Source organism: Malus sylvestris, chromosome 2 (genome assembly GCF_916048215.2).
Source record: "Malus sylvestris chromosome 2, drMalSylv7.2, whole genome shotgun sequence".
NCBI lineage: Eukaryota > Viridiplantae > Streptophyta > Magnoliopsida > Rosales > Rosaceae > Malus > Malus sylvestris.
The window spans coordinates 21,133,963-21,206,051 of NC_062261.1; the positions used below are offsets into that span (position 1 = coordinate 21,133,963).

At 38.6% G+C, this 72,089-nt stretch overlaps 2 protein-coding genes and 2 long non-coding RNA genes across 5 annotated transcripts; 1 reads left to right on the forward strand and 3 right to left on the reverse strand.

Moving 5' to 3' along the window:
- Window positions 1-16,122: 16,122 nt before the first annotated feature.
- LOC126590395 (uncharacterized) lies at window positions 16,123-16,653 on the reverse strand. The gene is made up of 2 exons (XR_007612083.1): window positions 16,492-16,653; window positions 16,123-16,339 (listed from the first exon to the last, which is right to left on the reverse strand). It is a non-coding gene; the product is annotated as an uncharacterized LOC126590395 (long non-coding RNA).
- A 139-nt stretch (window positions 16,654-16,792) lies between these two features.
- Window positions 16,793-19,591, forward strand: LOC126590374 (calmodulin-like protein 3). Of its 2 annotated transcripts, XM_050255845.1 has the most exons (6): window positions 16,794-17,298; window positions 17,991-18,077; window positions 18,219-18,329; window positions 18,422-18,482; window positions 19,120-19,244; window positions 19,383-19,591. In XM_050255845.1, the coding sequence occupies exons 1-6, from the start codon at window positions 16,888-16,890 to the stop codon at window positions 19,449-19,451; spliced, it is 864 nt and encodes a 287-aa protein (XP_050111802.1). In that variant the 5' UTR covers window positions 16,794-16,887; the 3' UTR covers window positions 19,452-19,591. The 2 variants fall into 2 exon arrangements, with proteins under 2 accessions (XP_050111806.1, XP_050111802.1); XM_050255849.1 differs by lacking the exon at window positions 17,991-18,077 and having other exon boundaries at window positions 16,793-17,298.
- Window positions 19,592-19,642: 51 nt separating this feature from the next.
- On the reverse strand, window positions 19,643-23,731 carry LOC126590384 (vesicle-associated protein 1-2-like). The gene is made up of 8 exons (XM_050255856.1): window positions 23,492-23,731; window positions 23,299-23,369; window positions 23,102-23,183; window positions 22,887-23,002; window positions 22,588-22,749; window positions 22,436-22,486; window positions 21,593-21,670; window positions 19,643-20,076 (listed from the first exon to the last, which is right to left on the reverse strand). Exons 1-8 carry the CDS (start codon window positions 23,541-23,543, stop codon window positions 19,966-19,968), a joined length of 723 nt encoding a protein of 240 aa, XP_050111813.1. The 5' UTR covers window positions 23,544-23,731; the 3' UTR covers window positions 19,643-19,965.
- A 12,427-nt stretch (window positions 23,732-36,158) lies between these two features.
- On the reverse strand, window positions 36,159-37,930 carry LOC126590392 (uncharacterized). The gene is made up of 2 exons (XR_007612082.1): window positions 37,284-37,930; window positions 36,159-37,104 (listed from the first exon to the last, which is right to left on the reverse strand). It is a non-coding gene; the product is annotated as an uncharacterized LOC126590392 (long non-coding RNA).
- Between the last annotated feature and the right edge of the window lie 34,159 nt (window positions 37,931-72,089).

Genomic DNA, 72,089 nt, shown 5'->3' on the forward strand with positions numbered 1-72,089 from the left:
TTAGGTTCAAAAGATTCAGCTCTTCGAAAAAGGAAGATGAAGGCACATTTGAATCCAAATGAAATCATTCATGAAAAGTAATTGAATGATGAACCTATAATTCATGATTTTGTAGTTCCAGAAAAAGAAAATGTCATTAATGAGACATATGTCCATGAAAAGACAGAAGTACATGAAAGCAATTATGCATGTACTAATGAATTGTGGTATCAAAATGAGATAATCATCGATGTTATGTTCACACTCGCAGTAGCCACTAAAATCATATTAAGCAATGATATTGAGCCAAACTTTATTGAATGCAAGCAAAGACATGATTGGTGATGAGTAGATTTTATATTATATATTTTACCCTAATCTTAGTATATTTTGGTTAATATTTTGGAAGAATTTTGATACTTTGAATTGTATTTTCAATATAGGACTTTCGACTTCCTCTGGAGCAAAACAGGATCAAATGGACTAATTTTGGAGTAATTCCAGTTGGAGGACGTTCGTGAGTCACTTAGCTTGATCGTATCAAAATTTTGGATTTTTCCACCAAGCGGTGATTTTCTGGCGATGAAATAAAGAAGCAGTGCTCAGTGCTGGAAAATGACGTTTTTGGGCTTAAATTGCGTTTTTGGAGCCAAGATGACCTCGGATGGGTTCGTGGCCTTCTGAAAAAGTGTTCAGAATATTCCAAACATTAAATTCAGCTATATTGGGCCAGTTTTGGAGCAACTTATGGGCCAAAACGTGGCTGTTTAGATTTTAGACGAATTTTGCTATTTTTATTTAGGGTTTTTATTAATTTTAGTTGGCTAGGGTTTGTGTGGAGGCTTAGCAAATATATCGCTTGGCCGTCTACAGTTTTAGAGGACGCTTTATTTTATGCAATATTGGAGACAGAGAGAAGTGCTAGGGTTTTGAAGATTTTCTACTTGAAGGTGTTTTCAATCATTTTCTTAATAGATATTTCTATGATTTCAATTATGAATATGCGGAACTAATTTCTTTTGCTAGGGCGAAGCCTTGAGCCTTAGCATGAATATGTGATTTTTATTTAATTGCTTATGATTGATTGCATGCATATTTTGAATTGTTAATCACCGGGATAAAAACTATCTAATTGTCTTAATGCCTGATTACCATTAGGATCTTTAGAAAAGTAATTTGATGCAATTTTGGTCAGAAGGTTTCCTGAAATTGACGCTGGCTTCTTGTGATTAATAATTGTAATTTCTCTTAGGATGAATATCACGTCTTAAGGATTGCATGGTTTTTCAAAGGATTTCATAAAGCATAATGAGTCTTTCATGTTTAGATTTGATCCGAACGTCCGGACGGGTTGCATGTTAGATATACGTTCTGTGTTGGAGGTTCCAAGTAGAATATGAATTAGGAAAATCTAACCTTCAAAGTGGCATGTGTAGATCATAAGTAATTGGTAAAAATTCATAGGATTGCTAGGTGATGGTGGAACCCTAGTGCTTTCTTAATTTGATTTTCTCAAAACTGTTTTCTTCTCTCTAGTCCTAATATTGCAGATTGTTTATTTTAATTCATTAAATTCGTTTTTATTTTAATTAGGTTATAAAATCAATCACTTCAATTTCTATTTTACAATAATTAAATGGAATCTGATTAGTTCGAATTATTTAATAATCCCTGCGGAGATGACCTTGCGAAATCCGTTTATACTACAATAACCTTGTGATTCTTGCAAGTAAAATGGGAGATTTAAGCCCGTTCACATGAGTAGTAAAAATCCCTATCAATTGGCCTATGTGGAAAGATGCAATCCAGGCAAAATTAAATTCCCTAGAAAAATGAAGTTTTTTGTACCAGTAGTCCAAACCCTGCTTGAAGTGACCCTTGTAGGTTACAAATGGATGTTCACAAAAAAAAAACACAATGAGAAAAACGAGATTGCAAGATATAAAGTTGACTCGTCATGCAATATTTTTCATAAAAGCTCAGAATTGATTATGAAGAGACATACCCTCCGACTATGGATGCAATTACATTCCCTTACTTAATAAGTATGGTGGTTTCAGAAAAACTTGATATGTGACTTATGGATGTCATCATTGCATATCTATATGGAGAATTAGATACTAATATCTATATGAAAGTCCTAGAATGACTTAAGTTGCCTGGAGCAATTTACAAACCACGAGTTATGCTCTCAATCAAATTAAGGCGATCATTATACGGGTTGTAACAATCTGGATGGATGTGGTATAATCATCTTAGTGAGTATTTAATCAATGAAGGATATACCAATAATGTTATTTGCTCTTGTGTGTTTATTAAGAAATTAGACTCTAAGTTTGCTATAGTGGCAGTGTATGTCGATGACATGAACCTATTTGAAACTCCTGAAGAGTTCAACAAAACTGCTTAATATCTGAAAACGAATTTGAAATGAAAAAACTTGGAAAAACAAAATATTGTCTCGACCTGCAGATCGAGCATTGTGTTAAGTGGGATTTTGGTCGATCAATCAACTTTACATTGAAAAAAATCTTAAAACGATTTCACATGGATAAAGCCTATCCACTCAACACGCCTATGGTCATTCGGTTTCTTGACATTAAGAAAGATTAATTTTGTCTAAAAGAAGATGATGAAATGGTCATTGGTCCAAAAGTATCATATCTAAGTGCAGTAGGTGCTTCATTGTATTTAGGACAATGTAATATACTGGATATAGCTTTTTTAGTCAACTTGTTAGTAAGATATAGCTTTGCTCCAACAATTCGACATTAGAATGGAGTCAAAGATGTTTTATGATATATTTATGGGACAACAGACATGGGCCTACTCTACTATGAGAAACCCACAAATGACCAGAACCTTTTTATGGTATAAAGCTCGCTCACAGACCGGATATGTGTTCACTTATGGAGATATAACAATCTCATAGCGTTCAACGAAGCAAACACTAGTTGCTATGTCGTCTAATCACTCGGAAATACTTGTTTTCAATGAAGCCAGTCGTGAATATTTTTGGTTAAGATCAATGATTTATATCTAGGATTCAAGTGGTTTATAATACAAAATAGGCTCTCCAACTGTCACTTATAAAGATAAAGCAGTGTGTGTTGCTCAAATGAACGAAGGATTCATCAAAGGCGATAAGACAAATCATATATCTCCAAAGTTTTTCAATTCACACAAGCTTCAGAAGGCTAAAGTTATTGAAGTTAAACAAATTTAATCCAACGATAATCTTGCGAACCTGTTCACCAAATCTCTGCCAAAGTGTAGATTCCAGAAACTAGTACATGGCATTGAATTATGCCGACTTATTAACCAATCAAACTGAAGTGGGAATCAAGGGGAGTTAACCAATGTTAGTACAATATTATATTGGGCCTCGTTACTTGGGCTTCCAGACATTAAGCCCATGATTTATGTAAAAGGGGAAGAGCCCTTAGTCTATAAAAGGGACTCCTCACCTCACAATCTAGAGGCTTCACATCCCCAAACAGAGGGCTCACATCCGGCAACCCTCTCACAAACGGGGAAACTTTCTCAAACTCTTTCTTTCTCTAGGGGTCTCCCCCTCACACTTGTAATCCATACATTCATATAGAGAAATATAATCAACATCAGTGTGGACGTAGCCCAAACATTGGGATGAACCACGATACATCTTGTGTACTTTACTTTCTTACAAATTCACGGTCAGATTTACGTTGTTCCAAGACCTCTCCGGTTTTGTGCATCAACATTTGGCACCGTCTGTGGGAAACGACACGAAAATCTATGTCGGTCCTCTCTTAATTTTTCATACCTCCACCTTAAATCTGTAGAAACCTAACACCCACACTCAGAGACACACTCATTCAGTCTACAAAGAGTAAGAGCAAATAAAAGCGGAGTTTCTTTGGCAAGTATTGTGACTTGCGCTTGAGTTTGTCTCTCTCTCTCTCTCTCTCTCAAACTTTTGCTTCTGTGAAAGCTCCACTACTGACACTCTACTCTCTCTCTCTCGACTCTCCGCTGAAACCTAGGGTATCTCTGCTGCTTTTGGTTTTCCGAGCTCCCCTTCACACCCAAGAGGAAGATCTGCCCCCCCAGCAGCTTAATATACCCAATCAATTTCACTGGGTACAGAATCAGCGGTGAAGAATTGGAAGAAAAACGACATCTTTCAGGTGCGTTGAGGAATTGAGAAAAACTCATTTTCGCAATTTGCGAGATTATGCAGCAACCAGCAGGTGGAAGGTCCAAAACCCATTATGGAGGCGCTGGAGAGATGAGTGCTGCTAAAGCTGCGGTGGCGGAGCAAGGCCAGCTGGTGGTGGAAGCAGGGTCCCCAATCAGCAGCAGGCTGCCAGCTTCCGCGATGGTGAATTTGGACGAGCTCATGACTTAGTCCGGTGCTGCGGCTACAGCTGAAGATGCTCTCGCAAATTGAGGTGACGGTGATGGATTCAGCTGCCAACCAAAATGCTGTGAACAGTCTTATCAATCGATGGACTGGGAAGCCGTACTCTCAGATGTACTATAAGATTCGTGAGAAGATGAAGATGTTGCCTGTTTAGCACCAGAAATAGGAGTTCTTGTAATTTCATCATGCTCAGGACTTTGTATCTCGAAAGCAACAAGCTTTCAGAGGCGATCACGAAGCTGAAGCTACCTAATCTCGACCAGTTTAATATATCCTACAATTTGCTAAACAAGTTTGTTCCAAAATACTTGCAGTCTTACTCTCCAAGCTCATTACAGACGCTCAGAAAGAAAACAACAGTTGCTTTTATAATTGTCGTCTTCCAGTTGGGGGATCCTAGCTGATCCGGAGTTACAGAGGAAAAAGAAGGTTGCGAGCTATAAGATGTATTCTGTGGAGGGGAAGATGAATGGCTCGTTCAGGAAAAGCTTCAGGTGGCTTAAAGATAAGTACACCCAAGTGCTTTATGGCTGGTGATGATTAATAAGTGCCTTTTATGTTGAAAAGTTTGCCTGAATTTGGTAACCTGAAATAGTGGTTCTTACCACACTGACCAAAGTCTTTGTCGGAGGGTTGGCATAGGAGACTCCCAAAGAGGCCTTGAGAGAGCACTTCAACAAGTACGGCAAGATCTTGGAGGCCGTCATCACCTTCGACCTCCACTTCTGCATCTCCAGAGTCAGCCTATAAGCAATCAGAGGAAAACCAGGAAGAAGATAAGTTTCTATTAACAATCCTATTATTATTCCTTTTGTCTGCCATCTACCGAAAGAAAAAGAAAAACAGAATGAGCAGGGTAACACCACCGACAACGAAAATGGTGAGAATGTGCTTAAGTCGGAGGACCTCATACTCAAGAAATCAGAGGCGCAGTGGAAAAAGAAAAAGAAAAAGGATGTCTGGAGATGGAGAAAAGCATAAAGCAAAAGTAGAAAAAGGGAGGAAAATAATGAAAAAGGAAAAGATGTCTGGAGATGGAGAAAAGTAGAGGAGGAAGTGGAAAGCATGGCACATCCATACCCACTGTCATTGATGAATATTTTATTAAGTTGTCTTCTGCAAACTGGAGCAATTATTATATAGTTATACTGATGTGTAAAGAAGGCAGCATGCCAAAAAAAAAAAAAAAGGGGCAAAATGTCGGCAAGCCCCAAATAGTGGGCTGGAATGTTATGTAGAGGGCGAAGGCCCATATGCCCAAAAGAGCCAGGCCCTATAGCTTCAAACTCCAAACTTCATCCCTCCGCTTAAGGTTCACCCTCTATTATCACCAACTAGGTGATCAAAAGTAAGTCCAGTACTCCAAAATTATTCGACAGCCTGCCACTATTATTACCAACCAGATGATCAAAAGTACGTCCAGTACTTCAAAATTATTCGGTAGCCTGCCGCTATTATTACCAACCAGGTGATCAAAAGTACTTCCAGTACTCCAAAAATATTCGGCAGCCTGCTGCTATTATCACCAACCAGGTGATCAAAAGTACGTCCAGTACTCCAAAATTATTTGGGCAGCCTGCCACTATTATCACCAACTAGGTGATCAAAAGTACGTCCAGTACTCCAAAATTATACATGAGCATCACTAATGTCAATCATACATAAACATTCATGAGCATCACTCATGTCAACATTCATGAGCATCACTCATGTCAACATCCATGAGCATCACCCATGTCAATCAACATAAACATTCATGAGCATCACTCATGTCAATCAGCTTCGAAAGCTTCATTTACAGAGTTCTAGCTTCGAAAGCTTCATTTACAAAACTCCGACTTCAAAGCTTCATTTACAAAAGCTCCAGCTTCAAAAACTTCACTTTCAAAGCTTCACCTACAAAGCTTCAGTGCATGGTATACAAAAACCGCCTCTGAACAACCTCCACTTCGGCCCATAGATGGATTGAATTTGAAGTCTCCAGCCAACAGACTCTATTGACTGAAGACTTGGGGGACTACACTATGTACCATATATTGGGCTTTCGCAACTGGGCCTCATGAAAAATATTTGGGGGACTTAGTCCATCACTTATGTGTTGAGGAGCAAACCCTTATTCTATAAAAGGAACTCTCTTACCTTCATTAGAGAGCATCGCCACCTGCTGAGCAACCGCCATGACATTTGACGAAGGAAAAACATCCAACATGACATTTGATGAAGGAAAAACATCCAAGACCCCTTATTGTATAAAAGGGACTCCATCACCTTCATTACTCTTACAGAATGCACTATTTCCACTAAACACATGTCACTTCACTGTTGAATGTGTGATTTATAAGTAGAACCGAGTGTTTGATTGATAGGTGGAAGATGTTAAGGTACTAGTCTACAAAGGTGAAACATTAAATACCAGGTTAGGAAGACTCAAGGTTGAATGGTTTGTTGAGGGCCTATATAAAGGAATGGAAACCTTTTGTATTAGGGTTGGATAACTAAAAGGAAGAAAGTTTGGGATCGCTGAAGAATGAGGCAGACAGAATTCGAGAGAGCTTCGCTTCAAAGAAAGGGAAGAATGAAGATGAATTTTTTTAAATTGGTTCATATATAGCCCCAAGCAACTGATCACAGCCATTAGAAAAGAGGTGCCAAAATGGCAAGATCGTGACATGTGGCATCTAGGTTGATTTAGTTTTCAAAACATAAGGGACGTGAAAAAATGTTGTAATGCAAGAAGCCACGCCTATCTGCAATGCATTTAATGCGGAGGCACCTCGCTTGCTCTGTCAATCTTCCACTAACATTGCCCTTGGGCACCCTGAACGTCTCTCGACCACTACTCTGGAAAGGAGATAGACGAGACAAAGTCGAGCGACTCACAATAATAAGTTAAGAACATCTGAGACATTTTATCCAGTCAAGCACCACTTGAAAAACCGACCGATCATGCAATTACATGCCCAAGAAAAAATCCTTGACCAAGGAGTTAAGGACTTGTTAATATTGAGCACTTTTAGGCCTACATAATGGTGCAGGCCTAGAAATAATCCACGAAAAGCCCAAGAGAGATTGAGAAGCCTAAGTCCTAAGGGCCTTAGAAGAGGATAACCTTAAGCGCTATAGCCGATCGCCTATGAGCTAAGCTCGACAAGGATACGTAAAGAGCTTTCCAACTGCTAGGGGCATATAGGCTAGCTGATAGCTTTACGACACAAGTTTCTAGGAACAAGTCTTCCTATATATCAATCAAGACATGTGGCAGCCCTCGGTCAGTGGTAGAGATCTAGGATGGGATATAAAGGTGGTCGAAGCGATGTTCGAAGAGGTAGGGTTGGATAACCAAGATTGAGCGGGACGTTCGGCCCACATCACTTTGACAGAACACGCTATTCAACTGAACATATGTAACTTCACTGTCAAATGTTTGATTAATAAGTGGAAGGTGTTAGCATGCTAGTCTACAATGGTGACACATTAAATGCTAGGAAGACTTAAAGCTGATGGGTTCGTTATAGGCATATATAAATGGGTGGGAACCTTCTGTATTAGGGTCAGACAACTGAAATGAGGAAAAGGTTCATGTATTAGCCAAGCGTTATTTTTAGTCTTGAAAGCAATATAATTCGAGCAACACAGTAGATGTAGCTCAATTTTGAGGGTGAACCACTTAAACCTTTAAGTCCATTTCATTTTAGTCCATGTCCCAAGCCCTCCAATGATTTAGTATTTTAGTTTGTTAACTTGCAAATTTTGAGCGTTAACAACACCTATGTATTATTTAGTGGTATTTTCTTTTTCGATGCCAATGAAAGATATTTAGTGCAGATCGTTTTAAAGGTTGAAATTAGAAGATCATTAAATTGGTGATTGCAATTGATCGACCAATAATTAGGCAATAAATCAATAAGTATTGAGTAGCGACAATTAACAATTTGACATGTGGGACCATGATTTTTCAGAACCAAGGTAAGACAAATCGAATACAAATACCTTAGAAGTCTGGTTATGGACTTAACATCTTCCACAGAAGAGCTGCACATATGGAGCAGCGATGCCACCATCATTTTGTCCACAACAGTGGGCGAATTCTGATGACTTCACTGATATTAACCATGCTTGTTCTATAATATATGGAAACCTGGTCCAATAAGGAATCAGTTAGGTATCCTATAATCTTAGAGTCCTTACAATCTAAGGATTGGCGTGCTCCTTAAGTAATCATACTCATAAGTGAATGCAATATCTACTCCTAGATATCCTAAGAGAATGCAATATCTACTCCTAGATATCATTTAGGATTGTCCTAATTTAATACGAATCCCATATCTTAAAATGACTCTATCTTGATTGATGTAAATACACCCTTATTGGTTCATCTTTGGTAATGTAATTATCGCACACTTATTCTTTTGCCTATTGTTTGAGTCTCATATATTTGCTTACTAACTTGATCGTTGGATAGCCTTTGGCCTGCAACCCCCATCCCCGATGTCTTTGGCTACATAAGGTTGTTTATTATCTTGCAGGTACAAATTTGTGCATCTCCTCCACACAGTGGTGCACAAATTTGGTTCGAAGAATTGGTGCGTTGAGACTAAACTCATATTCCCCGAACAAATCACTCTACCACAACAATGGCCACTTCAAGTAAAGTCCTTACACCTTTGTCGCCCCAGTCCACATTGCAGAGAGTTGTCTCTTGTTTATTGTACATAATTAGCATGACATTCCTCATCATTGTTGTCTTCTCATCCCCAACTTTCTAGGTCGCACGTCTGAATCTAGAATGGAAGTCAAGTTGCCACAAGTCAGAATGATTTGAAACAGTATGTATACCAATTTACTTTAAAAGGCATGATCTCTGGATAATTATCCATCCTCAAGAGGAATAGTCCTTTCAGGTACATAGATAAGGGCAATTGTAGGACCATGGTTTTTCAAGGCTGAAGTAAGACGAATTGAAATACAAATACCTCAGAAGTCCGATCATGGTCTTAACAGCTTCCACAACGAAGTTGTACAAATGCAGCGATGCCACTATTATCCTATCCTGGAGCAATGGACGAAGTCCGATGACTTCACTTAGATTGACCATGCATGTTCAGCAAGATATGGAAACCTGGTCCAGTAAGGAATCAGCTCGGTTTCCTATAGTCTTGGAGTCCTTACAATCTAAGGATTGGAGTGCGCCACAAGTAATTATCCTCCTAAAAGAATGCAATATCTACTCCTGAATGTCCTCTAGGATTCTCCTGGTTTAATACGAACTCTTTATCCTAAAAGGACTTAATCTCAACTGAAATAAAAACACTCTTCTAAAGTTTATCTCTGGGAACATAACTATTGCACACTTATTCTCTTGTCTACTGCTTGAGTCTCATATATTTGCTTACTAACTTGACCCTCAGAGAGCCTTTGGCCGACACTCCCCTCCCAGTGCATGTTTGCTTGTGGGTGTTTACTATCTTGCAAATTAAACGAGTTTGTGTATCTCCTCCGCACACAGTAGTGCGCAAATTTGTTCCAACATGACACGTCTGAAAGTGTTCGTTGTAGTTGTCTTTTAGTCCCCTAAGACTTAAGTACCTATAGATATCATGCCTTTTTCCTCATCATCAAGAGTATAATACAATTTGTAGCAATTAACGCCTAATTCAAAAATGGTAGCTGAAGTTGACTTTTGAATTTCCACACCTACACTTTAACCTAAAATGAGAAAGCTCATACCAAAACATATTGAGAACTTTAAGACACATTTTAGATGAGTGTACGATAAAAAAAAATTGAACAAGTGAGTTAAAATTTTAAGTTTTTACTCTTAAATTATTTGGTATTGGAATGTAAAAAATTTGAAATTTTTTCAAGTGCCCAGTATTCAAGCAGGTATTTTACATGTTATAAAATAAGTGAGCGAAACAAAAATATATATCATTTCCTCCACTTGTATTATAACATTTGGAGTACCGTTTGAATACCAATACTTGAAAAAAATTCTTCTTTACCTCATACACACCTCTTTAGTTTTGTAACCGTTAGATTGAACAATAAGTAAATTAATTGGTGTACGAAAAGTAAAAAGAGTATGTTGAAAATGTAAATTCATACTTGCCCGTTTGATGAAGGTTTGGCCCGAACTTCTTGCCATGGAACGACATGCCGTTTTAAAAGCAAACATCACTGTGAAATTCTAAAATCCAATTGGTCGTCCTTCTACGTTTGGCGGGTTAAGGCGGTTGCGGGTTTGTTGTCCCCAAGTTTGTGCCTGCTTTTATGTCTCTTATCCTCCATCTACTTGACACGTGTGTTACAATTTAACAAAGAGCTACCAGTGTTAAGTATTATTATTATGGGTAAATTACATAGTAACCTCTCAAGTTTGAGGTCTATTACCCCATACAACATCTTTAAAACATTTCACTTTCATACCTCATGTACTTTTTTATTTCAAAATAATACCTCCGTTAGATTTTTCATCCATTGATCGGTTAAATGTTGACGTGGCTGCCAAATGTGTGCCACGTGGCAAAAAAAAAATAAAAAATTTAAAAACCAGAATCTTCTAAATTAAAACAAAAAAAAAAAAAAAAACCAAAAACAAAAGTTGAAACACACCTCCCCTCAATCCCCAAACTCATAAACCTTATCCCTCCGCGACCCACGCAAACGCACCTCCCTCCCCCCTCCTCCTCCTCCTCCTCCTCCTCCTCCTCCTCTCTTCTCCCCTATCTTCATCTTCTTCCCTTGCAACCCACAAAGCAAAAAAAAAAAAAAAAAAAAAACTTCAGTTCGTCTTCCCCCCTCTTCCTCCCCTCTCTTCTCCTCCATCTTCATCTTCTTCCCCCGACCCCCTACCTACAACCCAAAAAAAAAGAAAAAAACCCCAGATCCCGTCTACGCCCCATCGCCGGGTTCATGAGGTGAAAATGGGAGGAATGGGTGTGGATTTAAGGAGTGGGGTGTGTAGAAGAGGGAAGAGGGTGCGTGCAAAGGGAGGGTGGGGGTGAAGACGAGAAAGGGCTCGGGGAAGGTGGGGGTGGGGTGGGTTTTTGGATGGGAGGGGAGGTGAAGAGAGTGAAGGAGATGGAGGTGGTTAGAAGGCTTGGGAAGGAGAAGAGGAATGGGGAGAGGTTGTGGGGGTGGGTTATGCGTTTTCTAAGGTTTTTTTATTTTTATTTTTATTTTTTTATTAGAAGATTCAGGTTTTTTAAAAATAAAAAAATTTGCCACGTGGCACACATTTAGCAGCCACGTCAGCATTTAACGGATCAATGGATGGAAAATCTAACGGAGGTATTATTTTGAAATAAAATAGTACGTGAGGTATGAAAGTGAAATGTTTTAAAGATGTTGTATGGGGTTGTAATAGACCTCAAACCTGAGGGGTTACTATGTAATTTACCTTAAAGCAGCTCCAACATGTGCTGGAGCTCGAGGGAAAAGGGTGTGAACAGGGCCAAGAGCCCGACGGATTTGGTCTAGCGTGTGGCAGCCCTAGGGACAGGCCCGGCTCGAGTTGCCAGCCCAAGAGCCCAAAGGCATTCTGATGCAAGGCTAATGTCGTCCAAACGTTAGCCACATTTTTTATTTTTTTCTATCAGGCGCGTGGCGCTCAACCGCGCGTGGTCTGACAAGATTTCATAAATTGAGGCCGGCGGCCCACTAAGAAATGTTACAGTTGGGAAGCCACGTGGCTTCCTCTCGTACGTTGGATTTCAACAACAACAATTTTTGGACCGTTGGATTTCCAACGGTAAAAAAAATAATAAAAAAAACCTTTGGAAATCCACGGGTCGACCGTTGGATTTCTAACGGCTAATATTAAATAAGGTTCTTTTAACGGCAACAATTTTTGAGATTAATGGTCCAAGTTATTCGCCTTTATAAATTAAAAAAAATAGTTTTAAAAATCAGAAATGTTACTGTTGTGCCGAGTGGCACAATCTGGAGTGTTAGAATTCAATTTTTTTTTAATCCAATGGCAAAGATTAATTAGTTGAATAATTTTTTTTTAAATGTAAAAAATGAATAAAAATCTGAAAAAAAAAATTGAATTTACTTTTCTATAAATACCTTCTCATTATCTTCTACCTTACACCACAATTTCATATTTTCTCAACTACTTTCAACCACATTCCTATCTTTCTCTCAAAGTTTCAATCCAATTTTTTTCCAACAAAATGACTAATGATGCAGGTACGAATTGGACGCTTCTTGAATATGTTGCGTTGTGTACTAGCCGGGTTGAAGTTACTCATAATTCGCTTACGGGTAATGAGATGCAGTTGCGAGAAATGTGAAGTCTTATTCATACCAATTATCTTGAGAAAATGGGTGGGAAAAGAACCAAAGAATCGATGTCCAGTTATTAGAAATTATTTAGCCAATCGTTTAGTACGTGAAGAGACGCCTTGACATAAGCTAGTGCTAATCTTCGAAGTGGGAAAAATTTAGTGGATAATGTAACAATATATTATATATTTGTTTGTATTATTCAATAGTTAGCTACTTTCATTATAATTATTTGTTTGTATTATTTATTTGTTACCTACTTTCATTATAATTATTTGTTTGTATTATTTAATTGTTAGCGACTTTCATTATAATTATTTGTTTGTATTATTTAATTGTTACCTACTTTGATTATAATTATTTGTTTGTATTATTTATTTGTTACCTACTTTGATTATAATTATTTGTTTTTATTATTTATTTGTTACTTACTTTCATTATAATTATTTCTTCTCCCGCATTGTGTAGGAACTTCAAGCACAAGCTTGGTATAATGCCAAAACCAAAAGCAAAAACAAATCATTCACCCGGTGGGAATGTTGGAATATTGTCAAAGATTGTCCTAAATTTAGAGTTGTCTCTGTCGGTCCAAAAGTTTTCATGAACAGCACCCTTTTACACTTTACACCCGATCATGCCTCGCATGTTCATGAAGATGACCTAGAAGAAGTGTCCGAAATGGCCCCCCTGAACAAGTGTCGGGGTCAACCCGTTATCCAATTAGGCCTCAAGGTAAAAAGGCTTCAAAGAGAAAAGGGAGTGCTTTCAAGAATGATTATGCAAAGTATATGGAAGAACTTGCTCGCCAAGGTGAAATGACTTTGGCGCAGGAAATGACGAAATTTGAGGCTGATAAGGCTAGATAGGAGGCAAAAGTTGCAGCTGCTGAGAGAGCATTTCAAGCTAATGAGAGGGAAAGATAGCTACTTAGGCAAGAAAAGGAACATGTTAGAGAAGAAAGAATGGCTCAACGAGATCGTGACATTATGAACACGCCTTTAGAAGGAAAGTCTCCAAATTCTAAATATTTTTGGAAGTCGGAGAAAGTGGAAGTGGTGTGAATGAGGTGCGCAAGAGAAGCGAGAGCAAGAGGAGATGGTCCTAGTACGACAAGAGAAGATCATCCTAGCACGACAAGAGAAGATCATCCTAGCACCACAAATTGGTTAAGTGATGATGAATAGAGTACTTTTTGTAATCGGAGCCTATAGTTTTCCAATCATTTTGGGTTGTAATTTATTATTTATTGAATAGAGTACTTTATGTTGTTTCCAATTTATTGAATTTAGTACTTTATTTAAAGTGAGAGCAAATTTATTTAATTTGGTAATTTATTTCAAATGACATAAACACACCAAATAAAATTACATAAACATACCAAATAATAAAAGACTCACTAAATGAACTAAAAAAACACACAAAATAAAATTAAATAAACACACCAAATAAAAACAAACACACTAAATGAACTTAAGTATCTTGAGTTTGTTTCAATTCCCACTGGTGCTCTGTCAAGTCAATTTGCCGGGTATTGTGCATATATGGCCTTTGAAGTGCAGTATATCTTTGAACGATCAATTCATTTTAATGTCCATCCTTTTCTAATGGCTCATGTTGCACAGGTTCTTCGGTGGTGTCATGAGCACAATATATACTTGTTCTTGAATTGTTTATCGTGTCTGGCTCATATTCATTAACGAGATCATAATCGTACTCATCTTCCACAATCATGTTGTGAAGAATAATGCACGTCATCATGATGGATCGAAGCGACTCTACATCAAACATTCTCGTAGCACCTTTAACAATCGCCCAGTGAGCTTAGAGGATACCAAAACAACGCTCCACATCCTTCCTGCACCCTTCTTGACTGCTTGCAAAGTGTTTTTGCTTTGCACTTCGCAGACGTGACACTGTTTTGACAAATGATGACCACCTTGGGTAAATGTCGTCTGCTAGATAGTATGGCCCATCGTACATATGTCCGTTGACGCAGTACGTCACTTTTGGTGCATTTCCTTGCAGGACATCGTTGAACACTGGGGATTGGGCAAGTACGTTAAGGTCATTTTGAGCTCTCGGAACCCCGACAAAGGCGTGCCCAATCCATGTATCAAAAGATGTCACCACCTCCAAAATGATACTTTTTGCTCCTTTTTTGTCCCCATAAGTGCCTTGCCATGCACTTGGACATTTTTTCCACGTCCAATGCATACAATCGATGATTCCAATCATCCCAGGAAAACCTCACATCTCGGCCTTCTTCAGAAGCCTTTGCAAGTCCATGATAGTAGGTTTCTGGAGGTACTCTGCAATGTAGATAGATTCGATTACTCCGCAAAACCTCATAAAGGACTCAAGAATGATTGATTTCCCCATCCTCCGCTTGGTCTGCAGAATACACAAGCATTCGAGTCGCAGCAGTAATTTTTTGCTCATGAAGGACACCCATAGCACCAAAAGCATCTTTCTTTTGCACAAAGTAAGAATCATGTTTGCAAGCAGCAATCATGATTTTGTTGAACAAATGTCGTTCCATTCTAAAACAACGTATGAAGTACGTTTCAGGGAATGCACTGTTACGGACAAAATAATCGTCCAAGAGCTCCTCACCTCGTCGTTGCATGCTTCTATCAAGGTTTCCGGAACGGCTGGGCCTGGAGATCTGAGCCACAGCTTGGATGACTCAAAGGGAATGTGAGGCGCTGGCCATTCTTGCTTCGTCATCTCTCCTTCTAACGCTCCTCATCCTCTTCTATCTCATTTTGGGCCACTTGGAGATTGAACATTCCTAATGATTGGTTAAACAATTATTCCTATTGCTGATCGATTTCCCACATCATCCTTGAAGAAGAAGACATTGTAAGAAGGAAGCAGAAACTATGAATAATGATACAAATTTTGATTTTGGTGAAGAATGAAGCAGAAATTATGAATAATGATAGAGATCTTAAGAAAATTGGTGTGAGATTTCAGAGGATGGATGATGGATTATATGGAGGATTCAGAAAGGATTAGGTTGTAGATAGTGCCACGTGGCATGCCGTCATTTGTTAAAAATCTGATCGAAATCTATTCTCAAAGATTCTGAAAAGGTAACGACATGTGGCACGACAGCATTGGATAAAAATCTTATCGAAATCCATCACAAATAATTATCTTTTCGGATAATAACATGTGACGCAACGAGAACGATTTAAAATCTGATCGAAATCTATCCTCAAAGATTCTGAAAAGGTAATGACACATGGCACGACGGCATTGGATAAAAATCTCATCGAAATCCATCACCAATAATTGTCTTTTCGGATAATAACACATGGAGCAACTAGAACGATTAAAAATCTTATCCGAAATTACAAATAAAATTATTTTGTATTCTTTAAAATAATAATAATTATAATATTTTATTGCCTAATGCCAAGGCTATTCAAGTGCAATGGTGAAGATGCAAAATGCAGTTACTGTTCATTAAGAGCAATTACTGTTTACTGAATGAATTAAATAGTGAATAACCTGAATTTCCCACGGTGGAGTTGCTGTTATTATTATTGTCTTTTTAAAAATAAAAAATTTATACCACGGGACGAGAGAAGACGACACAGCACTCCCTACCAACACGCTGCCTGCCCCAAAAGCCATTGTCCGCCCTCCTCCCTATTCAAACTAACATACCAATGGAGATCGTAGAAGTCAAGACCGGGCAGCCCTTCAAAAGAGCCGGTGGGCAACATAAAAAACTATCATTTAAATCAATATTTACTAATCAATCTATAACAAGATTTTAGAAAATGTTTACATCTCCAATTGAATCTGACCTGAAGAGACAAGGAACCGAATTTGGCTGTCACTGCTCGATATATTAGGATCTAGTACTTGCTGGTGGTAGATGTCGGCGGTGAGCGAGGAGACAGGCAAAGAAAATGAAAGGGAAACGGTGTCTTGCGGCGGCGAGGAGGAGGGTAGTACCCGCCGGCGGTGGGGCTTTTGGGTATGCGCCGAGTGTTCTAAATTTGTTATTTGTTACTTTTAATAAAACAAAATAAATACCTAACATTGTTAAACTGTAAAACACGTGTCAAGTGGATAAATAGGAGACATGGAAAGGAGACATAATCATGGAGACAGCGGATCTGTGGCAGGCCATGGAGCCACACCGAATTTACTTTCCCTTCGAAAATTTGGCATACGATTAACAATCTCGCAGCTCAAAAATGCCGAAACGCCATCTCTCCTACTCAGACGTCGAAGAAACCTCCGAGAACTCCAGCGCAGAGTCGGAGGACGCGAGAAAACCCATCAATGGCGGGAAAAACCCAGCGGGAGCAGTGTCGGAGTACGAGAAGCAGAGGCTATCGAGAATTGCAGAGAACAGGGCGAGAATGGAGGCTCTGGGTCTGCCTAAAATCGCTTCTTCTTTAATGGGTTCGGGCCCGAATGCGAAGAAGAAGAAGGAGCAGAAGAAGGGGAAAGCCAAGGTCTTGGAGGACGACGAGGACTATAGGCCTGACGAAGACCACGAGGGACCCAGTTCGTCTGGTAGCCGAGAGGAAGAAGCCATGGAGGAGGACGATGACGATGATTTTGTGACAGTAAAAACAAAATCTGGTTCGCGGGGAAAAAAGGTTAGTTCTTTGTGTGCTATTATTTGATTTGATGAATTCGTATACTTTCTCTTTGTTTCTTTTTGTTATTTTCTTCCTGAAATCTCATAGCGTGGACTTGTAACTTAGAAGGCATTAAACTGATTGGAACTATGGTACATTAGGTTTTATTTTTTTGAGAAAAAAAAATCAAATATTGTAAAGGAGCATGCCAATTGCCAATTTTTGGTGTTATTTTCACCGAGTAAAGAGATTTATGTGAAGCTTATTAAACAATGGGCTAAGGGCTAGTTTGGTGTTGCTGTGCTTTTAAAAAAAGTTGCTTCTGCTGTGGTATGGGAATAATCAACTACAAAAAAATAGATACGTGTTCGGTAAAATGTGTTTCTAAAACTGCTGAGGATTGATCCCCTTGAAACCAGTTTAATTGGGCAGTGCAGCAGCATGGATTAGTGAGAATTGGATAATGCACATTAAGTAGGTTTAGATTGGGTGTCATTTCAGATGCTGCATGACGGTTTTAAGATAGTGATAGTTGATATAAAGTAAAGGGAACTTCACTGTATGATTTGAGCAAGATCGAACGTTCTAGACTGCTTTGTTTCCTCATCATGTTTTGTTCCGCATAGAAATCCATATGTGGTATTGCATGACTTCTACTAGTTGGCTGACTTCTTGAATTTTATCCTTGTTGATTCTCTATCCTGGTGAAGAATAAAAGTTCAAAATCTAAGAAGGTTCTTTCCCGAAGCACTTTGAGTAACGATGACTGCATCGATGATGATGAAGCATTGAAGCATGTATGTGATAGTATCTTCTTAAACGAATATCATTTCTGATTGCTAATTGCTAGGTTTAGAATAATTGGGTGGATCATTAACCAACTGATACGATACTAGTCCTAGGTGGTCATACCTACTATAATTATACTCTTTTTGCAGGCAATTTCTCTTTCATTACAAGGCTCTGATGTGAAAAATGCTGATGTTACGGGAAGAAAGGGAAACCCTCAGATACAGGAAGATACAGGAAGGAGGAAGAGGAAAAATTCGGTGTGATATCTTAAGCAGAGTTGTTTCACGTTTCTCCTATTGTTCCTTAGCTGACTGCCCATTTGTGGGTTTTCATTGTCTGTATTCCACAGTTTGCTAGTCGGCTCCAGATGACAGAGGATGAGTTGATTTTGCACTTCTTTCAGTTTGATGGTAAGTTATGTTATCTCTGTCTTGGAGGGATGGGCTAAGCTACGCTCATAGTGGATACATTTAACGAGAGACGATGAGTAGTTGCTCATCTTCCTTTTATCTTCTCTAACGATAAATGCCCTACATGAACACAATCTAACTGCATTAGTAAAACAATATCAACAGAAAAGCATTGAAGAACGTCGCGTATGAAGCTAATAGTAGGAAGAAACACTAAACAATATAGTACGAGTTTCTGGGTTTTGTCTAGTGATTGACTGATGTTCAGGTCCCGCAGCATGCTATATAGTTGTATGGCTGTAGTGCTCTTATGTGAAGAGTCTTATATCCATTTGCTTAAGTCTTGCTTCTGTTGAAATTCGACATAGTGAAAGCAAACTTTGTAACAACTTGCATTTGGATCAAGCGCACTTGGGATCTGACCACGGTGGAGTCTTTGTTTCGTGTTCTCTTATTTCCACTCTGAAACTTGTGGCACATTCTCTTTAGTTTATGTATCTTCCACTAACTGAAGTTTGTTGTTTAATATGTGATCTACTCAACTCGTATGGTTTCGAGTATGTACACTCAACTCTTACCAAGCCAAAATAGAATGCACAAAATGTCCTTGACCTTGGCCATTGCTCCTGGCGTGCAGAGAAATGTGATGGGGGAATCTCTATAGCAGATATACAAAGATTAGCAACTACCCATGATTTTATGTGGAATAAGGAGGAATTGGCGGACATGATTCACTGTTTTGATAGTGATGGCGATGGAAAGGTCGGTACCTGCTGCTCCCAACGTTCTTAGCAGAGTTTAACCAACTTTTGTTTCGTCCTTTTAACATCTTTGGTAATTTTAGCTATATTTATGTATTTGCCTGGGCTGATGAATGTTATCTTTTGCAATGTATCGCAGTTGAGTCTGGAGGAGTTTCGAAAGATTGTTGTTCGTTGCAACATGATCAAAGAGCCCGAGCAGTCTTGATGAGTTTATACCGATTCTACACCAAACAACGTGTTTTAATTTGCATAGAACTACAAGTTACATATTGTCTTTGAAGATTGAAAGCAGATGCGAGATGTTTGTTAAACTCCGGTCTATGATAAGAGCTTGTTATCAGTTCATTTTTCGTATTACACTACTGCAATTCATTCTACACATGTTTTCCGACCCCATTTACAATCAAAATGATTCGTAACATTATTCAACACAAGGATAAATTTTAAACAAGGTCGCGGCCACAGAATGAAAGCTTTTAACTTCCATGTCAATAACAAAACCAGTTTTAAGGTGTCAACACCTACTCATACAATGAGAAAATGCTCCCGTCTGATGGACACGCATTTCGCAGTGTTCTCTAGTGTCGATACAGATTGGTAATACGATATACAAAAGTTCCTTCTAATCAATCACACGTACAATTTCCGGATTTTTCCCTTCTTTTTTTTACATTTCATTGTCCAACAACGGGAGTGCCCGGGGAATGTGAGGTGCCCAGTCATGTCTTCTTCAGAATGTACCCCAAAATAATGCCAATCAAACCAACTAGAAGAACATAGATAAATGGAATGCCACCAGCACTCTTGTTGGCCCCGCGCCTCAAAACATCCTGCATATGATGATCATTTGGTTAGAATGGGATCCATATCGGTTAGCTACCATTAATTTGGCGTTAAAACTTCAGACAAACATTTTTTCGAGATTAAACATTGAAGCAACTAACAATATATCAAGGCACAAAGATAAAAGTGGAAGCATATATATCAAGGCACAAAGATAAAAGTGGAAGCATATTAAGGCACAATAAGGGAAATGTAATACATTAAAGACTTAAAAGAGGAGCACACAATTTAAAGTACTACAAAGCCATATTAATTTGGCGTTAAAACTTCCGATAAACATTTTTTCGAGAATAAACATTGAAGCAACTAACAATATATCAAGGCACAAAGATAAAAGTGGAAGCATATTAAGGCACAATAAGGGAAATGTAATACATTAAAGACTTAAAAGGGGAGCACACAATTTTAAGTACTACAAAGCCATTAAATACACTTCCAATTCAATCACATTCTTTTTCTTGTTAAACGTTAAAGACAAAGTTCAATAATCGCCTGGCAGAAAGGAAATCACTTTGGTTTTGTTAAAAACAGCAGATGTTTTTTGATTGGCAAAATGAACCTCTGTCTGACCTTAACCCGCCCCCGACAATTCACCTCACAAGGTCCAAATACGAAGTGAGCATATTGTGGGTGGAGGGAACTGCACTTAAGGTAAATTGCCTTTTTTTTTCACTTTTGTCAAGAAAATTCTTCTGGAAGATAAAATACACTGGTATCTATAAAAAACTTTAGTAAAATCTCATAAACATATTGACAACGTAAATTTCTTTTGACAATGTTCTCCTTTTCTCTTCTTTGAGAGAAATATCAAACCCAGAAAGCTAGCTTTTTCACTACATATAATATAGGCCATTTAGTACTACGGTCTAGTGGTATTCCTCTTCACTGGTAAGTAAAAGGTCTTAGGTTTGATTCTCGCCAAAGGCGAATTTGAATCACATTATTGCTAGCCCATTGTGAGGCTTAGCCCACTCCTCCACCCCCTTAGTGTAGATAATATCGTTTGTTAAAAAAAAAAACCAGAAAAAACTATATATAATACAGAAAGCATCAGCGATGCTGTTTTATTAGTATTAGCACAAGTCGACAATCTCGTTTCACTTACACCTAGATGCTCACGTCTACTGAGATTTGCAACACAGCTTTAACATTTACAACTTCGCAGTAATATGATGTACCATAAATGGTTGGTTCCGAGAATTATCAAATACTGACAAATAAGATTTGACAAAACAGCTATATGTTGTTAAATCTTTAAACACCTAGGGTTCATGCAATTTAAAATATCATTAAGAAGCTTTCTAGATTTTAATAAGCTTTCTGGATTGTAATTAGTACACTAACTACATATCACTATTAAGCTCAATTAGCTCAACTTAGTAGTTCTAGTGAGGATTAAAGTCTTGAAAACTTCTCATGATCTTTAGTTATTTTATAAAGGCATCAGGTTAACTACCATGTTCCAGTCAGACATTAAAACGACAGAAACAAAAAGTTCCTCACCAGTTCTTGTTGAAGCCTGTTATTTTGCTGAATGGCAGAAATTTTCTCCTCAGTCAGCCTCGCAATTAATGTCCTTGCCTGCAATTACAAAATTATATTAACTACTGTGTACCGCCAACATCAATATTTCTGCAACCCCACAAATTCATTCCAGGATAAGAAACATCGTTCACTGTTAAAAAGAAGTCTACAATGTTGATTAAAGGACAATGGAGATCCAAAAATGGTTATCAGCAGCAGTGACTCTAAATGAGAAACTTGAAAGGGGTAATCGAGTTGAAATAATGCTCAAGCTCACTATACCGTATAGTTAAAAGGGCATTCTCCAAAAGGGATTTTTTTTTTCAACCTACACAAATCCAAGACTTGCAAACTACTTGAGCCATCATAAATTCTGAAATTATGACTCCCTAACTCAGTTTCTTGTGGAAATGGAGGGATTCATAACTGAGGAATGGTAACTAAGAAATAGAGCTTTATGAACAATAGAATCTAATGGAAAAGTAGCCAAGGAAGTCTTAGGTGTCTCTCCGCTGCTATACCCTAAAATATCTGAAAACAACTTCATAAGATACAACTAATCCACCCACCCTCAGGTCTGCTAGGTCATTAAAATGCTTTGCTATGATGATCAAAGGTACATTCTGAAATCGGGAGTTCCATGAACCGTTCAAATTCTAGTGGATGCTAAACAAGAAAGGACACACACTTGTATGGCGTAGAAGTTTAAAAATGTTATGTTGTACTAGTAAAATAAACACATGCAAATCATGCAAAAACAACCAACATTAACTCAATGTTCAACACTCTATATACCACCTAGTTTAAAAATAAAAAGTATACCTCAGACGAGTTATCTTGATGCTCATGTTGCTCAGAGAAAGCTCTTGAAGCCTAAAACCAAAATTAATCATGAAATCGTAAATAATTTAATACAGTTAAAAGGCAAAAACAATTTGTTCTATTTCCATTTTGATCTATCAAGAAGTACTCACAGCTTTGAACTCAGAAGCTGCTGCACTCCCGTTGTCCACTGAAGCCCTGGGTGACGAACCTTCCTCTGAACCTTCGCGAACCGGCGATGGTGGCCGAGGCGGCGCAACATAGAGAACCCTCAATTTACACTCTTCAACATTATGCCCCGATTCCTTATTGAACTGAAATTCAACAAACACGAAACCCCAGTTGCGCAAACACAAGTTTTACATTTAGACAAGTGAATTGCATAAATATTTAGCAAAGTAACCTCCAAAACTCATACACAAGGCGACATAAAATCATAACATCTAATTACCATCTCTGCGGTGATGTCCTTTGTGGTAGTCCCGGGGCTGGCAACGACACTCTGAAGAAGGAACTTGTCCTTGCATTGCATATCCGAAGGTGCCTCCTTTTGCGCTTGCATTGTCACTAAACCCACATACAAATTTAACATGTCAACACATCGGGATACTGTAATTACACAAATAATTAGCAATTAAGCAAGATAATATAGTGTGGGAGGTATACCTATAACATCAGAAGTGGACCTTGGCAAAACAACCCCAGTGTTTGGTCTAACACAATACTTTTTGGGATTTGTTGTTTTTACCTAAAACACCACAAAATTACACCAAAATCAAGATTGCAAATCTCTAACAGTCAAAATTGAGCAAACCCAGAAATTAACTTCTCTGGTGAAAAGTTAAAAAGGGTGAAAATTTAACCTTGAAAGCCACATAGTCATTGGTTTTGTTGGAGAGTTGCAGAGAGCAAGAGATCTGCTTCCTCAATTCAACTAATTTCGTTCGAATCAAAAGAATTAAATCCAAAAAGTGAAAGTAAAGTAATCAGAAACAGTAAAAATAAAAAACGCGGATCTGCAAGTAAAGGAGAAGCAGTTTAAGAGAGAGAGCGTACAGGGGAACTGGAGCTCTTGGGGTTCGATCCTGAGAAGCTCGCCGGTGCTCATATCGGAAGCGATCGGAGAAGAGAGAGGAGATGGTGGTTTTGCGGCGGAGATGAGCGGTTTCCCGGTGGCGGGGAGTGGTCGAGAAAGGGAGAGATTCGAATGATTTTGAGAGTGGTTTCCGAGAGAGATGGGAAGAGACAACGTGGGACTCTGTTGGGTTGTCCTCTCTTTTGGGTTTTTTTTTTCAGTGATACTCTGATATTACGTGTTATTTTTTAATTAAATTAGCGGTTGTTATCTAAATCTAAATTACAGATATTAAAAAAAATTAATGAAATTATTATTATACCTTTTTTTTTAACCAATATACTCTTTTCTACTTTTTTTTTTTTTTTTTTTTATTTATAAGTACATCGACATTTGTACACTAGGAAGATGGACAGTTCAGTTAAGCCACACAATGAACAACCTAATTTGGTATCGAATTCGCCATCCATGAGATTTGAACCTAAGACCTCTTACTTCTAAGCGAAGAGGAATATTATTAGAATGCAGTACTGAGTGACTATATTCTTTTATACTTAACTGAAAGAAAATGTTAGAAAAGAAAAAAAATGTGTTGCAGTCCTATTAGATTAGGAATGTAATTGTGTAAATCTGATCATATATGGGATATCCTTATGGGATTCTACCATATCTCTTAAACTAGATATTATCCTATTAGAGTTGTAATCCTATTAAAGTAAGAAATTTACCTTCCCTACTACTATAAATAAAGGCATTATGGGGTGAGATAATACATACCTCATAATTACACATCTCTTTTTCTCTCTACTGTTGCCGCACATCTATCTCTCTGTCCTTATTATACCTCAGTAAATTAGGCCTATAACATGTTATTAGCACGCTCTTGACGCTGTGCTAAAGAGAGTTTGATCTTCAACCAGGGAAGTATTACGTTTTAATCATTTTTTTATGATTAATTTATTGACACACCCCAACCTGGGAAGGTTGAAGCATGCTGGCCATCACCGTGAGGTGACGTAACCATAAGGGTAAGATGAGACAACACTTCAGTTGTAAGAAACTTTAATCATTTGCAATAATCCAACCTAAATTAACTTTCCTCAGTCGTAAGTGAGGAGAGACACTGTAGCCAAAAAGATCGCCAGCAATTTGTTGATAAATTGACAAGATCAAGATATCATAGTTTTGCAATACCTTGCAAAAATTTTAAGAACTCGCGAGAAATGTGAATACGTATGTACTCGCAGGTGCGTGGGCGCGCGTGGTCCTCTATGTGTCCTCAGCACGTGCAATGCATGGTTGCCTATGCAGCCACTTGTGGCGGTGCGTCTAGCCTCCGATTGACCTTCTGTCAATTTGTGTAGGTTTGTGACATCGAGTAGATCGATTTCATGTATTCAAACCCTATGTTTGAGCAATCTACGGAGGTTTTATTTAAGTTTCCGTGTATGTGTTATTAAACTAAGTTAATAAGTAATTTCACATATAGGGGAAACCTATCCCGAGGACATACGAGGTCAAGCAAGGCTAGGAGGCTTCGTTTCGACTGCATATCTGGGAGTGGGTAGTTTATTTTATACCTATACATATTGATAGTTTCCCTAAATGCGTAGTTACTTCACTTTTACGCTTATATTGCCAAGTATTCGTTATTGTGATATTAATTGTGATAAATGCTGTTATATGGTTGTGATATTACTGTCATGATATTCATATATATATATATATATATATATATATATATATATGTACATGCTTATCTTGCTGCACTGGTGTTAGTACTCGCCCCAGGGCCAGGGCCATCACATCGCACTGTTCGCTCGTCTTGGATCCAAGTTAGGTGCTAGTCCTGTCGGGCATATTGCATTAGGCAATCTGACTTGTATGTGACGTGCTTCTGCACCAGTATTCACATGATCGTAGTATTATAGCGTATTGATTACACCCAGTCCTGTTCGTGTCAGAAATTATCCGTTGATACCAAACTAACACACCCGGACCTGGAAAGTCTCACTTGGTCTCCGAATCGAGTTATGCTGGCCGACACCTGGACGGTGATAAAGTCATAAAGTGTAGTGTAGTGGAAAAATAATGTGAATAAATTTAAACCTAAAAGTGCCTAAACAAAGGAGTGTGCAGGTGATGCGAAAATTAACTTAACACATAAATTAAACCCTCTTTTGACAATTGTAGTATATGTATAAGTAGGGATTATTCTGGACCGGGGATTAGGATGGCTTGCTAATAACCTCTAAAATGACTCAAAAACATAAAACTAAACTTAAAAACACTTAACAAGACTCTCAAGACTTAAAGCAAACTTAAAATACTCAAAACAGCTTAAAACAACCAAATAAACTTAAACTAGACAATAGGAATGACTTTGGACGAAAATTGACTTTTACTTGAATTAAAACACTTAAAAACACAAACTAAAACAGATTCTAAATAATTAGACACACTAAAGTAAAGGGGGATTGAGTTTTGGACGAATTTAAAATAAAAACAAGTAACTAAAACTTAAGACAGATTTTGGACGAATTTGGTTGAATTAGATGGATGATAAGCTAGCTAGAGGCTTTTTCTCCACACATGACATGTATGCAAAACAACTCGATTTCCAGTTACTACTTCATTGAATTATGAACAACAATGCCCCAAATTAACCGTGACATCACTAGTTAACCCTCAGATTTTCCTTGTTTTATTGGATTTGATGACATCATTCGACAACCCAAAACATTCTTCAAAAGTTCCCTACATGACATCATAATAGAGATACAATCAAAGATCATTACGTTTAATGAAAATCATAAGCATTGACAAAGCATTAGCAACTATGACATCATGTCACTCATGCTAGAATTAAACTTAACGCGATCGTTTATAAGCGACCTCCACTACTTATGAATATAAGTTTGTAACGATTATGTGAAACTTTCTTATATTCTAGCATCGGATTTATGCATGCCAATTAAGTGTTGACCCTTAATCAACAAATACAAATAAGTTATCAATCAAATAGTTAAACCAATTGCATTCACGATTCAAGAGTTCATAACTGGAATTTATCAATTCAAATTGCACACATAATCATGGCTTTGAAATCACCCCTAGCCAAGAGGGGTTTAGCCACTCATGTTCATAACAAAACGAAAGAAAATGGATTTAAACATTGGAAACAAAAGAAAGAAAACACCTAAACGCTCCAACGATCCAAGATGAACAGCAAGCACGTCCAAGCACTTTCCTTCCCTTCCTTTGCTACGGCACAAGGTGTTGGTGAGTGTTTGAAGGTTTGTTTGTATGGAGGAATGGATGTGAAGATGAATGGATGTGTTTGGATGAAGGTTGTGTTGAAATGGTGGTGAATGCTCTCACAAAATCTGAACTCCCATGGCTGCACACACACACTCCTTTTATAGAGGTAATGCACGGCATTTGGAGGGAAAATGGAGTGGTGTGCAGCAATGAGTGCATGAAGTGGTGCTGAAATGATTCAAAGGTGAAAGTGAAGTGATGATGCAAAGCATGAACGGTAAAATGGAGTGATGAAGCAAAGCATGGTGTAATACCCTAAAATTTTTAAATATATGAATATGTGGAGAAAATCGAAAATAAATCGATTTATGATGATGAAGAATTAAATCGTGAATATTATTGAGTTTTTATATGATTTTTCAAGAATTTATAATAGTTTGTGTAAGTTTAGTTTTAAATTAAACTAGTGACGAGGTTTAAAGTTTGGAATTAATTAAAATACGTAGACCTTTTGAGGTCAAAATTTATATTTTTGAATAGAGCTCAACCTCACGAACGCATAGGCGCAAACCGTTCGTGAAACGAAGTTAGAACAAAGAAGTTATTAACGTTTAAAGTCGGAGATAAAATTGTAAATTTACCATTACTAGAATGCTCCAGATTTTTGGAGCCAAATCTGGAAGGCCACGTGTGTGGCCCAGATTAAAAGTAAGAAAAGTTAGGCAGTCTAACAAGACGTTAAATGCAACCATAAAATATGTGAAGTTAAATTAATTCAAGAATAAAGGTTACATAATGGAAATTGGTCCCTACAGAGAAATGGTACTAAATTGGAATTTAATTTGGATGTTTTGGAAAAATGAATAATGCTTATAAATTGCTTGTGGGATGAAGGATTTGAATTGGAGTTGTTAGCTAAGGATAATAAACTAAATAAGATTTTTATTTTGGGCCCATTACTAATATTATTATTTCTTGAAATAAAATAAATATTTCGGGACCGGGGCGTTACAAATGGTATCAGAGCAAATGATCATACTTTCCTTTATGAGATATTGTTGAGTTGTGGATGTGAATGGTGGATCTCGTTGATATTGCATTATATCCTAAATTCTATGAAACATGAGGAACCTATGTGGAAATTATGCGTTGTAAATCGTCATGAAATGAATTAAATGGGAATAGAAATTTTTGAAATGTCACATTTCTTGTAATAGCCTTAATGTTGGGTATTCGATTAAGGTTTTGGGTTAACCTTTATTTAGGGTCAAATTTATATTAAGCATTATGGTATAGGAAACACATATATGATTGCATTGTGCTTGTGAAGACAATTTCATGATGAATATGAGATAGTGATAGTAGAAATTATTATTTGCATTGATATCACATTAGCCTTTAAATTCTTTGAACTTTTGTGGAATGTATATGTTGTGATGCTTTAAATTGAATTGAATGGGAGTAGGAAAATTTTAAAATATCGCGTTTATGTTATAGCTTTGAAGATGAGCATTTGATTAAGTTTTGGTTTAACCTAGAATTGAATTGATTTTATTTATGCATTATGAAAATGTGAAATGCTAAAATGATGGTGGAATGGTGACAAGTAGATGGAAGAATTGCATTATACTTGTGCCAGTAGAAGAAAAGAGCTATGGATATGTGATTGGGCCGAAAAGAGCCGTGGATATGTGATTGGGCCGAAAGGAGCCCGTGGACATGTGATTGGGCGAAAAAGGCCCGTAGATGTGAAATTTGGGCACAATGACCCGTAAATGTGAAATTGGGCGAGAAGGGCCGTGGATGTAAAAAAAAAAAAAAAAAAAAAAAAGGGAAAGTGGTGTATATTGGCCAGGTATAATACAATATTTTCCGCCTACTAGTCACTTATGGAGGTAAAAGAAAATGGTGGTGAAATAATTGTTTTGATAATGATAAGAATAGCTTGAAATTTCAAAAAAATCTGATGGCCATGAAAAATTTTGGTTGGGCATTTCAATATTTATGGAAGAGATTGTGATTTATTGAATGGGAAATGAAATTATAAACTATGGTTATGGTTTGCCTAATATAATTAGAATGGTGGTAGGTAAGAATGAAACTATGGAATGAAATTATGAGCTTGTTTAATATCAACGAATTTTTAGTGGTGTGAGATGTGAAATTTTTTATTTATGAAAGGAATGAATGGGGAAGTATAATTCTAAATTTGATTGCTGAGTTGCTATGGTTATAAGTTAACATTGTTGAAATTGATGTTGCACACCAAATTGTTGAAGCGTATATATATTCGCATGGTTATGAAATTATTAATTTGATTGGCCGTTAGAGTAGAAACATGTAAAATTCTTTCCTTTGGTTGATGAAATGTCGATAGTACACTGGACATGTAGCTCACTAATTTATTCAAGCTGTGGTTAGAATTTGGTTGAAATTGTTGATATTTGGTTTGTCAATTATAAAGACTTGGCTTGAAATTCTACTAGGTTACTAGTGGATGATTTGGAACTTCAGTATTTAATTGGTCGAGAATAGTTATGGCTGAAAATTTATAATATTTATGCTGCCAATATTGGGTATTTTCTGATGTTGGTATCGTCAGTGATGGTGGCAAAAAAAAAAAAAAGAAAAAAAAAAGGGAGAGATTGTGGCACATGGCTGTGTATGGCCAATGAAGGTCATGAGACATTTTGGCTTAATGTGGATAATTATTTAACCAATGGGTATGGTTAGAATTGTTGATACTCAATTTGACAAAGAATGTGTTAGGGATATGAGAATGAGAGAAATAATCACGATTATCATTCGTTGTTTTGCTTATTTTGAACTTGAATAAAATCGTAGGTGGAGGTTATAATTTTATTTACCCTAAAAGAAATGGTGGAAATACTGCTAGTTCCTTATCGTGACTTGACGATTGAAATCTCGGGGATGAGATTTATTTTAACGGGGGGTGAATGTAATACCCTGAAAATTTTAAATATATGAATATGTGGAGAAAATCGAAAATAAATCAATTTATGATGATGAAGAATTAAATCGTGAATATTATTGAGCTTTTATATGATTTTTCAAGAATTTATAATAGTTTGTGTAAGTTTAGTTTTAAATTAAACTAGTGACGAGGTTTAAAGTTTGGACCTTAATTAATTAAAATACGTAGACCTTTTGAGGTCAAAATTTATATTTTTGAATAGAGCTCGACCTCACGAATGCGTAGGCGCAAACCGTTCGTGAAACGGAGTTAGAACGAAAAAGTTATTAACGTTTAAAGTCGGGGATAAAATTGTAAATTTACCATTACTAGAATGCTCCAGATTTTTGGAGCCAAATCTGGAAGGCCACGTGTGTGGCCCAGATTAAAAGTAAGAAAAGTTAGGTAGTCTAACAAGACGTTAAATGCAGCCATAAAATATGTGAAGTTAAATTAATTCAAGAATAAAGGTTACATAATGGAAATTGGTCCCTACAAAGAAATGGTACTAAATTGGAATTTAATTTGGATGTTTTGGAAAAATGAATAATGCTTATAAATTGCTTGTGGGATGAAGGATTTGAATTGGAGTTGTTAGCTAAGGATAATAAACTAAATAAGATTTTTATTTTGGGCCCATTACTAATATTATTATTTCTTGAAATAAAATAAATATTTCGGGACCGGGGTGTTACACATGGGGGGTAAAATGGAGTGAGGATGCAAAGCATGAGGGGTAAAATGGAGTGATGGTGCAGCAATGAGTGCAAGTAGGGGACATGAATGATTGTCACATGGTAGAGAAAGGAAAGGGAGGTGGAATGGTACAAAAATGAGTCAACGGTGAAGCAAGTGTCATGATGCACGACATGGGAATCTAAAGGGAGTGCTATGATGCATTAATGAGTGCAATGATTCAATGTAATGGTGCTTGAAATCAGATATGATGGAGGGAACAATGAATGTTGCAACAATGAGTGCATGGAATGGACAAGGAATGTTGTGCACAACTAGGGAAAGGAAAAGTGAAGGAGTGGTGCATCAATGAGTGGAGGTTAAAGTGATGAAATGATGCATGAAATCTGAAATGATGGAGGGAACAAGGAATGGTGTAGCAATTGAGTGCAAGGAGGGAACATGGATGATGATGCACGGCATGGAAGGTGAATGGTGGAGTGACACCCTTTTGTGGCTGAGATTAAGGCTTCTAGAATCCTTATTTAGTGTCCTAATATCTTTGGGAACCCTCCTTACGGTTGGAACTTAGTTGGATTAGGATTAAGAAAGGTTAAATTAAGATAAGGTAATCTTGACTCATGTTTCTTCTTTGGTTGCTGAGCTCTTTGTCCTCTTTACATTAATTCTTCTTTCTCTTTAACACATTCCTAGCTTCTTTAGTCTTCCAATTTCGTCCATCCACCTTGCTCCATGCATGTGCTATCCATTCCAAGCCCAAAACTGCTCCAAAATGCACCAAAATGCACTTTCTTGCCACCTTTGTTATTAGGACCTACAAACACACGAAAATAGTTTAAAATACATAATTGACAAAGAAATAACAACATAAATGCACAAGAACAAGCTAACTAAGTCGCATAAATATGCTCCTATCAAATTCCCCCACACTTAGCTTTTGCTAGTCCTCGAGCAAAACAAAACAAACGAAACAAACAAAACATAACCTAGACCTTCCAACATTTGCCTCAGGGATTTTTAATGAAACATGACAAGCCAAAGATCACCACTCACATAGATTTAAGCAATCCTTACCCTCGAGCATACTTAATCATAGTCACCATTCACTAGCTCACATTTAATCAATTCATTTTGAATGTAGTAACATACCTTAGAGAATTTCCTCAATTCCTTACTAGATACACTCTTATTTTCACACAAGAATTTCTGAATACACTCCCTATACTAGGTATATGTGAGAAGATTGATGTAAACTGTAGACATCGAAATTTCGGTAAATAAATGTTGACCGATAAATCAAAGTGTCAACGCTCATGTATTACATAAATTTTACACGTAGCGTGTGACTAAACGAAAATTGAAATGAGTTGGAAAAGTCATCAAATAGGACACGTGTCAACACCTGGCAGAAACGACTTATTTCATCTGGGATATTATATTCAAAATTAGGCATTGGAAAATTCTATAAATACAAGCCCATTTCATTCATTTGGGGGGGAACCAAAAATCATTAGGCAAAACTCTTGAAGCTCTGAAGCTCTGAAACTCCGAAGCTCTCAAGCATCCAGGTTCCCGAAGAATCAAGAAAGCGTTCTTCGTTCATCGTTCATCCTAAGATCAAGCCCCAATGGCCCTTTGGATCAACAATCATCCACCAATTCAAGATCAAGCCCCGACGGCCCTTGAAGAAAGTGTTCTTCGTTCTTCGTTCTTCGTTCATTGTTCTTCCAAGATCAAGCCCCAACGACCCTTGGATCAACCATCCACCAATTCAAGATCAAGCCCCGACGGCCCTTGAAGAAAGCACCATCGTTCATCATCCGTTCATCCAAGATCAAGCCCCAACGGCCCTTTGGATCAACAACGTCGACAAATCCACACATCCAACCGTTCTTCAAGATCAAGCCCAAAAGCCCTTGAAGATCCGTTCATCACTGTTCTTCAAGATCAAGCCCAAAAGCCCTTGGAGATCCGTTCATCACTGTTCTTCAAAGATCAAGCCTAAATGCCCCTTTGAAGATCCGCTCAAATCCACCTTCAAGATCAAGTCCACGGCCCTTGAAGAACGTTCATCCTTAGATCAAGCCCAACGGCCCTTTGGATCAATCATACATCCACAAATACACACTTTACGGAGATCGAATCAGAGGATCAAAATAGAGAGAGATTGTAACCCAAAATCATCAAAAATACAAATATTTGTTTGTGCACGTTATTCTTGTCTCTTTCGTTTTAGGAATTTTCCGTGTTCACAAATTGGCACGCCCAGTGGGACCTCTCTACTTCTCATCTCTTCCTCCGTTCAAGGAATATAAGCACACTTCCAAAATCAATGACGTCAAGGAAGGCTCAAGCTGTTCCCATAACCGGCGCAAAAAACAAAGGCGCCCTCGTCGCAAGTGGTGTCACGTTGGGTGTCACGACTCGAAGCAAAGCAAAAGCTACTTCTGCCACCTCTTTCACCTCTGCATCAACTCTGCCAGGGGAACGAGAGTACCATAGGCATGAGCCTGTGATCACTTTAGCCTCACTAAGGGCACCAAGGGGGGAAAGACCAAGGGAATACTCCGAATCCATGCTCTCCGATGATGATTCAAGCGGCAGTTCAGCCATGCAAGTCATGACCGCTGGAGCAACTTCAGTCGAGGAACAGCTTGCTCAAATGAATGAAGCAATCGCAAGACTAACTCGAACTGTGGAAGAAAAAGACTTGCAAATCGCGGCATTAGTCAACCGACTGGAGGCGCAGGACAGTGAGAAACCCGACCCAGAGGATGATCCACTAAAGGGAGGAGCTGGCGGAGACGAAGAACCCCCGGTGAAGAAAATCGATGGGAAGCCGGAGCCGGACCAAGCAGCGGCACTCATGGGATCTCTTTCTATCCAGCAACTGCAGGAGATGATCACCAACACCATCAAGGCACAGTACGAAGGGAGCTCAAATACCTCCGGGTTGTACTCAAAGCCGTATTCAAAGAAGATCGACGCCTTAAGGATGCCGAGGGGTTATCAACCACCAAAGTTCATGCAATTTGATGGAAAGGGAAACCCAAAACAGCACGTTGCCCACTTCATTGAAACCTGCAACAACGCAGGAACCGAAGGGGATTACCTCGCCAAGCAGTTTGTGCGCTCGCTGAAAGGAAACGCCTTTGAGTGGTACATGGATCTGGAGCCTGAGTCCATCAACAGTTGGGAGCAATTAGAGCGGGAATTCCTCAACCGCTTCTATAGTACCCGCCGCACTGTGAGCATGCTAGAGCTAACGAGCACAAAGCAGTGGAAGGACGAGCCAGTCATTGACTACATCAACAGATGGCGCACTCTAAGCCTCGACTGTAAAGACAGGCTCTCGGAAACCTCTTCAATCGAGATGTGTATCCAAGGCATGCAATGGGGTTTGCAATACATCCTTCAAGGCATTAAACCACGGACCTTCGAGGAATTGGCCACTCGCGCCCATGACATGGAGTTGAGCATCGCCCATCATGGGAAGAAGGAACCGATCGCCGACTACAAGAACGACAAAGTTCTTGGGCCAAATGTGGAGAAAGCTACGTGGAAATCCACCAAAGAAGCAATGACAGTCAACACAGCTCCCGTCAAAATCCCTACACGAGGCAAGGCGATTCAAGCCGAAGGCTTTCGTGATCAAGAGATGCGTAGACGCACTTTGAAGGAGCTTGAGGAGAAAACTTATCCATTCCCCGACTCTGATGTGGTTGCCATGTTAGAAGACCTGTTGGACAAGAAAGTGATCAATTTGCCTGAATGCAGACGGCCGGAAGAAATAAATCGTACCGACAACCCAAGATACTGTAAATTCCACCGCTTCATCAGTCATCCAACGGAAAAGTGCTTCGTACTGAAAGATCTCATCCTGAAGCTAGCACAACAAGGGGAAATCGAGCTTGACCTCGAAGACACGCCTGCGGCACACACTACTACTATCGTGTTTGAATCACTCGATCCTGTGCATCTCCGAAGCATGCATGACCATTCCCGTAAATGTTCAAGTCACATGGCACCTCCTACACAACCATCACCGGGGGCAAGCAACCAAGATGCATCTACTGGTGATAAGAAAGGGTGGACATCGGTGACCTACAAAAAAACGAGGAAGCCAAGACCACAAGCCATAAGGCCAAAAGATGAGCTTAAACCCGCCCTTCGAACTTCAGTCTTCGAAAGGCTGAATTATTCAAAACCTAGAATTGCAGCACTTGATCGCATCAGTGGTCGAGACCAAACTTCCGTCTTCAAAAGGCTTGAGACGCCAACACCGCAAAGATCAGTCTTTGAAAGGTTATCAAAACCCAAGAAACAAAGCGGCACAGCTAGATCTCCTCCGCAACGGTCGGCTTTGGACAGACTTGAAGAAACTAAGAAGCCGTCTAGAAACAGGAAGACAACGCCAAAGGGAGAGAAGCTCGACAGTCTAGCAGGAAAAGACGATGTTCAAAGCTTGATTCCTTCAAGGATGAAGCGCCAAGCAACTTTGGAAGTCGACACAAAAGGACCACCGAAGGTAAGGAGGCGCACCATCATCTACACCGGCCAATCTTCACGGCAACAAACCCAAGAGGACCACACTGAAGAGAAGGCCCAAGAAGACAAAGAAGACGAAATCCTGGAAAAAGACGTCACTTCCGGCTCTGTCAACTCAAAATTTTCACCTTAATCGCTGGGGGCATGCTCCAAAAACATGCCAGTCAAGCCGAGTGAAGTTGAAGGATGGACTTATGTCACTCCGAAGAAATTGCACAAGAAGCATATGTCTTCTCCACAAGCTCACCAATGGGAAAGGGGGCAAAACAGCTCATGTTCACCTCCAGAACAGTGTGAAAGTGTTGGAGATAATGAAACTTTGACACGAAGATCATCCATCCCCATCACGATGCGTGACATCTTCCCAGAAGACTTCTTCAACTACTCAGTCAAGGCTCCTTGCTACGAAGATTGCGAGGAACGACTCTCTCAGATCGCTTGACGAACGATGCTCCTTGTTCGCATGAGCCTAAACTGCACGAACCAAAGCTCCTCGTCTGCACGAGCATAAAAGGCGACACCAAAGCTCCTTGTCTGTAAAAGCCTAAACTGCAAGACACAAGGCTCCTCGCCTACATGAGCCTAAAACTGCATGGCACAACGCTTCTGATCCGCACGAGCATAAAAGGCGACATCAACGCTCCTGGTCTGCACGAGCATAAAAGGTAACACCAACGCTCCTTACCTGCACGAGTTGAAACAGCAAACGGCACCAAAAGAAAATACCAAAAAAAAAATGTATGTATTTGAACTACGTTACGACTTGATCTCTTCTTTGGAGGGGTACGTAGGCAGCTCGAATGTTCAATTTTTCGAGTTCAGTCACATCAAAATATAAATAAATGTTTTATTAAAGAAAGTCAATTTTATTTTAAAAAAAAAATGATGAATACATATGTTTATGTATTTACAAAAAAAAAAAAAAAAAAAAAAAAAAAAAAGTTTATACAATATATATATGTATATATGTATACATATATATAATCTGCAATTGCTTCGGCCCAGCACGGTTCACACCATCAACAAGGCCACCAAATGTTGGGCCCAACTTATGTGGCCCAGTTCTTCACATCCGGCTTGTCTTCTTCCCCTACGCCTCTCCAAAATGCGGAATCTGCTTACAGAGTGTGAAAAGCGGTCAGGGCACCGCCATTTTTACAGCGGAGTGCTCCCATTCCTTCCACTTCGCCTGCATCTCCGCCCACGTCAAGAAGAACAGCCTCCTCCTGTGCCCCGTCTGCAGTACCGCCTGGAAGGAGCTGCCGTTAATCTCCGTCCAGATCTCCACAGAAAACCCAAAACTGAACCAACTCACTCTCTCTAGAAATTCGATTCTCCTTCTCCATAGCTCTCTGCAAGTGCAATGCAAAACCAATTCAAGCTTAAGCTCTCAAATATTTTTTTGATCCGCATCCGGCTCCTGCAAGACTCGAAACTTATCAGACGAGATCGAGAAAGCCGCTCCGGAGATTCGTCAGGTCGAGAGTACTCTGGTTCGAAGAATTGCAGAGCAGATCCAATTGAGGGAAGAAATTATGGAGGAGTTCACAGATACTGGTATTGATACGAACAGTCGGGTTTCTACCGGACCCTCGAACCCGATTCCCTATCCATCCTCTCATCATCAAAATCCTCATCGTCTTCGTCAATCTCTTTCTCTGCCGGATCCGAACTCGAGCCCGTTTGGCATAATCGTCTACAGCTCCACGCCCGACTCGAACACCAAGTCGGACCCGCCATTTTCTTCCTCTCTGTCTTCGAATCTCGCGACCAGGCTGCCAAACCGGACCGAGAAAATACACCTGGCTTTTTCCAGAAGTATGAGCTTGCCTTTGACCATGGCGGACTCCGGGTTCTCACCAAGTCAAAGGGAATGCAGAAGGAAGGAAAACCGAGACTTCTAGTTCAAGTAGCAGCAGTGGAAGTAGCAGCGGAAGTGAGAGCAGCAGTAGCGGAAATGGTGGTGGTAATAATGCGGGCAGCGATAACGATTCAGTCAACCCCATCTGAGACATCGAGCAACTATAATCTTTCGGGCAAGTTTGTCGAAGGCAGTCAACAGTCCCAAGATGTTTACGCAGAGTTTGATGAGGATGATGGGAATTCATGGACTCACTTTGTACCACCTTAAGAGCCACCGCCAGCCCGACTAACTCCTCATTTTCCAAAGCCTCGGCAGCCTCAGGTTCGACAGCAGCAACGGGACTCCATGAGCCATGCTTCCTGGGGCATCATCTCCTCCATCGAGCAGGAAAGCTGCAACGACGACCACCGCTTCCTTGATCCACAACTACCGATCCAAAGATCGAGACCGAGCTCTCCAACATCTGTGACGCCAGTCTCCTTCGTCCTCACTCCACCCAAACCCCAACTGTTACACATGGTGCGCACACCCAGAGCAAGTGGACCTCCAAGCCAGTCACATCATCGTCGATCAACTTCCGGAGCTTAGAATTCAGACTTTTCAGGGGAAAGAAGCACCGGAATCGAACAATTAGGGCTTTCAGCTTCGAAACTGTCCAGGATTGCGATCGCCGCCGAGGTTCGACGGAGGACTCGATCTCAGTGGATTGCAGACTCAAGTGAGGCACTTTGGGCAAAAGAAAGGTACTTCTAAAGAAGTCTTCAGAACCTCCATCCGCAGCAGTGAGCAAAGGACAACCACGTCACTCTCTCTCCCACAGCGCCATGAGCAGCTTCACCTCCTGGAATCTGCTTGCAAGCTTGCCGTCGCAAAAAAAAAAAGCAGGCTGACTTCCTCTACGACCAGACAGCTTCTATCCCCCTTGCCGTGCTCCATCTCCTTCGTCTTTAGTTCACCCACGGTAACATCAAGACCACCCAACAGCCGCGCCACCTTCCTCCACACCTACCTCCTCCGGGCCCCTCCTCCTTCGTCATCTCTCGAGCTGGGACTGGGTTTTCACCCACAAACCCAGGCTTGCATAGCACCGTATATAAAGAAAAAAAAAATATAATAATAATAATAAAATAATATCTATGTATATATATCATGGTGCGGTGTGAGTATAAGGGCCATCATTTCATTAGTGATGGTGGGTGTAAGCACCACGAAAGGAACAGAAAGAAAAGGAAAAAGCAAAGGTGGTGCTTCAGGCACCATGTGCAAAGAAAATTAAAAAAAAAAAATATATATATATATATACATATATATAATAAATAAATAAATTTAAAAAAAAAAAAAAAAAAAAAAAAGACCATGTGCAGAAAAAGAAAGAAAAAAAAAAAATATATATATATATATATATATATATATATATATATATATATATATATATATATATAAAGAAGTAAGTGAATCCTTGGTGGCTAGCACCATGCAAAAAAAAAAAGAAGGGGAAAAGGTTTTGGAATGGTGAATCAGTCCATGTGAAAAAATTAACATGTATGTATGTGTGTGTGTACATAATATATATGATTACACCAAAAAAAAAAAAAAAAAAAAAAAAAAAAAAAAAAAAAAAAAAAAAAAAACAAAACAAATGCATCGAGAGAAATAAAGTCCTTTTTATTTATTTTTCTGAAAATTTTACATAATCTTGCATTATACATACCTTAAAAAAAAAAAAAAAAAAATCAAATAAAATCAAATCAATTTTACAAGAGGGGATCTTCAAGGACGATCAGGTGGCGCCTCATCACTCGGCGGAACCTCAGGAGGAGGAGGCACCAAAGGTTGATCATTTGGAGCTTCATTACGCGGTACAGCCCCAGAAGACGAAGGCAAATGTTGCTGGAACAAACCCACAAACCTCTGATGATCAAGTAAAATCTGACCATCAGATTCCTGCATCTGGTCAATCTTCCTCTTCATGTTTGTCGCATAGCTATGTGCGAGCTTATGCAACTGTTTATTCTCCTGCTTGAGCCCTCTAATCTCCTGTTTGAGACTCATCACTTCCGCCGCCAATGATTCAACTTGACGGGTTCGAGCAAATAGGCGTTGGGCCATATTAGACACAGAGCTGGCACACTGCACACTAAGAGCCAGAGAATCCTTAACAGCCAACTCATCAGACCGTTTGGAAAGTAGTCTGTTATCTCTAGGAGTGACAAGGTTCCGGGCCACCACCGCAGCGGTCATATCATTCTTCACCACTGAATCCCCAACGGTAAGAGGACCAGTAGGGGATATGAAGGATGGGCGCCATATGTTATCTGGAGAAGAAGGGACTGCCTCTTCACCAAGATTCAAGTCAAAACGACGGTCGGAGGGTCCAGACATTTTCAAAGTATTGAAGGAAGAAGAAAACGGACAAATCAAGATCTTAGAAGTGCAAGAAGGGAGTTTTCACAAGCGAAAATTCAAGTGTGCTTTGAAACAAACTGCATGCCTCTATAAAGAAAAATCAGCACTCGACGGGATTTCAGAGATCGAAGAGGCGAGCTCAGAATTCGAAGAGGCCATTCAAAAATCGAAGAGGCAAGCTCAGAAATCGGAGAAGCATCTTGCTTTTCCAGACGCGTCGGCACCCATCACACGCAAACTCAGCTTTGGGGAAATCACGGGTAATTTGTCGAAGCGCCGATCCCAGATATCGAAGAGGCGCCAGTCTTTTTCAGCCTCGTCAACACCTGTCATATGCACACTCAACTTTGCGCAAATCACAGGTAATTTGTCGAAGATTTTCGGTGAAGGAGAAAACACGTGAAGTTTACTGTTCAATCACGCATTGGTTGCCGACACGAGTGAAAGAATAGTACCTCTACAGGTATCAAAGAACTTCCTATAACTGTCCACCTTCACCTTCCATAGCAAGGCAAACATGCAGAGCCTTTCTTCATCTCCAAAAATGCTTTCCCAACGAAGCCTTTCGAGTCATTCAATGTTCCTTATTCCTTGGGGTACTTCTACAAGCCAATGACTCCAAAGCAAAAGTATCTCATATCACCAGGGTAGAAAGCAAGAGTATCTCATATCATGCGTTCTCCCTGTCCTTTCCTTTGTCCTTGTTCCTACCTACAAAGACAAGGATAAAGAAAACAATATGCCGGAACTTCCACTCAAGCTCGGGTAAGGAACCGACTGCTTGGAACCCTTCCCTGATTGCCTACCTAGCACTGCTCTCGAGTACTCGTCTCCCACTGCTGCTGTACTTCCAAAGAAGCTACCACATCTGCCTGAAGAACAGATAAGGCAAGTGAAAATGATACCTTGCAGCATGTGGAGACAACGTGCAGAAGGAACAAGCAGAGAAGAATGCGGTCTGCACAGTCAACTCAGCAGAAGGAGTCCGAACTGAGGAACTCAAGAAGCTGCCACATCTGCCTGAAGAAACAAGCAGAAAAGAATGCAGCATGCACAGTCAACTCAGCAGAAGGAGTCTGAGATGAAGAACTCGAGAAGATGCCACATCTGCCTGAGGAACAGATAAAGGAAATGAAAATGATACCTTGAAGCATGTGGAGACAAGTGCAACAAGGCACGTGCTGAGTCATCCGTTAATTCTTCAAAATCAAAAGTATCTCATATCTTCAGGGTTGCAATCATTCTGGACGGTGAATTTGTTTTGACCCCCAATTCTTGGGTCGGCTTACTAGGCGTTATGAGCTGCACGTGTCGATTCACCACCCTTGAATCAAATCCTTAAAGATCAAGTCACCAACTGGAAGAAGAGCCCATCAATCTTGAAGATCATACCGCTGACCAAACTGCTCAGGTGTGAATTAGAAAGATTGAACAAAGCAACAAGTCGTCACCTTCACCTCGTGCCTGCTTGCAATATGTTCGAGTCAGCCTTCAAGAATCAAGCCCCAACGGCCCTTGAAGAAGCTTCCAGCCAAATTCAAAATCAAGCCTCGACGGCCCTGGAAGAAATCACAAGTCCGATTCAAGATTAAGTGTCTACCACCCTTGAATCAAAACCTAGTTCAAGAATAAGCTGTGGAAAATCAACAATTGGAGGAATCCAGAAAATCCTTCAACCCAGTTCAAGATCAAAGCTGTGGAAAGTCAACAAGCGCAACAAAATACGTGTCGATTCACCCACTACCAAAGCCAAAGATCATCTACCACATGAAGCTTCTTGTGGTCCAATTTCAACCTTCAAGATCAAGCCTCGACGGCCCTTGAAGAAATTTCAAACAACAATTCAAGATCAAGCCTCAACGGCCCTTGAAGAAATCTCAATCCCAATTCAAGATCAAGCCTCAACGGCCCTTGAAGAAATCTCCAGCCCAATTCAAGATCAAGCCTCGACGGCCCTTGGATCGACATCTACAGTAAGGGACTTCAAAACGCATCTCCTACACGTGACAAGCACATGTATACGACGTGCCTTGAAGTGGGGGCATTTGTAGACATCGAAATTTCGGTAAATAAATGTTGACCGATAAATCAAAGTGTCAACGCTCATGTATTACATAAATTTTACACGTAGCGTGTGACTAAACGAAAATTGAAATGAGTTAGAAAAGTCATCAAATAGGACACGTGTCAACACCTGGCAGAAACGACTTATTTCATCTGGGATATTATATTCAAAATTAGGCATTGGAAAATTCTATAAATACAAGCCCATTTCATTCATTTGGGGGGAACCAAAAATCATTAGGCAAAACTCTTGAAGCTCTGAAGCTCTGAAACTCCGAAGCTCTCAATCATCCAGGTTCCCGAAGAATCAAGAAAGCGTTCTTCGTTCATCGTTCATCCTAAGATCAAGCCCCAACGGCCCTTTGGATCAACAATCATCCACCAATTCAAGATCAAGCCCCGACGACCCTTGAAGAAAGTGTTCTTCGTTCTTCGTTCTTCGTTCATTGTTCTTCCAAGATCAAGCCCCGACGGCCCTTGGATCAACCATCCACCAATTCAAGATCAAGCCCCGACGGCCCTTGAAGAAAGCACCATCGTTCATCATCCGTTCATCCAAGATCAAGCCCCAACGGCCCTTTGGATCAACAACGTCGACAAATCCACACATCCAACCGTTCTTCAAGATCAAGCCCAAAAGCCCTTGAAGATCCGTTCATCACTGTTCTTCAAGATCAAGCCCAAAAGCCCTTGGAGATCCGTTCATCACTGTTCTTCAAAGATCAAGCCCAAAAGCCCCTTTGAAGATCCGCTCAAATCCACCTTCAAGATCAAGTCCACGGCCCTTGAAGAACGTTCATCCTTAGATCAAGCCCAACGGCCCTTTGGATCAATCATACATCCACAAATACACACTTTACGGAGATCGAATCAGAGGATCAAAATAGAGAGAGATTGTAACCCAAAATCATCAAAAATACAAATATTTGTTTGTGCACGTTATTCTTGTCTCTTTCGTTTCAGGAATTTTCCGTGTTCACATAAACATGAAAACTAGTACTCACATATGTTTTTCAACAAAGAAGCAATTTCTGGAATTATTAATTCATGTATATATATGATCTCATGAATGGAATGCTACTACTTAGAAGCGAGAACCAGTGATATCATATGCTCATACCAATTTCAAACTCCACATATTGAAACACACAACACTCAAGATGGAAGTCAAGGGTTGTAACGGGGTTAAGGGTGTTGGCTAACAAAGAAAGGTAAGGGTAAACAAATGTTCTTAAAGCAATAGTGAGTAAAGTAATGATTTAGGCACTTAGAATTCTCTTTAGAAGGCAAAAATCTACTTAAACACAAAGGGAAAGTTCATGCAACACTTAGGGTCAAATTCAAACTTTTGGACCCTTTCTTCAACAATCAACACTTGTGAGTTTATTCTCATTTATTTTCAACTCTTTTTCTTTCTTTTCTACACTTTTCTTCTTCTTTTTCTTTTCTCTTTTTTTTTTTTTTTTGTTTTTGTTTTTTGCCGTGCCTTATGGCACACAAAACATACACTTTGAAACATTTCCCCCACACTTGTTTTCTACAATAATATTGATCAAAATGAATTCTTTCTAAGTTATGCTCCACTATACTTCAAGAACAAGGGTATTAATGGTCCTATTCTGGGCTAGGTAGAGATGATGTGGTTAACAAAGAAAAATAGGCTAAACAAGTGACAAAGGTGGATTCGACTATTTGGCTTTGGTTCACTAAACAACTTCATCTTGAATGTGTGTTATGCAAATCAATGTTATGCTTTGAATGGAATGGGCATGAGTTCTAGTATTTGGATCTATAATGATGAAACGCATTCTAAATAGCAACCAAGCAAAGAATAATAAGATCATGCAACGACTTTAGAAAACAACGATGCACATATTATTAACTCTCCAAAGAATGTTTTAAGCTCAAGTCTCACAGGGTTGTAGCGTTAATTTGAGTTCCTTTATTCAAGCATGTTACAAAAACAGATTTTTTTTTCTTTGTGATTACATGTGAATTTGTAAACTACAACTACAACCAAGCATAAACCAAAGAGCATATCAAACTTCCATCCATATTTGTAACTTTCTTTAACAGTCATGCACTTAAAAACCAAATCCTCATCACTATGTTGGAAGGTATCCTAAGACACAAACAAAACACAAGAACAACTCTTTTTGGCCTTTTCAACACATTTTTTTTTTTCAAATTTTTATCAAATTTTAGGATTTTTATGCCAAAACACACATAAAACAACTCAAAATGCACTAAAAACACTTCAAAATAGTGAGAAACAACATTGTAAGTGATAGGTGAATAAAACCCACGAAAATGATTCAAAACAACTTGTTTTACCCCCCAACACTTAAACCAAACATTGTCCTCAATGTTTCAAACATAGACTTATACTCAAACAAGCAAACAACATAATTAATAAAACATGACAAGTATGGCAAAGTAAAAACAAGAAAGAGTAGAGTTTTAGAACGCAAATCTGTTTATGGAGGTAGATGATCTTATTGACTTTCCACAGCTTTGATCTCGAATTAGATTGGAATTCTGAGCAAGGAATAGGAGAGTTCCTTGGTTTCAATTCAGACTCCTGCTGCTGGGTTGATTTGATTGTGCAGTCTGCATTCTTCTCTGCTTGTTTTTTCTGCACGGCAGGCAGGCACGAGGTAGAGATGATGGTCTGTTTCTTTGTTCAATTTGTCCAAGTGCCCACCGATTGCTTTCTTTCTCTTTGTCCCTAGTTGAGGATGAATCAGTACGTTGTCTCCACATGCTTCGAGGTATCATTTTCACTTCCCTTATCTGTTCTCCAGGCAGATGTGGTATCTTTTTAGGAAGCATAGATGTTGAAGATGAGTACTCGAGAGCAATGCTAGGTAAGCAATCAGGAAGGGGTTCCAGGCAGTTGGTTCTAGATCGGAAGATTGATACCAAGTGCTGGCTGATTGCTTTCTTTCTCCTTGTCCTGCAGGTGAAAACAAAGACAAGGAGAAGGACAGGGAGAAAGCATGATATGAGATACTCTTGCTTTCAACCTTCATGATATGAAATACTTTTGCTTTTGATGAGTTGTTTGCAGAGGTACCCCAGGTAATAAGGAATACTAAGTGACTCGAGAGGCTTTGTTGGGAAGGCATTCTCAGAGATGAAGAAATGTTATGTATGTCTACCTTGTTATGGAGGCTGAAGGTTGACATTTATATGAATTAATAACTGGTACTATTCTTTCACTCTTGTTGGCAACCATTGGATGATTGAACAGTAAACTTCACGTGCTTTCTACTTCACCAGAAATCTTCGATCGATTGCCCGTAATATCCGCAAGGCTGAGTGTGCATGTGACAGGTGATGACACGTTTGAAAAAGCAAGTGCCTCTTCGATTTCTGAGATCGGCGCTTCGACAAACTGCCCATGATTTCTGCAAAGCTAAGTGTGCATGTGACAGGCACTGACACGTCTAGAAAAAGCAGGTGCCTCTTCGATATCTGAGATCGACGCTTCGACAAATTATCCGTGATTTTCGCGAAGCTGAGTGTGCATGTGACAAGTGATGACACGTCTGAAAAAGTAAGTGCCTTTTCAATTTCTGAGATCGGCCCGTGGTCTCTGAGTAGCCCAGCTTTTGAGAAAGGAGACGTCTCTTCGATTTTTGAGCGGGCGCCTCTTCGATTTTTGAGCGGGCGCCTCTTCGATTTCTGAAGCTCCGTCGAGTGCTGATTTTTATAGAGGCACGCATTATGTTTCAAAGCACACTTGAATTATCACCTGTAAAAATTCCCTTCTTACACTTCTGAAATCTTGATTTGTTTGTGAAGGAAAAATTTTGTCCTAGCTAAGAACATTTGAGAATATTTGAACACATATGCAAACTATTAACACATTAAAGTAGGCATGCATTAAAAAACAATTCTAAAAACCCATGACTTTCAAAGCCTAGTGAATGGTGAACCATAAGACTCTTTAACAACATTAAAGAGAAGGTAAGATTTAGAGATTTATTACCCTTGAAGCTCATCCTTGATTACACAAGGGATTCACCCAAGTTGAGGGCCTTCAAGTCACCTCCTAGTTCCTTGGATCTTCCTTGTGATTTCCTTCCCTTTTGTACTCCTTTGCTCCTTGAGGATGTAAAGAAAGGATCTCCAAAAACACCAAAGGTTTGGTGTCTCTAAGTCTCCACACCAAGGATGAGGTGTGAAGATGAAATGGATGACTTAGAGAAGAAAAGATTGCTAGCTAAATCCTCTCTAAGTGGCCGGCCTCCTTGTAGAGAAAAAAGAGAAAATGTTTCAACACTTTTCCTCAAAGAAAAACCCTAATTAGAAATAAAGCTATAAAGTTGATTTTATACTTCATTTCAAGTGAGTGGCAAACTTGTAATTAATCCAAGTTTGCAACCATCACCCTTATGGCCGGCCTTACTTAAATGATTGGGCTTATTACCCATTTTGTTTTAGTTGTCATACAACTTGAACATAATGGGCCTTGTGGACCAAAATACTTTTGGGCCCCGAAGCTCAAAACCAACTTAAAAGCCCAATACGAACATTTCATATAATTAATTAACTAATTAATTAACCTTGACCATTTTTCAATTAAACCATTTAATTGCATATCCATTTCATTTAATTTCTTCACTTTCATCCTTACTCAGTGTACGATCCATTAGGTTCCAATTAGCGAGGCAGTGGGCGATTGTTACTCTTAACGATCGATTGTGAATTGAAACAACATTTCAATTCTCCCTTCGTTGAAGATTAGTGTTTGCTAATCTTCAGGGCTTCCACAAACCATGAGTGACACCTAGCAGCATGTCATGGTTACCCAAGCTAAGTAGAAGTGGTTGGAGAACCTATCCAGTTACAACTACAACGCAATACAGTCCTTCTCTAATACAATACTCTTAATCACATTGTTTGAGTGATAGTTTGTTTCATGTCTACTATCCAATGTAATACTTATCTATATGATTAAATTGAATATGATTTGGAACATACTTCCTAAGTCATATTCGTATGCTTTGGCCAAAGACTCCCGAATCATATCTTAGAGTATTCTCCTTCCACCATGGAAGGTTAGAGATCCCTTGTTGAGCATTCATATGCCTACATGACTAGATAGCTTGACCCCAACAATGCCGTGGACACTCCAATGGAATGCCTTTGACATGATCAAAGATCAAGGACCTAACCATTAGACATCTATGATGCCTCAGGTCAAAGGACTACTTTGCATATTGCAACTTACGAGTTCTTACATGACATGTATGTTCGAACTCTCTTTTGATGTTGTTCAGTGTACTTGATTACTCTTTCAAGCACTTATGTGTTTGTCTTAGTGTCCAACACTAAATGACTTGAGACTAGTCATACTCACGCTCGAGTTAACATAACACATACTAACCTTAGCGGATTGTCAATGCCCAATTGGCAATCCTATGGCTAGGAACGTTTTAGGAATGAACATAAGAGAAAGGTCTCGTTAATCTAACTTACATAAATCACTTCTCTCTTGGATCAAATACATTCCTTGGATTCCCTTATTGCTTAAACACATGATACAATAAATAGTGATTAACAATAAGCTTTGCCCTTCATTAAACATATAATAGTTTAATACAATAAGTATTCCAAAAGCTATTACATCAAATGAGTGGCTTTGTGGGCATACTTCCAACAATCTCCCACTTGCACTCAAAGCCACCTTCCCATGTATCTAATACCCATCTTTTCCATATGGCGGTCAAGTTGGATTTGAGACATTGGCTTTGTCAGTGGATCTGCTACGTTATCTGCTGAGGCAACTTTGAGGATGTTGACTTTCCCCTCGGCAACATATCTTCTAATGATATTAAAGCGCCTGTCAAAATGCTTGTTCTTTTGATGAGCCCTGGGTTCCTTGGCTTGAGCTATCGCCCCACTATTATCACAGTACAAAGTTACTGGTGATGTAATGGTTGGAACCACTCCAAGTTCAGTAATGAACTTCTTCATCCAGAACGCTTCTTTGCCGGCTTCAGCTGCAGCGACATATTCTGCCTCCGTTGTGGAATCAGCAATCACATCTTGTTTCTTGCTTTTCCAGTTAACAGCCCCACCATTCAGAGTGAATACATATCTGGAGTTGGAACTTCTATCATCGACGTCAGATTGGAAATCTGCGTCTGTATAGGCTTCCACTCGCAACTCTGTTGCTCCTCCATAAACGAGGAACATGTCCTTAGTTCTTCTTAAGTACTTAAAGACCGTCTTGACAGCTGCCCAGTGTTCTGATCCTGGGTTAGATTGATATCGACTAGTAATGCTCAGAACATATGCGATATCAGGCCTTGTGCATATCATGACATACATGAGACTTCCTATGGCTGAAGCATAAGGAATAGCATTCATCTGCCGTATCTTTTCAGGAGTCTTAGGTCCCATAGACTTAGAAAGGTGAATTCCATGTCTCACAGGAAGAAGACCTTTCTTAGATTGTTCCATCTGGAACCTACTTAGCACCTTATCTATGTACATAGATTGGGATAATCCAATTAATTTTCTGGATCTATCACGATAGAGCTTTATCCCAAGTACATAAGATGTATCTCCCAAATCTTTCACGTGGAAGGTTTTGGACAACCACACTTTTACAGAAGAATGTACTGCAGTGTCATTCTCGAATAGTAATATGTGATCTACATATAACACTAGGAATACAACTGCATCCCCAATGACCTTTTGATAAACACAATTGTCGTCTTCGTTTTGAGTAAAACCAAACGATTTGATTTCAGTATCAAAACGAATGTTCCAGCTCCTAGAGGCTTGCTTAAGTCCATAAATGGACCTTTGAAGCTTGCATACCTTAGTCTTTTTAGACTTGGACACGAAACCTTCGGGTTGAGTCATATAGAGCTCTTCCTCTAGGTAGCCGTTCAGAAAGGCCATTTTCACGTCCATTTGCCATATCTCATAATCATGGTACGCAGCTATAGCAAGCAAAATCCGAATGGACTTAATCATGGCTACAGGAGAGAAAGTTTCTTCATAGTCAATTCCTTCTCTTTGCCTGTAACCCTTAGCTACTAATCTAGCCTTATAAGTCTCCACGTTCCCATCAACGCCTATCTTCCTCTTGAAGACCCATTTGTTTCCAACAGTTACTATACCTTCTGGAGGGTCTACAAGAGTCCAGACCTGATTTTGATACATGGAATCCATCTTAGATTTCATGGCCTCTTGCCATCTCTTTGAATCAATGTCGGACATTGCTTCAGTGTAGTCCCTAGGGTCCTCCTTTGTGTCATTGTCACCTAGAAGGTGCAATTCCGCAAAGTCATTGTCTAAGCCATACCTCTTAGGTGGCTTACTAACCCATTCAGATCTACGTGGAGCTAGGGGTTCAAGAACAGGGTTGTCAACTTGTCGAGTGCTTGTTTGTGGTTCATCATTAATCTCATTAATTTCCATGTCTTTGCTTATAGTTCCTTTGAGAACAAATTCGTCCTCTAGAAATTTAGCAGTTCTGGCGACAAAGACTTTCTGATCGTCTGTATGGTAGTACTCATATCCTATAGTTTCTCTAGGATATCCCACAAAATAGCACCTTAGTGATCTCGCTTCGAGCTTAGTAGCTTCAAGCTTCTTGACATATGCTTCACAACCCCAAATCTTAACATGATTAAGACTTGGCTTTCTTCCATGCCATATCTCATAGGGCGTTTGTGAAACTGACTTGGAAGGTACTCTATTAAGCAAGTAAGCTGCTGTATATAGAGTGTACCCCCAGAATGTTACTGGTAGATCAGCGGAACTCATCATAAAACGAACCATGTTCATCAAGGTTTGATTTCTCCTTTCAGAAACTCCATTAAGTTGTAGAGTTCCCGGTGGAGTCCACTGTGATATTATTCCACACTCTTTGAGATAATCTAGGAACTCATTACTCAGATATTCACCCCCTCAATCCGATCTTAGGATCTTTATCTGTTTCCCAGTTTGCTTCTCAACTTCATTCTTGAATTCTTTGAACCTTTCAAAGGATTCTGACTTGTAATTTATAAGATACATAGCCAAACCGAGAGTGATCGTCGGTGAATGTGATATAGTAGGAGAAGCCTCCTCTCGACGTAGTAGACATAGGTCCACATACGTCAGTGTGGATTAACCCTAGAATTTCAGTGGCACGCTCTCATTTTCCAGTAAATGGAGATTTGGTCATCTTCCCTTTCAAGCAACATTCACAAGTACCCATCCGGTCATCACCTAATGGGCAGAAATATCCGTCTTTCGACATCTTGCGAATCTTATCAAGGTTCACATGTCCAAGTTTAAGATGCCACATCTTTTCTTGGTTAACTTCTTCTCTAGCCCTTTTGGGTTTTGAGGTATTCCCGCTTGCAATACAGTGCATCCCACTATTCGTCTCTAGGTGAAAAAGTCCCTCTATCATATTACCATGAGAGATAATACGACCATTCAAGTATAAAGTGCAACTCATTTTGTCAAACAATACTGAGTGCCCATCTCGTAAAAGCTTAGAGATGGAAATCAAATTCTTTATACATGAAGGAAAATATAAACAATTTTTAAGTTCCAGGACTTCCCCAGAGGGTAGTTTAAGCATGTAGGTGCCTATTGCTTTTGCAGAGATTTTAGTGCCGTTCCCAACTCGCACAACCATCTCCCCATTGCGCAGTGACTTGCTCCCCGCTAGTCCCTGCATCGTATTACAGATATGTTGACTAGCGCCTGAATCAAATATCCAGGAATTGGAGCTTACTGTAAAATCACTTTCTATGACAGAAATAGTCTTTTCAAAAGTTCGTGTCATAAGGCTCGCAATGCGCACCCTGTATTTCTTCTTCCAACGTTCATCCTTTCCACAATGAAAGCATGTTCCTTTGGATTTCTTTGCCTTCTTCTTATGCAACCTTTTCCTTGTGATTGCATTCTCACTCCCACTGTCCCTTTTGAAACCTTTTTCAAATTTACAGCACATGTCAATCATCTCGGTTAAAGCATGATCGAATCTATTCACTTTATAGTTTACAATAAACTTAGTGAAATCATCCGAGAGAGACGCAAGGAAAAAATCTTGGGCCATTTTCCCATCGATGGAAGTTCCTAAACTTTTAAGATCTTTAAATATCTTTTCCATCTTTTGTCCATGTTTATGGACCGATGTCCCCTTTACCATTTTGGCATTCATTAGACTACAAACATTTGAGAATTGTACATTACTAGTCTCAATGTCATGCATCTTATGCAAACTTTCAACCATGGCACAAGAAGCGTCCATGTGCTTATGTTGCTTCATAAGCTCCTCACTAAGTGAAGTGAGGATTAAGCATTTGGCTTGTAAGTCATCCTCATAGTGTCTAACATATTTTTGACACTCTTCCTTTGAAGCTAGTTTCGTAGGAGGTAAATGAGGAGGGGATTGCTTAAGCACATACAATATGTCTTTCACCTTTGAGACATTCTCAATGTGGCGATACCAAGCAAGGAAACGTTGGCCCTTAAGGCCCTTTTTGTCAAGTATAATGGTGGGTATAATTTTAGGCATGTCGTTAACTACATAACATAACAGAAATCGTATTAGATTGTTTGTTTTAAAACTATTTGATTGGGTCTTAGAATCAAAAAGTACCACCCACTATTTTTGGCAAATTCCACATCCCTCAATAGAATTCGAGAGTTATATTGAACTCTTAGCGGGGTATGGGAGACTCACCATTACCAAGCCCACCTCACGATGATACGATATTGGTTAGCAAAAATAATGATGAGAGAATAACTCTTTATTCATTTACAACTTTTGTAATTACCCATCCGTTTGGCCTTTAGAGAATGTTGCCTCACGATGATACGATATCGGCACCATTACACTTAGTTAAGTCATTCCCACCATGCTTAGTTCATGAAGGGGTTCAAGAATAGCCTCACAATGATATGATATCGGCCATCCTCGTTGCCTACACTCACCTCATCATATGTTTTTGGGCTCCTCCTGGATGTAAGCACATACTTTGAACTCCCCCATGATAGGGTGAAGCCGGTGCATGAGTCACAAACGATTGGAGCCCACCACGGTGGAAGGCCTACGAAGAGATGTTCAAAACATCTCTTGCTTATCAACTTAATATTCGTTTTGTTGAGGGAGTAGTGTTTGGCTACATCAAAATCATTTTAATCTCATTAAAAGAACTTTTGGTCCAAGTTAATATGAATTAGTAGCATATAATACTCCCACTGTTTCGTTGAAACAAGCGAGACTATATGGAACTACTAACGAACGCATTGCATCCTCATATGGACTATATAGTCATATTAGGTTTTAGGATGATTATGAACCGTTTGATTTGATCCAACACGAGCCTTGTGTTGGACCTTGGGTTTAAGGTAGATAGTTGTTGATTTTAGTTACACGTTTAATCCAATTAAACCGTTATTTCCTATTGGGCGTTGGACCCAACTATTCCGATTTGCATACAATTAAACAAATAGGAATACATGAAATAATAAGAAGGGCTTATGCCCTTTTACAACACAAATGATGGACTTATGTCCATTTACAACAAATTGAATTAATCAAATTACATTCAAATCTACACTACCAAACCCAAACATTCATAATGTAAAGCGGCCAATCACATAGCTCAATTATCGAGGCCTTTGGTTCATAATCACCATTTTCTTAATCAATCACATTAACTAAGAAAACAACTTTAAACAATTGGTTTTTGGATCCATAGAATTGATTTAAATGGAACTACATGAAATGAAAATCCAATTCTCATTAAAGAGACAACCATTTTGTTCTCATTTTATTTGGGCCAAAAGGAAACTATGACCACAACAATTGGGCCACAATACAAAAACACAAACTTTTGGGGTCACTTTGAAAAAACACAAAAGTCCACAATTTCATGTAATTTCAACTAGAACCCAAAATTTTAATAATGTAAAAACATCATTAAAGGATCAAAACAATTTGTCCTTTAGAGTTTTTAGGCCTTAACGTAAAAATGTAACTTTTGGGCCAAAGTGCAAATACACAAAAGTATCAAAACTTTATGTAATTGCATAAAAGGCCCCAAAAGTACCCCCACTAGGGGGTGGCCGGTTTTAGAGTAGTAAAGGAGTGTGAAAGGGTTTTATGCAAGTGGTGCATGCATGTGCTATATGCAAGTGGAATAGGTAGGTGAGGAAAAAGGGTGATTGGTGTAAGTTGTAAGAAAATGTTTTGTAAAACATTAAAGGCTTTAATCACCCATCACCAATCATCCATCACCTTTCAAAATAAACTAAAACTTTATTAAAACCACCAAACACTTTGAATCAAAATTCCAAACCTTTTTGTTCTTGGTAAGAAACTCAAGAACATTGAAGAACACACATGAAAACTCATAAGAGCTCCATGAATGTTTTCACTCATTAAAACTCAAATTTTCACTACTCAAAAGAGGGCTAACATCCTAGGGTACTTAGGGGTTCCAAAAGTCACCTTAAAACCATTTTAACAAGACAAACATGAACCCAAAAAATCACCCTTTGGATTTGGCCGAATTTCCCAACATACATGGCACCAAATTTTAGTTCCAATATTCATGCTTAAATGAAATACTTGTACAACATTTGAGATGCTAAATTTTCTAGCAAAATTTATATTCAAAAGCAAGAACAAAGCTTGTAACATTTACAACATTTAAATCACAAATCATGAAAATCACAAAACCCAAAAGGATTCACCATAAACTAGGCCTAGGCTCTGATACCACTTGAAGGGAAATTTTTGTCCTAGCTAAGAACATGTAAGAACATTTGAATACATATGCAAACTATTAACACTTTAAAGTAGGCATGCATTAAAAAACAATTCATAAAACCCATGACTTTCAAAGCTTAGTATATGGTGAACCAAAAGACTCTTTAACAACATTAAAGAGAAGTAAAGATTTAGAGTTTCTTTACCCTTGAAGCTCATCCTTGTTTACACAAAGGATTCACCCAAGTGGAGGGCCTTCAAGTCACCTCCAAGCTACTTGAATCTTGCTTGTGATTTTCCCCTTTTAGTGCTCCTTTGCTCCTTGAGGATGTGAGGAAAGGATCTCCAAAACACCAAAGGTTTGGTGTCTCTAAGTCTCCACACCAAGGGTGAGGTGTGAAGATGAAATGGATGACTTAGAGAAGAAAAGATTGCTAGCTAAATCTCCTCTAAGTGGCCGGCCTCTTTAGAGAAAATGAGAGAAAGTGTTTCACCTCATTTCACCAAGAAAAACCCTAATGAGAAACAAAGCTATAAAGTTGATTTTATACTTCATTTCAAGTGAGTGACAAACTTGTAATTACTCCAAGTTTGCTACCCTCACCCTTATGGCCGGCCTTACCTTTGTTATTGGGCTAATTTGCCCATTTTGTTTTAGTTGTCATACAACTTAAACATAATGGGCCTTGTGGACCAAAACGCTTTTGAGCCCCGAAGCCCAAAACCAACTTAAAAGCCCAATACGAACCTTTCGTAAAATTAATTAACTAATTAATTAATCTTGACCATTCTCAATTAAACCATTTAATTGCTTATCCATCTCATTTATATTTCTTCACTTTCACCCTTACTCGGTGTACGATCCATTAGGTTCCAATTAGCGAGGTAGTGGGCGATTGTTACTCTTAACGATCGATTGTGAATTGAAACAACATTTCAATTCTCCCTTTGATTAGTGTTTGCTAATCTTCAAGGTTTCCACAAACCATGAGTGACACCTAGCAGCATATCATGGTTACCCAAGCTAAGTAGAAGTGGTTGGAGAACCTATCCAGTTACAATTATAATGCAATACGGTCATTCTCTAATACAATACTCTTAATCACATTGTTTGAATGATAGTTTGTTTCATGTCTACTATCCAATGTAATACTTCTCTATATGATTCAATTGAATATGATTTGGAACAAACTTCCTAGGTTATATTCATACGCTTTGGCCAAAGACTTCCGAATCATATCTTAGAGTATTCTCCTTCCACCATGGAAGGTTAGAGATCCCTTGTTGTACATTCATATGCCTACATGACTAGTTAGCTTGACCCCAACAATGTCGTGGACACTCCAATGGAATGCCTTTGACATGATCAAAGATCAAGGACCTAACCATTAGACATCTATGATGCCTCAGGTCAAAGGACTACTTTGCATATTGCAACTATCGAGTTCTTACATGACATGTATGTTCGAACTCTCTTTTGATCGTTGTTCAGTGTACTCGATTACTCTTTCGAGCACCTATGTGTTTGTCTTAGTGTCCAACACTAAATGACTTGAGACTAGTCATACTCACGCTTGAGTCAACATAACACATACTAACCTTAGCGGATTGTCAATGCCCAATTGGCAATCCTATGGCTAGGAACGTTTTAGGAATGAACATAAGAGAAAGGTCTCGATAATCTAACTCACTTAGATCACTTATCTCTTAGATCAAATACATTCCTTGGATTCCCTTATTGCTTAAACACATGATACAATAAATAGTGATTAACAATAAGCTTTGCCCTTCATTGAATATATAAACGTTTAATACAATAAGTATTCCAAAAGCTATTACATCAAATGAGTGGTTTTGTGGGCATACTTCTAACATACAGTGCATCCCACTATTCGTCTCTAGATGAAAAAGTCCCTCTATCATATTACCATGAGAAATAATACGACTGTTCAAGTATAAAGTGCAACTCATTTTGTCAAACAATACTGAGTGCCCATCTCGTAAAAGATTAGAGATAGAAATCAAATTCTTTATACATGAAGGAAAATATAAACAATTTTTAAGTTCCAGGACTTCCCCAGAGGGTAGTTTAAGCATGTAGGTGCCTATTGCTTTTGCAGAGATTTTAGTGCCGTTCCCAACTTGCACAACCATCTCTCCATTGTGCAGTGTCCTGCTCCCTGCTAGTGAAGGAAAAATTTTGTCCTAGCTAAGAACAAGTATGAACATTTGAATACACATGCAAGCTATCAACACTTTAAAGTAGGCATGCATTAAAAAACAATTCATAAAACCCATGACTTTCAAAGCCTAGTATATGGTGAACCAAAAAGAACTCTTTAACAACATTAAAGAGAAGTAAAGATTTAGTGATTCTTTACCCTTGAAGCTCATCCTTGATTACACAAGGGATTCACCCAAGTGGAGGGTCTTCAAGTCACCTCCAATCTCTTTGAATCTTCCTTGTGTTTTCCTCCCTTTTAGTGCTCCTTTGATGATTTGAGGAAAAAGGATTTGTTCTCCAAAAACATCAAAAGCTTGATGTCTCTAAGTCTCTTCACCAAAGATGTATATTGTGAAGATGATATGGATGACTTAGACAGATTTTAGATGCTAGTAAAAATCCTCTAAGTGGCCGGCCTCTATGTAGAAAATGAGAGAAAATGTTTCACCCAATTTCTATTAGAAAAACCCTTATGAGAAACAAAGCTATAAAGATGACTTTGTACTTCATCTCTTAGGTTAGTGGCAAACTTGCAATTAAGCAAAATTTCCCACTACCCTTGCTATATCCGGCCTCCTTTTGTTATTGGGCTAAATGCCCATATTTGTTTTAGTTGTCATACAACTTAAACATAATGGGCCTAGTGGACCAAAACAATTTTGGACCCCGAAGCCCAAACTAACTTAAAAGCCCAATACCAACCTTTCGTATAATTAATTAACTAATTAATTAACTTTGACCATTCTTCAATTAAACCATTTAATTGCTTATCCATTTCATATAATTTCTTCACTAACATCCTTATGTGGTGTGCGATCTATTAGGGTCCAATTAGCGAGGCAGTGGGCGATGTTACTCTTAACGATCGATTGTGAATTGAAACCACATTTCAATTCTCCCTTAAGATTAGTGTTTGCTAATCTTCAGGGCTTCCACAAACCATGAGTGATACCTAGCAGCATATCATGGTTACCCAAGCTAAGTAGAATTGGTTGGAGAACCTATCCAGTTACAACTACAATGCAATATGGTCATTCTCTAATACAATACTCTTAATCACATTGTTTAAGTGATAGTTTGTTTCATGTCTACTATCCAATGTGATACTTTCCTATATGATTCATTTGAATATGATTTGGAACAAATTTCCTAAGTCATATTCATTTGCTTTGGCCAAAGACTTTAGAATCATATCTTAGAGTATTCTCCCTCCACCATGGAAGGTTAGAGATCCCTTGTTGTGTATTCATATGCCTACATGACTAGATAGCTTGACCCCAACAATGCCGTGGACAATCCGAAGGAATGCCGTTGACATGATCAAAGATCAAGGACCTAATCATTAGACATCTATGATGCCTCAGGTTAAAGGACTACTTTGCATATTGTAACTTTAGAGTTCATACATGACATGTATGTTCGAACTCTCTTTTGATCGTCGTTCAGTGTACTCGATTACCTTTTTCGAGCACCTATGTGTTTGTCTTAGTGTCCAACACCAAATGTCTTGAGACTAGTTCATACTCACGTTTGAGTCAACATAACACATACTAACCTTAGCGGATTGTCAATGCCCAATTGGCAATCCTATGGCTAGGAACGTTTTAGGAATGAACATAAGAGAATGGTCTCGATAATCTAACTCACTTAGATCACTTGTCTCTTAGATCAAATACATCCCTTGGATTCCCTTATTGCTTAAACACATGATACAATAAATAGTGATTAACAATAAGCTTTGCCCTTCATTAAACATATAAAAGTTTAATACAATAAGTATTCCAAAAGCTATTACATCAAATGAGTGGCTTTGTGGGCATACTTCCAACAATCTCCCACTTGCACTCAAAGCCATCTTCCCATGTATCTAATACCCATCTTATCCATATGATGATCAAGCTGGATTTGAGACATTGGCTTTGTCAGTGGATCTGCTACGTTATCGGCTGAGGCAACTTTGAGGATGTTGACTTTCCCCTCGGCAGCATATCTTCTAATGATATTAAAGCGCCTGTCAAAATGCTTGTTCTTTTGATGTGCCCTGGGTTCCTTGGCTTGAGCTATCGCCCCACTATTATCACAGTACAAAGTTACTGGTGATGTAATGGTTGGAACCACTCCAAGTTCAGTAATGAACTTCTTCATCCAGAACGCTTCTTTGCCGGCTTCAGCTGTAGCGACATATTCAGCCTCTGTCGTGGAATCAGCAATTACACTTTGCTTCTTGCTTTTCCAACCGACAGCCCCACCATTCAGAGTGAATACATATCCGGAGTTGGAACTTCTATCATCGACGTCAGATTGGAAATCTGCGTCTGTATAGCCTTCCACTCGCAACTCTGCCGCTCCTCCATATACGAGGAACATGTCCTTAGTTCTTCTTAAGTACTTAAGGACCGTCTTGACAGCTGCCCAGTGTTCTAATCCTGGGTTAGATTGATATCAACTAGTAATGCTCACAACATATGCGATATCAGGCCTTGTGCATATCATGGCATACATGAGACTTCCTATGGCGGAAGCATAAGGAATCCTACTCATATGCCCTATCTCTTCAGGAGTTTTAGGTTCCATGGACTTAGAAAGGTGAATTCCATGTCTTACAGGAAGAAAGCCTTTCTTAGATTGTTCCATCTCGAACCTACTTAGCACCTTATCAATGTACATAGATTGGGATAATCCAATTAATTTTATGGATCTATCACGATATATCTTTATCCCAAGTACATAAGATGCATCTCCTAAATCTTTCATGTGGAAGGTTTTGGACAACCACACTTTTACAGAAGAAAGTATTGCAGTGTCATTCCTGAATAGTAATATGTCATCTACATATAACACTAGGAATACAACTGCATCCCCAACGACTTTTTGATAAACACAATTGTCGTCTTCGTTTTGAGTAAAACCAAACGTTTTGATTTCAGTGTCGAAACGAATGTTCCAGCTCCTGGAGGCTTGCTTAAGTCCATAAATGGATCTTTGAAGCTTGCATACCTTAGTCTTTTCAGACTTGGACACGAAACCTTCGGGTTGAGTCATATAGAGCTCTTCCTCTAGGTAGCCGTTCAGAAAGGCCGTCTTCACGTCCATTTGCCAGATCTCATAATTATGGTACGCAGCTATAGCAAGCAAAATCCGAATGGACTTAATCATGGCTACAGGAGAGAAAGTTTCTTCATAGTCAATCTCTTCTCTTTGCCTGTAACCCTTGGCTACTAATCTAGCCTTATAAGTCTCCACGTTCCCATCAACGCCTATCTTCCTCTTGAAGACCCATTTGTTTCCAACAGGTACAATACCTTCTAGAGGGTCTACAAGAGTCCAGACCTGATTTTGAAACATGGAATCCATCTCGGATTTCATGGCCTCTTGCCATCTCTTTGAATCAATGTCGGACATTGCTTCAGTGTAGTCTCTAGGGTCCTCCTTTGTTTCATTGTCACCTAGAAGGTACAATTCATCAAAGTCATTGTCTAAGCCATACCTCTTAGGTGGCTTACTAACCCGTTCAGATCTACGTAGAACTAGGGTACAGGAACAGGGTTGTCAATATGTGCAGTGCTTGTTTGTGGTTCATTATTAATCTCATTAATTTCCATCTGTTTGCTTATAGTTCATTTGAGAACGAATTCGTCCTCTAGAAACTTAGCAGTTCTGGCGACAAAGACTTTCTGGTCGTCAGGATGGTAGAACTCATATCCCATAGTTTCTTTAGGATATCCCACAAAATAGCATCTTACTGATCTTGCTTCAAGCTTCTTGACATATGCTTCACAACCCCAAATCTTAATGTGTTTAAGACTTGGCTTTCTTCCATGCCATATCTCATAGGGCGTTTGTGAAACTGATTTGGAAGGTACTCTATTGAGCAAGTAAGCTGCTGTATATAAAGCGTATCCCCAGAATGTTACTGGTAGATCAGCAGAACTCATCATAGAACGAACCATGTTCATCAAGGTTCGATTTCTCCTTTCAGAAACTCCATTGAGTTGTGGAGTTCCCGGTGGAGTCCACTGTGATATTATTCCACACTCTTTGAGATAATCTAGGAACTCGTTACTCAGATATTCACCCCCTCGATCCGATCTTAGGATCTTTATCTGTTTCCCAGTTTGCTTCTCAACTTCATTCTTGAATTCTTTGAACCCTTCAAAGGATTCTGACTTGTACTTCATAAGATAAACATAGCCAAACCGAGAGTGATCGTCGGTGAATGTGATATAGTAGGAGAAGCCTCCTCTCGACGTGGTAGACATAAGTCCACATACGTCAGTGTGGATTAACCCTAGAATTTCAGTGGCACGCTCTCATTTTCCAGTAAATGGAGATTTGGTCATCTTCCCTTTCAAGCAACATTCACAAGTACCCATCCGGTCATTACCTAATGGGTGGATGTATCCGTCTTTCGACATCTTGTGAATCTTTTTAAGGCTCACATGTCCAAGTTTAAGATGCCACATCTTTTCTTGGTTAACTTCTTCTCTAGCCCTTTTGGGTTTTGAGGTATTCCTGCTTGCAATACAATGCATCCCACTATTCGTCTCTAGGTGAAAAAGTCCCTCTATCATATTAGCATGAGAGATAATACGACCGTTCAAGTATAAAGTGCAACTCATTTTGTCAAACAATACTGAGTGCCCATCTCGTAAAAGCTTAGAGATGGAAATCAAATTCTTTATACATGAAGGAAAATATAAACAATTTTTAAGTTCCAGGACTTCCCCAGAGGGTAGGTTAAGCATGTAGGTGCCTATTGCTTTTGCAGAGATTTTAGTGCCGTTCCTAACTCGCACAACCATCTCCCCATTGCTCAGTGGCTTGCTCCCCACTAGTCCCTGCATCGTATTACAGATATGTTGACTAGCGCCTGAATCAAATATCCAGGAACTGGAGCTCACTGTAAAAGAACTCTCTATGACAGAAATAGTCTCTTCAAAAGTTCGTGTCGTAAGGCTCGCAATGCGCATCCTGTATTTCTTCTTCCAACGTTCATCATTTCCACAGTGAAAGCATGTTCCTTTGGATTTCTTTGCCTTCTTCTTATGCAACCTTTTCCTTATCATTGCATTCTCACTCCCACTGTCCCTTTTGAAACCTTTTTCAAATTTACAGCACATGTCAATCATCTCTTTCAAAGAATGATCGAATCTATTCACTTTATAGTTTACAATAAACTTAGTGAAATCATCGGAGAGAGATGCAAGGAAAAAGTCTTGGGCCATTTTCCCATCGATGGAAGTTCCTAAACTTTTAAGATCTTTAAATATCTTTTCCATCTTTTGTCCATGTTTATGGACCGATGTCCCCATTGCCATTTTGGCATTCATTAGACTACAAACATTTGAGAATCGTACATTACTAGTCTCAATGTCATGCATCTTATGCAAACTTTCAACCATGGCACAATAAGTGTCCATGTGCTTATGTAGCTTCATAAGCTCCTTACTAAGTGAAGTGAGGATTAAGTATTTGGCTTGTAAGTCATCCTCACAGTGTCTAACATAGTTTTGACACTCCTCCTTTGAAGCTAATTTCGTAGGAGGTACATGAGGAGGGGATTGCTTAAGCACATACAATATGTCTTTCACCTTTGAGACATTCTCAATGTGGCGATACCAAGCAAGGAAACGTTGGCCCTTAAGGCCCCTTTTGTCAAGTATAATGGTGGGTATAATTTTAGGCATGTCGTTCACTACATAACATAACAGAAATCGTATTAGATTGTTTGTTTTAAAACTATTTGATTGGGTCTTAGAATCAAATAGTACCACCCACTATTTTTGGCAAATTCCACATCCCTCAATAGAATTCGAGAGTTATATTGAACTCTTAGCGGGTTATGGGAGACTCACCATTACCAAGCCCACCTCACGATGATACGATGTTGGCTAGCAAAAATAATGATGAGAGAATAACGCATTATTTATTTACAACTTTTGTAATTACCCATCTGTTTGGCCTCTAGAGAATGTTGCCTCACGATGATACGATGTCAGCTTCATTGCACTTAGTTAAGTTATTCCCACCATGCTTAGTTTGTATAGGGGTTCAAGAATAGCCTCACGATGATACGATGTCGGCTATCCTCGTTGCCTACACTCACCTCATCATATGTATATGGATTCCTCCTGGATGTAAGCACATGCTTTGTACTTCCCCATGATAGGGTGAAGCCGGTGCATGAGTCACAAACGCTTGGAACCCACCACGGTGGAAGGCCTACGAAGAGATGTTCAAAACATCTCTCGCTTATCAACGTAATATTTGATTTGAGGGAGTAGTTTTGGGCTACATCAAAACATTTTAATCACATTAAAAGAACTTGGGCGTATCACAACCATTGGTCCAAGTTAATATGAATTAGTAGCATATAATACTCCCACTGTTTCGTTGAAACAAGCGAGACTATATGGAACTACTAACGAATGCATTGCATCCTCATATGGACTATATAGTCATATTAGGTTTTAGGATGACTATGAACCGTTTGATTTGATCCAACACGAGCCTTGTGTTGGACCTTGGGTTTAAGGTAGATAGTTGTTGATTTTAGTTACGCGTTTAATCTAATTAAACCGTTATTTCCTATTGGGCGTTGGACCCAACTATTCCATTTTGCATACATATGATAGGAGCATATTTATGCGACTTAATTGGCTTGTTCTCGTGCATTTATGTTATGTTTCGTTAGCTATTTTAGTGTTTAAAGTTACTTTTGTGTGTTTTCAGATTCCAAAGCCGAAGTGTGCAAAATGATGTAATTTGGAGCCTTTTGGAGCAAAAGGAATGGATGAATTGAAGACTTGAAGAAATTAGGATTCCTAATCAACGAAGGATTCCTAATTGAAGAAGGATTCCTAATCGACGAAGGATTCCTAATCGACGAAGGATTCCTACTCCAAGAAGGATTCCTAATGGAAGATGGATTCCTAATCACATGAGGATTCCTACTCCAACAAGGATTCCTACTTGAAATAGGAAAGTTAAGCCAAAGTTTCCAACTTTGGTTTGATTTTTCCTAAATATCCCTAAAAGTTCTAGCAATTATGAAGACTTCCTAAGCATTCTAGGACATCAAATACACATCTCTTGCACCTTTTGAACCCTTGCCGCACCCCCCTTGGTATTTCCTCTTCCTTGCCGTGCAAGGGAGAGGATTATTTCCTAATTCTAAGCTTTAAAACACTTTCCTTTTGTGTTTTAAACCCTAGCCGAATTTCCCTTGCCTAATTTCCTTTAATTCCTGATTTGATTTCCTATTTTTAGAAGCCTTTGACTTAAATTTCTGTTTACCTAATTAGCCTAGGGTTTTTAATTTCCTAATCCCTTTAAATAAACATGTTTGTGCAGCCACAAACATCCCCATTCATCCAGAAACTCACCATTCACGCCAGAAACTGAACTCCATCTTCAACAGCCCCATTCTACCACCATTCACCCAAATTTCTGCCACAAAACCACCCTAGCCGCACCACCCATCAACCCTAAACACTTCCATACGTCCTCCATCCATTCTACATTATCAAAACAGCCCAGGAACCACCAACATCCAATCTGCCGCAAGCAAGGAAAGGGGACAGATTCACTCAATTGTTTGGCTCTTCATTCTGAGTTGTTGAACAATTTTAGGTGGATTCTATCTTATATTTCAATGTCTAATTCATGTAATCTTTGTTTTGCATTGAGTATGATTGGCTAAATTCGTTTTGGCTAAGGGTGGATTCAAAACCATGATTAGATATGTGAAATAAGTTGATTACTTTCAGTTATCGTTGCATAAGTCGTGAATACAATTTGCTTAACCGTTTGATTTAGAACTTATTCTTGTATGTTGATTGAGAGTGCACGCTTAATTTGCATGCTTGAATTTGATGCTAGGATATAAGTTTGTTTCACCTAATCGTTATGAATTTATATTCGCAAGTAGTGAAGGTCGCTAGTCACGATCGTGTTAAGTAGATTCCTGGCAAGAGTATCATGCTTTTCATAGTTACAAATGCCTTGTCGATGCTTATGATTTCCAAAGAACGTAATGATTCTAACTTGTATCTTTATCATGCTGTTCATATAGAGAACTTGTTAGGAATAATTTGTTTGCGATGCATATTCATCCAATTCAATGATTCTAGGGAAATCTGAAGGTTAATTTAAGCGGACCTAATTAACTTGGAGTGTCGAGGTTCACAACTTATTAAATTGATAACTGGAAATTGATTTACATTGCATATATTTCATGTGTGGAGAAGAACCCCTTAGCCATTCCATCATCCATTGATTCATCACAATTTTGTCTTACAATCTGTTTTCTTTTTCAATCTGCCCATTTAATTATTTTCGTCCAAAATAAATCCCACCTTATTCCTTTAAGTCATATTACTTAGAACTTGTCTTAGAATATGTTTTTAGGTGTTTTAGGTCATTAGGAAACCAAAATTCGTCCAAGTTGTGTTAGAGTCCCAAAACTGCCCAGAAAGTGGTTTTTAGGCAATTTTGAGTGTTTGTTTGCTGTTTTGAGTCTTTTGGTTTGTTTTAGTATTTTAGATTTTAGTTTTGCATTCTTTGAGTCTAGTTTAGTATTTTAAACTTTGTTTTACAGATTTGAGTCAGTTTAGAGTGTTTTAGCAATCCCTCCTAATCCCCGGTTTAAGAACGATCCCTACTTATCCATACTACATTTGTCAACAAGAGGGTTTAATTTGTGTGTTTAGTTATTTTACGCATCAACATATAAACAAAAAAGGAATACATGAAATAATAATAAGGGCTTATGCCCTTTTACAACATAAATCAAATGATGGACTTATGTCCATTTACAACAAATAGAATTAATCAAATTACATTCAAATCTACACTACCAAACCCAAACATTCATAATGTAAAGCGGCCAATCACATAGCTCAATTATCGTGGCCTTTGGTTCATAATCACCCTTTTCTTAATCAATCACATTAACTAAGAAAGCAACTTTAAACAATTGGTTTTTGGATCCATAGAATTGATTTAAATGGAACTAAATAGAATGAAAATCCAATTCTAATTAAAGAGACAAAACAATTTTTGTTCTCATTTTATTTGGGCCAAAAGGAAACTATGACCAGAACATTTGGGCCATAATGCAAATACAAAAACTTTTGGGGTCACTTTGAAAAACACGAAAGTCCACAACTTCATGTAATTTCAACTAGAACCCAAAATTTTATTAATGTAAAAACATCATTAAAGGATCAAAACAATTTGTCCTTTAGAGTTTTTAAGCCTAAACGTAAAAACGTAAACTTTTGGGCCAAAATGCAAAAACACAAAAGTACCAAAACTTTATGTAATTGCACAAAAGGCCCCAAAAGGACCTCCACTAGGGGTGGCCGGCCATTTTGGGAAGATATGAAAAAAAAATCTAAAAAATTTTTGCAAGTTGATTTTATTAGGTGAGGTTAAAGGTGAAGGTGATGGTTTGTAAGAAAAACTTAAAGTCTATGACAAAACATTAAAACATTTCATCACATCTCACCAATAACATCACCCATCAAATAATAAATCAATTATATACCAAAACTTTATGAAAAACATAAAATTTTTGAATCAAAACTTCAAACCTTTTTGTTCTTGGCAAGAACTTCAAGAACATTTGAAGAACACCATGAAAACTCATAATAGCCCCATGGATGTTTTCATTCACCAAAACTCAATTTTTCACCTCTCAAAAGAGGGCTAATATCCTAGGGTACTTAGGGGTTCCAAAAGTCACCTTAAAACCATTTTAACAAGACAAACATGAACCCAAAAAGTCATCCTAAGGATTTGGCCGAATTTCCCAAAACTCATGGCACCAAATTTTAGTTCCAATATTCATGCTTATATGAAATACATCTACAACATTTGAGATGCTAACTTTTCTAGCAAAATTTATATATTCAAAAGCAAGAACAAAGCTTGTAACATTTACAACATTTAAATCACAAAATATGAACATCACAAAACCCAAAAGGATTCATCATACACTAGGCCTAGGCTCTGATACCAATTGAAGGAAAAATTTTGTCCTAGCTAAGAACAAGTATGAACATTTGAATACACATGCAAGCTATCAACACTTTAAAGTAGGCATGCATTCAAAAACAATTCATAAAACCCATGACCTTCAAAGCCTAGTATATGGTGAACCAAAAAGAACTCTTTAACAACATTAAAGAGAAGTAAAGATTTAGTGATTCTTTACCCTTGAAGCTCATCCTTGATTACACAAGGGATTCACCCAAGTGGAGGGCCTTCAAGTCACCTCCAATCTCTTTGAATCTTCCTTGTGTTTTCCTCCCTTTTAGTGCTCCTTTGATGATTTGAGGAAAAAGGATTTGTTCTCCAAAAACATCAAAAGCTTGATGTCTCTAAGTCTCTTCACCAAAGATGTATATTGTGAAGATGATATGGATGACTTAGAGAGATTTTAGATGCTAGTAAAAATCCTCTAAGTGGCCGACCTCTATGTAGAAAATGAGAGAAAATGTTTCACCCAATTTCTATTAGAAAAACCCTTATGAGAAACAAAGCTATAAAGATGACTTTATACTTCATCTCTTAGGTTAGTGGCAAACTTGCAATTAAGCAAAATTTCCCACTACCCTTGCTATGGCCGGCCTCCTTTTGTTATTGGGCTAAATGCCCATATTTGTTTTAGTTGTCATACAACTTAAACATAATGGGCCTAGTGGACCAAAACAATTTTGGACCCCGAAGCCCAAACTAACTTAAAAGCCCAATACGAACCTTTCGTATAATTAATTAACTAATTAATTAACTTTGACCATTCTTCAATTAAACCATTTAATTGCTTATCCATTTCATATAATTTCTTCACTAACATCCTTATGTGGTGTGCGATCCATTAGGTTCCAATTAACGAGGCAGTGGGCGATGTTACTCTTAACGATCGATTGTAAATTGAAACCACATTTCAATTCTCCCTTAAGATTAGTGTTTGCTAATCTTCAGGGCTTCCACAAACCATGAGTGACACCTAGCAGCATATCATGGTTACCCAAGCTAAGTAGAATTGGTTGGAGAACCTATCCAGTTACAACTACAATGCAATACGGTCCTTCTCTAATACAATACTCTTAATCACATTGTTTAAGTGATAGTTTGTTTCATGTCTACTATCCAATGTGATACTTTCCTATATGATTCATTTGAATATGATTTGGAACAAATTTCCTAAGTCATATTCATTTGCTTTGGCCAAAGACTTTAGAATCATATCTTAGAGTATTCTCCTTCCACCATGGAAGGTTAGAGATCCCTTGTTGTGCATTCATATGCCTACATGACTAGATAGCTTGACCCCAACAATGCCGTGGACAATCCGAAGGAATGCCGTTGACATGATCAAAGATCAAGGACCTAATCATTAGACATCTATGATGCCTTAGGTTAAAGGACTACTTTGCATATTGTAACTTTAGAGTTCATACATGACATGTATGTTCGAACTCTCTTTTGATCGTCGTTCATTGTACTCGATTACCTTTTTCGAGCACCTATGTGTTTGTCTTAGTGTCCAACACCAAATGACTTGAGACTAGTTCATACTCACGTTTGAGTCAACATAACACATACTAACCTTAGCGGATTGTCAATGCCCAATTGGCAATCCTATGGCTAGGAACGTTTTAGGAATGAACATAAGAGAATGGTCTCGATAATCTAACTCACTTAGATCACTTGTCTCTTAGATCAAATACATCCCTTGGATTCCCTTATTGCTTAAACACATGATACAATAAATAGTGATTAACAATAAGCTTTGCCCTTCATTAAACATATAAAAGTTTAATACAATAAGTATTCCAAAAGCTATTACATCAAATGAGTGGCTTTGTGGGCATACTTCCAACAGCTAGTCCCTGCATCGTATTACAGATATGTTGACTAGCGCCTGAATCAAATATCCAGGAATTGGATCTCACTGTAAAAGCACTCTCTATGATGGAAATAGTCTCTTCAAAAGTTTGTGTCATAAGGCTCGCAATGCGCACCCTGTATTTCTTCTTCCAACGTTCATCCTTTCCACAATGAAAGCATGTTCCTTTGGATTTTATTGCCTTCTTTTTATGCAACCTTTTCCTTGTTATTGCATTCTCACTCCCACTGCCCTTTTTGAAACCCTTTTCAAACTTACAGCACATGTCAATCATCTCGGTTAAAGTATGATCGAATCTATTCACTTTATAGTTTACAATAAACTTAGTGAAATCATCCGAGAGAGATGCAAAGAAAAAATCTTGGGCCATTTTCCCATCGATGGAAGTTCCTAAACTTTCAAGATCTTGAAAGATCTTTTCCATCTTTTGTCCATGTTTATGGACCGATGTCCCCTTTGCCATTTTAGCATTCATTAGACTACAAACATTTGAGAATCATATATTACTAGTCTCAATGTCATGCATCTTATGCAAACTTTCAACCATGGCACAAGAAGTGTCCATGTGCTTATGTAGCTTCATAAGCTCCTCACTAAGTGAAGTGTGGATTAAGCATTTGGTTTGTAAGTCATCCTCATAGTGTCTAGCATAATCTTGACACTCCTCCTTTGAAGCTAGTTTCGTAGGAGGTACATGAGGAAGGGATTGCTTAAGCACATACAATATGTCTTTCACCTTTGAGACATTCTCAATGTGGCGATACCAAGCAAGGAAACGTTGGCCCCTAAGGCCCCTTTTGTCAAGTATAATGGTGGGTATTATTTTAGGCATGTCGTTAACTACATAACATAACAGAAATCGTATTAGATTGTTGTTTTAAAACTACTTGATTGGGTCTTAAATCAAATAGTACCACCCACTATTTTTGGCAAATTCCACATCCCTCAATGGAATTCGAGAGTTATTTTGAACTCTTAACGGGGTATGGGAGACTCACCATTACCAAGTCCACCTCAGAAGAATATCATTTTGGCTAGCAACAATAATGATGAGAGGATAACGCTTTAGCCATTTACAACTTTTGTAATTACCCATCTTTTTTGGCCTCTAGAGAATGATGCCTCAGAAGAATATCATATTGGCAGTATTGCACTTAGTTAAGTCATTCCCACCATGCTAGTTCAAGTAGGGGTTGAAGAATGACCTCAGAAGAATATCATATTGACCATACTCGTTGCCTACCTTCACTTCATCATATGTTTATAGGCTTCTCCTGAATGTAAGCACATACTTTGTATACCCCAGAACTGGACGAATATGGTGTATGAGTCATAAACGATTGAAGCCCATCATGGTGGAAGGCCTACGAAGAGATGTTCAAAGCATCTCTCGCTTATCAACTTAATATTCGTTTTGTTGAGGGAGTAGTGTTGGGCTACATCAATTACATTTTAATCTTATTAAAAGAACTTGGGCCTATCACAACCATTGGTCCAAGTTAATATGAATTAGTAGTATATAATACTCCCACTATTTCGATGAAACAAGTGAGACTATATGGAACTACTAACGAATGCATTGCATCCTCATATGGACTATATAGTCATATTAGGTCTTAGGATGATTATGAACCGTTTGATTTGATCCAACACGAGCCTTGTGTTGGACCTTGGGGTTAAGGTAGATAGTTGTTGATTTTATTTACGCGTTAAATCCAATTAAACCGTTATTTCCTATTGGGCGTTGGACCTAACTATTCCAATTTGCATACATATAAAAAAAAAGGAATACTTGAAATAAAGAGAAGGGCTTATGCCCTTTTACAACACATTAGATGGGCTTATGTCCATTTACAACAAATTTGAATTAATCAAATTACATTCAAATCTAAACTACTAAACCCAAACATTCATAATGTAAAGCGGCCAATCACATAGCTCAATTATCGAGGCCTTTGGTTCATAATCACCTTTTTCTTAATTAATCACATTAAATAAGAAAGCAACTTAAACAATTGGTTTTTCGGATTCATAGACTTGATTTAAATGGAACTAATTGAAATGAAAATCTAATTCTCATTAAAGAGACAAAACCATTTTGTTCTCATCTTATTTGGGCCAAAAACAATGACCTCAACAATTGGGCCATTATTTAATAAACATAAACTTTTGGGGTCACTTTGTAAAAACACAAAAGTCCACAACTTCATGTAATTACAACTAGAACCCAATTTTTTTTTTTAACAATAACAAAAACATCAATAAAGGAACAAAACTTTTTGTCCTTTAGAGTTTTTGGGCCTTAACGTAAAAACATAAACTTTTGGGCCAAAATACAAAAACACAAAAGTATCAAAACTTTATGTAATTGCATAAAAGGCCCAAAATCACCCCCACTTGGGGTTGGCTGGTTTTAGAGTGAAAAAGGAGTGTGAAAAGGGTTTTGGTGAAAAACAAATTTTTTTTAAAAAATCTAGTGCAAGTGGTTTATTCAAGTGGTGAGGATAAAGGTGATATGGATGGGTGGTAAGAAAAATGTTTTGTGAAACATTAATGGCATTTATCATCTCTCACCAATAATCCATCACCCATCAAAATAAACCAAAACTTTATGAAAAACACCAAACACTTTGAATCAAAATTCCAAACCTTTTTGCTCTTGGTAAGAAACTCAAGAACATTGAAGAACACACATGAAAACTCATAAGAGCTCCATGAATGTTTTCACTCATTAAAAATCAAATTTTCACAACACAAAAGAGGGTTAATATCCTAGGGTACTTAGGGGTTCCAAAAGTCACTTTAAAACCATTTTAACAAGACAAACATGAACCCAAAAATCCACCCTTTGGATTTGGCCGAATTTCCCAACATACATAGCACCAAATTTTAGTTCCAATATGTTGGAAATATGCCTTGAAAGTCAATCTTTGGAAGAAACCTTTCAGGACAATAAATGGATGTATAGATGACTCTTATACATCAAATGGCAAAGATACTATTTAGGACTATCTCTATGAACGATATATGTCCTAAATGGTGAATCCATGGACAATGGATGGATTGAAGAAGTAATCTAATGAAGTTAGATTACAGAGACCTTCTTCACATAACCATCATGTCCAAAAGGTTCCTGGTCATAGGATTGTCGGAGGGATACTGACAATGCATAGACCGGTACATACTATATCCGCTTCAATTAGAAGGATGGAAAGTCTCATCCCATTCGTGTAGTGACACTAAGACAAGTATGTAGGTGCTCATTAAGGGAATGAGTTCATTGAACACAATCGAACGAGAGTACTTGCATGGAGGTCTACTCACATGTCAAGCAAGTAACTCTAATAGTTGGAATAATGTAAGTAGTCCTTTGACCTGAGGCATCATCGTTGTCTTGTGGTTAAGTACTTGATCTTTGATTATGTCAAAGTCATTACATCCGCGGGTGTCCACGGCATAGTCGGGGTTAAGCCACTTAGTCATGAAGGCAAGTGAATGTGCAACAAGGAATCTCTAATCCTCGTTAAGAGAGGATGAATACTTTAAGATATGATTCTGGAATCTTCAGCCGAAGTATCGAGCGTTATAAAGGAAAGCGTTCCTATACGACTCAATTGAATCATATAAGAAGGAATAATCACATTAGGGGTTTGACATAATATATCCATACCCTAGTGATGTGATTGAGAGTATTGTTTTAGAGAAGGATCGAATTGCATTGTAATTCCAACTGAATAGGTTCTCCGAACAACTTCTACATTAGCTTGGGTAGCCATGATATATGGTTAGATGTCACTCATGGCTTGTGAGTTCTTCTAGATGATTAAATGTAGTCGTCAAAGAAGAAGGTGAATTAAAGGTAAGTTTTAATTCACTAAGTGATTGGATTAAATATAATCAATTGGATTGGTGCCAATCACCTCACTGCCTTGCTAATTAGAACCTAAAACGATTGTTCACCAATACACTCTTGTAGTGAGTAACTAATGGATGATGGAAATAATTAATTGGATTAATTAAGTGTTGTGATTAATTATAAAGTCTAAAGAAATCATAAAAGCGATATAAGATCGTTTTGGGCTTAAAGAAACGTTCGGGTTTAATTGGGCCAATTGGGCCTAAACCCATTGGGCTTTTATTCAAGCATTGGATGACTTGAAATAAATAAAAGCCCAAAGCCCAAACAACACAAAGGGGGCCTGCCAAAGGAGGGAGAGAAAGGTCAAATGTTGACTTGTTTCTTTTTGGCTATAAAAGGAACTTTATAGCAAATGTTTCATGAGGGTTTTTGAAGTGTTAAAAGAACAAAAGAGAAAAAGAAAAATATCTCTCTAACACTCAAAGGGCCGGCCACCATAGGGGGTTTTTAGCTAATCATCTTTTTCACCCATTTGGTTATTCCTTCATCCTTTTCACTACACTAGTGGGTGAGGATCTTTAGAGGTTTTCAATTTTGGAAACTTGAAGAGAACCTAGGAGCACTCATACTAAACAAAGTGGAGGAGGCAAGGAAGGAGGCTAGGCTCAAGGACTTCAAGGAGCAAAGGGCTTGGAGGTGGTCCATCCTTGGTCTAAGATCTAGATCAAGAGGTATAAAACTACTCCTAAACTTTGTTCTTATATAAATTTGTTTTTGATGCATCTTACATAAACCTATGCATCTTGAAGGGGATTTACATGACTAGAGCTTTGATATTATTTGATAACATGCTTCCGTTGCTTTCGTATATAAATCTTGAATTGTATATGCATGCTAGTCACTAGAAATCCCACATGAATCTCATAGAATTCCCTTCACAATATTCATGCTTTAATGAACTACATCTACAACATTTGAGATGCTAAATTTTCTAGCAAAATTTATATTCAAAAGCAAGAACAA

Coding starts and splice junctions, on each gene's coding strand:
- LOC126590384 (XM_050255856.1), bottom strand. CDS start 23,543: ATGAGCACCGGCGAGCTTCTCAGGATCGAACCCCAAGAGCTCCAGTTC. Junction 23,370..23,491: donor CCAAGAGCTCCAGTTCCCCT/GTACGCTCTCTC, acceptor GAACGAAATTAG/TTGAATTGAGGAAGCAGATC. Junction 21,671..22,435: donor ATCAAGATAACTCGTCTGAG/GTATACTTTTTA, acceptor TTGTAATTGCAG/GCAAGGACATTAATTGCGAG.
- LOC126590374 (XM_050255845.1), top strand. CDS start 16,888: ATGCCGAAACGCCATCTCTCCTACTCAGACGTCGAAGAAACCTCCGAG. Junction 17,299..17,990: donor CTGGTTCGCGGGGAAAAAAG/GTTAGTTCTTTG, acceptor ATCCTGGTGAAG/AATAAAAGTTCAAAATCTAA. Junction 19,245..19,382: donor ATAGTGATGGCGATGGAAAG/GTCGGTACCTGC, acceptor AATGTATCGCAG/TTGAGTCTGGAGGAGTTTCG.